General features: G+C 41.3%; 3 protein-coding genes across 5 annotated transcripts; 1 reads left to right on the top strand and 2 right to left on the bottom strand.

Moving 5' to 3' along the window:
* Nucleotides 1–10,758: 10,758 nt before the first annotated feature.
* Nucleotides 10,759–21,603, bottom strand: TOPORS (TOP1 binding arginine/serine rich protein, E3 ubiquitin ligase). 2 transcript variants are annotated; one of them, XM_055577806.1, is made up of 3 exons: nucleotides 21,444–21,603; nucleotides 19,601–19,795; nucleotides 10,759–14,301 (listed from the first exon to the last, which is right to left on the bottom strand). In XM_055577806.1, the coding sequence occupies exons 1-3, from the start codon at nucleotides 21,444–21,446 to the stop codon at nucleotides 11,386–11,388; spliced, it is 3,114 nt and encodes a 1,037-aa protein (XP_055433781.1). In that variant the 5' UTR covers nucleotides 21,447–21,603; the 3' UTR covers nucleotides 10,759–11,385. The 2 variants fall into 2 exon arrangements, with proteins under 2 accessions (XP_055433781.1, XP_055433780.1); XM_055577805.1 differs by lacking the exon at nucleotides 21,444–21,603 and adding an exon at nucleotides 21,092–21,217.
* Nucleotides 21,292–22,025, top strand: SMIM27 (small integral membrane protein 27). Its single transcript, XM_055577816.1, has 2 exons — nucleotides 21,292–21,489; nucleotides 21,815–22,025. The coding sequence occupies exons 1-2, from the start codon at nucleotides 21,445–21,447 to the stop codon at nucleotides 21,935–21,937; spliced, it is 168 nt and encodes a 55-aa protein (XP_055433791.1). The 5' UTR covers nucleotides 21,292–21,444; the 3' UTR covers nucleotides 21,938–22,025.
* Nucleotides 22,026–22,685: 660 nt separating this feature from the next.
* NDUFB6 (NADH:ubiquinone oxidoreductase subunit B6) lies at nucleotides 22,686–38,969 on the bottom strand. Of its 2 annotated transcripts, XM_055577814.1 has the most exons (4): nucleotides 38,619–38,950; nucleotides 34,600–34,692; nucleotides 26,191–26,235; nucleotides 22,686–22,856 (listed from the first exon to the last, which is right to left on the bottom strand). In XM_055577814.1, the coding sequence occupies exons 1-4, from the start codon at nucleotides 38,796–38,798 to the stop codon at nucleotides 22,788–22,790; spliced, it is 387 nt and encodes a 128-aa protein (XP_055433789.1). In that variant the 5' UTR covers nucleotides 38,799–38,950; the 3' UTR covers nucleotides 22,686–22,787. The 2 variants fall into 2 exon arrangements, with proteins under 2 accessions (XP_055433789.1, XP_055433790.1); XM_055577815.1 differs by lacking the exon at nucleotides 34,600–34,692 and having other exon boundaries at nucleotides 38,619–38,969.
* Nucleotides 38,970–70,562: the final 31,593 nt, after the last annotated feature.

Below are 70,562 nucleotides of genomic sequence, written 5' to 3'. Positions count from 1 at the left end.
AAGTTTTAAAATCCCATCAGTTTGATAGATTTTATTTTCAACATCATTCCATTTGAAACAGCTTCTAATATGCCTGTGATTTCTTCTTTAACCTATGAGTTAACAAGAAGTATGCTGTTTATTTTTCAAATATTGGGAATTTCCCAAATAGCTTGATGTTATTGACTTCCAATTTTAAACGGTTGTGATCCAAAAGCATATGTTGTACGATTTCAATCTTTTGGAATTTATTGGAATTTGCTTCATGACCCAGCATATAGACTATCTTGATATACCTTTCAGATATACTTAAGAAGAATGTGTATGCTATAGCTCTTGAGTAGAAGATTTGATAAATTTCAATTATGTCAGGCTGGTTTACAAGCGTGGTTCCAGTCTCCTATACCCTTACTATTCATAGCTCTGCTTACTTGTTGCATCAGGCACTGAGGGGGTAAAGTCTGCAGGTATGACTGCTGGTTTGTCCATGTCTCCCTTTTGTTCCATCAATTTTTACTTCATAACTTCTGTAGCTCTGTTATTAGATGCATACACATTTAGGATTGCTGTTTTCCTGATAAATTATGTCTTTATGAAATGTCTTTTTGTCTATATTGATACTTGTTATATCAAAGTCTACTTCATGTGTTATTACAGAACCTGTAACAGCTTTCTTATGCTTACTGTTTGCGTGGTATATCATTTTCCATCCTATTATTTTCACCTTCTCCGTTAATATGTACAGTGTACCTTTAGTATACAGTTTATAGTTAGGTGCTCCTTTTTTATCCAGTCTGACAATCTCTGCCTTTTAATTGGAACATTAAATCTATTTATATTTAGTCACTTTATTGGTTTAAAACTGCAATTTTGCTGTTTGTTGCACCTGATTTTGTTAGCTATGAATTGTTTTCTTTTTAGTTTTGTCCCTGTGTGTTTGTGTGTGTGTGTATATATATGTATGAGCAACCATATATAGTGGTTGCTCTATTGATTACAATGTGCATCTTTAACTGATCAGTCTACTTATAATTAATACTATACCATATCAAGTAAAAATATAAGATCCTTGCAACCATCCATCCCAGCCCATCATTTTATTGTCCTAATTTTTACTTTTTTATGCATTATAAACCACATAATACAATGCTATAAGCTTTATTGTAAAAAGTCAGTTGTCTTTTAAATAAAATGAGAAAATTATTTTCTTATTTTCCCATTTACAATTTCTAGTGTTATTCATTCCCATTTGTAGATAATGGTTTTTTCCCATCTGATGTCATTTCTTCTGGTTCCTCCAATATGTTGTTTAGGCTTCCAATGAATTTATCATTTTTAATATTGTTTTGAAGAGTTCTAAGATTTCCACTGCTTTTTTCTTCTTTCAGTTTCTCAGCTGAGAAACTCTATGTTCATCACTATGGCTGTCTTTTAAGTTCATGTATATATTTCTAATTATATCTTTAGAATCTTTGCTAATTCCACCATGTGGATTATCTCACAGTATGTGGTTGGGTTTTTTCTTTCTCTTTACTTTTTTGGCTATGCTACACAGCATGTGGGATCTTAGTTCCTTGGCCAGGGGTCAAACCTGCACACCTGCATCGGAAGCACCGAGTCTTAACAACTGGACCACAGGGAGGTGCCCCACTATGGTTTTGTAACTTTTTTCTCTTGACTATGGATTCCCTCACACGTTTAATAATCTTTTATTTCACACTGGACATCACAGATATGCCGTAGAATCTCTGGATTCTGTTATTTTACTTTGGGGAGTGTTGCTTTTTGTCTAATATACTAACTTACCAGCTCTTAATTTTGAAATCATAGAGGCCTTGTTTCACAGTTCTGGTGGGTTTCACACATCTGTTAAAGGTTTGCCTTTATGCAAGGTGATTCCCTTATTTGGGGATACAGTCTTTTCTGTTCAGGTGTGGTCCTGAGGGGTTTCAGTGAAAAGCCCTACATGTTTCCACTGCCTTTCCAAGTTGGTGAAACTCAGACTCCAAATTCTGCCTTCCCTTTCCAGCTACCTTGTTGAGCTTTTCCAGCCTTCCAGCCGTTGCTTACCTGGGCCCTTGGATTCTCCCCTCCATGGAAGGATTTGAGTGAACGTTATATACAAATTCTAGGGGTCCCTCTGTTTCCTTTCAGAAATTTCCCCCTCAGTATCATCACTGAAGCCCCAGGGTTCAGCTTCTAATTCAATGACTGCTTGTCATTGAATTCAGTGACTCTCTGCTTGTGTTCAAACTGAAGGACTAGTGAGAACCCTCAGAAGAAAAGCCAAATAAATGCAGTTCTCATGCAGTACAGTTCCTGTCTTTCAGTATTCTACTTCCCTCTAGTTCCTGCTTTTTTTTTTCAATGCCTTCAAGTACTTGTTCTTTATATTTTGTCCATTTTTATCACTGTTTTCGCATACAAGCTATTCTGCCACTAATTGGGTTTAAATTTTTAACTGAGGAAGAAAAATCAGATCTAAAATTCCTTAAAAAAAGAAAGTCATGCCTCCTTTTATGCTACAGAGCTTTGAATAACAATGAATTAATTAAACATCAACAATTACAGTGTAGAATCTGAAAGAACTGAAGTTCCATAGACAGAGTCATTTGAGAGGTCAGAGAGGAAGCGGAAGAAGGAAAGCATCACAGAACGATGAGAAGAAAGGATTTGGATTCGGCAGAACTGCTAGCTCACCTGGGCATTAATTTTAACCAGAACATTTGCAGAGTATTTACTATATCAGGGGTATTGTGAAAAGAACTGGGTATGTGGAGATAAGTGAAAAAAGTTTCCCTCAGGTGGAAAAGCATAAATAAGAAATTGACCAATGTGAAATAATGCAAAGAAAGCAAGTAAAGTCATGAGTCAGAAAATAATGGACATTGGGAAAAAACTTTTAATACAATGGTAAGGGTATCTTTTTCTGAATAGGCCACATTTCATTCAGCTGGATCTTTAAGAATGAGAAGGAATCACTATTCACAAAAAGCGGGGACAGTGGATTTCATGCAAGGGGACAGAAAACAGAAACAGGTCAACAAGAAAAAGTAAAAAACACTGGTAGCTGGAACTTCAAGAACAAGTGGTAAATAGTAGGCAGTGCTGCTAAAAAGGCAAGCAGGGCCTTGTAACGCAAGGAATGAAGGGCAGTGGTAACACACCGCAAGGTTTTAAGCAAAACAACTTAATCTGATAACATTTTTAAAAGAACTGTCTGGTTCCTATGCAGAACTAGTAGTTCAGTTGGGAGATGACTCAAGTAAGATATATGAAGGCTTAGATAAGGACAGTGGCAGTGGAAAGTAGAAGAAGAGATATATTTTAGAGACAGGATTGCGTCAATAGCAGAAAAGAAGAGGGAAAAGAATCCAGCCTACAGTTCAGGTATCTGGTCTGAATGACTGAAAATGGTTGCACCGTGACTAAAATGGAGAAGGTACGTTTAGACTTTACGACATTCTAGTGTGGGAGGCGGACAAGCAACTAGATGTCAGGTAAGAGCAGTGAGGAGAATAAAGCAGAATAAGGGAATAAAGAGTAAATGGGGGCTGCTTATGCTATATGAATTGATCATATTCATATGATCAAGATTCATATCAAGTGAGAACATGCCAACTGGGTGAAGAGCATTCTACTCAAAAGGAAGAGAAACTGCAAAGTCTGGAAGGCGGTAGTAAACTGAGTCTGCAGGAAAAAAAAAAAAAGGTAAGCAGGGCTGTGGGAGTGGGATGGACTGGGGAAAGAGAGGGGAGAGAGAGGTGGCCAAGGCAGTTCATATAAAGCCTGACAGACGACAAGGACGATTTTGATCCTAAGTACACTAGGTAAGTAATGCAGGATTTTGAGTGGGAGAACAGAAAACAAACTGCAAGGGGGAGGTGGGAGCAGCGGCCTAAGAAGCGACAGCACTGGTCCCAGTGAGAGAGAATGGAATCTTGAACTAGGGTCAAAGCAGTAGCAGTGCTGAAGTTGCTGGATGTGTAACCTTAAAACCCCCATGACAATTTGCTGACGGACTGGATGAAGGATACGTGGAGTCAAGGAGAACGCCTGTTGGTTTCCCCTGAGCAGCTGCAAGAGTAGGGGTGCCATCTGCTAACATGGACGCTGGAAGAGAGGCGAGCTTGGAGGAGGAGATCAAGAACAGGCTCACTCACTTGCTGACGAGGACAACCCACAGGTGGTGCTTCTCAAACATCAATGTGTGCACGAATCATCCTGACGAAAGTACAGATTCTAATCCAGTGTACCTGAGACTCTGCATTTCTAACAAGCTCCCAGGTGATGTTGACGTGGTGGGCCACAGACCTCAGTCTAGATAGCAAAGTCAGAGATAAGGGAAACGGAGGAGAACTGAAAAATCAAAGTTGTTATTAAAGTGAACAGAAGTGAAACCCAGAGCACACAGGGAGGGATGAGCCTCAACTAGTGGTTCTCAAACTGGTGTGCAGGCCGGTAGCAGCGGAACCACCCAGAGACTCGTGAGAAAAACACATTTCTTGGCATCCCAGACCTTCTGAATCATAAACTGTGCAGGTGGAGCCCAGCAATCTATGTTTTAACAAACTCTCCCAGTGATTCTGATGCATGTGAAAGTCTGAGAACAGAGGCCGAGAGAAAGAGGACTTACTTCACTGAGTGCAAAGATGAGTGCTATCGCAGGTTGATAGCAAAGATTCCAAGTCACTTTTCTCAGTATTTACAAAAATCAGAGATACCAAAGGAACATTTCATGCAAAGATGAGCTCGATAAAGGACAGAAATGGTATGGACCTAACAGAAGCATAAGATATTAAGAAGAGATGGCAAGAATACACAGAAGAACTGTACAAAAAAGATCTTCACGACCCAGATAATCACGATGATGTGATCACTGACCTAGAGCCAGACATCCTGGAATGTGAAGTCAAGTGGGCCTTAGAAAGCATCACTACGAACAAAGCTACTGGAGGTGATGGAATTCCAGTGGAGCTATTCCAAATCCTGAAAGACGATGCTGTGAAAGTGCTGCACTCAATATGCCAGCAAATTTGGAAAACTCAGCAGTGGCCACAGGACTGGAATAGGTCAGTTTTCATTCCAATCCCAAAGAAAGGCAATGCCAAAGAATGCTCAAACTACCGCACAATTGCACTCATCTCACACGCTAGTAAAGTAATGCTCAAAATTCTCCAAGCCAGGCTTCAGCAATATTTGAACCGTGAACTTCCTGATGTTCAAGCTGGTTTTAGAAAAGGCAGAGGAACCAGAGATCAAATGGCCAACATCCGCTGGATCATGGAAAAAGCAAGAGAGTTTCAGAAAAACATCTATGTCTGTTTTATTGACTATGCCAAAGACTTTGACTGTGTGGATCACAATAAACTGTGGAAAATTCTGAAAGAGATGGGAATACCAGAACACCTGATCTGCCTCTTGAGAAACCTATATGCAGGTCAGGAAGCAACAGTTAGAACTGGACATGGAACAACAGACTGGTTCCAAATAGGAAAAGGAGTTCGTCAAGGCTGTATATTGTCACCCTGTTTATTTAACTTCTATGCAGAGTACATCATGAGAAACGCTGGACTGGAAGAAACACAAGCTGGAATCAAGATTGCTGGGAGAAATATCAATAACGTCAGCTATGCAGATGACACCACCCTTATGGCAGAAAGTGAAGAGGAACTCAAAAGCCTCTTGATGAAAGTGAAAGTGGAGAGTGAAAAAGTTGGCTTAAAGCTCAACATTCAGAAAACGAAGATCATGGCATCTGGTCCCATCACTTCATGGGAAATAGATGGGGAAACAGTGGAAACAGTGTCAGACTGTATTTTTCTGGGCTCCAAAATCACTACAGATGGTGACTGCAGCCATGAAATTAAAAGACGTTTACTCCTTGGAAGGAAAGTAATGACCAACGTAGATAGCATATTCAAAAGCAGAGACATTACTTTGCCAACAAAGGTCTGTCTAGTCAAGGCTATGGTTTTTCCTGTGGTCATGTATGGATGTGAGAGTTGGACTGTGAAGAAGGCTGAGCGCCGAAGAATTGATGCTTTTGAACTGTGGTGTTGGAGAAGACTCTTGAGAGTCCCTTGGACTGCAAGGAGATCCAACCAGTCCATTCTGAAGATCAGCCCTGGCATTTCTTTGGAAGGAATGATGCTAAAGCTGAAACTCCAGTACTTTGGCCACCTCATTCAAAGAGTTGACTCATTGGAAAAGACCCTGATGCTGGGAGGGATTGGGGGCGAGAGGGGGACGACAGAGGATGAGATGGCTGGATGGCTTCACCAACTCGATGGACATGAGTCTGAGTGAACTCCGGGAGTTGGTGATGGACAGGGAGGCCTGGCATGCTGTGATTCATGGGGTTGCAAAGAGTCGGACAAGACTGAGCGACTGATCTGATCTGATACCACTCACTTACTGTTTCCCAACACCTAAAAGATTCAGTTATTGACTGAAAACTCAAAATGAGGAAATTAATCATCTCCCAAGGTTTGGTTACCTCCGGTGCAAGAGTCAGCTGCTGCAGCAGCAATGAGTGTAGTTTAAAGGACAAGATGTAATTAATACCCATGACACAACTATCATTTTCTTCTCCATCCGGTTATATCCCAGCATCACCCAGAGTGTTCTTCCATGTAGACAATAGCCTCACAGATCACTGTCCTCAAATCCAATCACCTTCACCTCCAGTCACGTTGGTTACTTTCAATCATGGCTAGAATTAGGCGTTCTCTAAAACATTTTTCAGTCTTCTGAAAAAGGCATACCCCCACATACACATACTTGAACCTCACTGGAAAATGCATCCCTTGACAATCACTGTTCTCTAACGGTCATCTCATAGCTTCACTTCCTTCCCTACCCAGCCCAGATGCCAGAATACACCAATTTAACTACACTATCTCACTCAACTCCCTAGCCCACCCTTTCTTTTGCTACTTACATTCAACGATACTTTAACCATAGATAAATCCATTTGTTCATTTGCTGTATAAACACTGAATGCATACTCCATGTCCAACTTTAATTTCTGCTTCTACTTCCATTCTGTTGAATGCTACCAGAGCAAAACCACAAGTTTCAGGGCCCCACAGACATTCCATTATCACCATGAGGCCTCAACATTCGCCAGCAATTCGTGGCTAATCCCTTCACACGCCTTAAAAAGCGTTTTTCCACTCCTCTCCTGAAGCCCAATTCTATTGACCATCCATCTTTCTCAGAGGATGGCACTGCTTCCTACTTCATGGAGAAGAGAGGCTTTAGATAATGAACTACTTCATCATAACCATCTACCCACCAACGACTCTGCATTTTTACTTCCTTCTGCTGCTGCTAGTTCATGTACCTGTGCTCTGCAACCACCCCTCTCCATTTTGCTTCACCAGCTGTCCCTCCCCTTTACTCTCAACTTTTCCTATTCCAGGAGCATGTGTGCACATGCCCAGTTGTGTCTTGACTCTGCGACCCCATGGACTGTAAACTGCCAGGCTCCTGTGTCCATGGAATTTTCCACGCAAGAATACTGAGTGGGTTGCCATTTCCTTCTAGGAGCTCCTTCCCCAAAATCTTGTCTCCCTCCCATTCAAAATTTTAAAAATTAAGCAAACTTTCCCTTGGTTTTATACCCTGACAAGCTTGCTTCTGAGCACAGAACCAAGAGTAGTTAACTGTGTATCTCAGGCAAGACCCTCATCTTCAACAGGTGTAGCCTTATAAACAGTCTAATGACTTCTATTTTCCTGAAGAGAAAATGGCTTTAATAAACACGTTTCCTTTATCATTTTTGCCCCCTTTTGGAAAATATTCAAGGCTGGTAACTAATATATTCTCATATGCAGGCAACCCTGAAGGCCTGGAGGCACTTTTGTTTTGAAATTACTTCATCCTTACATAAAAATTACCAAAAAAAAGTACAGAGAATTCCTGTATTTTACCCTCGTTCACCAATTTTTAAATTTTGCCACAATTTATCATTATTCCTCTCCAACTATGTTTTTTTTTCTGAACCATTTGAGGGTAGGTTACATAATGATTATGATTCAGATGCCCAAGTGGGTTTTCCTAAAGGCACCAATCACCAGACAGACCTATACAAATTCTGGTCTCTATATTATCATAGTAATTAATCAGTCACCATTTCAGTAGTACAAAGGTCTATTGAGCTTAATGTTAGAAATGGATCCACGCTCTGAATACTGATGAAATGTTTTCCGTGAAGAACCCCTCCCATTTCTCAACCCCTGACATCACTGGTAGGGACAATGGGTGGTGGTGGTTTCCAGCACCCAAAAGCACCTTCTGAAAAAACTTTCCAAGTTCACAGACACATTACCAGCTAGCTCAAGTGTCCACAGCCTATGCTAGAGGGGACTGAAATTATTCTCCATGATGGAAGAATAATTCCCAATAAGAAGAGGCAATCAAATGGCCTTGTATAAACCCTTGCCCCTTTGTACACACCACCCTTTGTTATTACAGACTAGAAAGATTAGGAAAGCCCTTGGATTACCTTCCCCAAGAGCTAAGGCTGAATTTAAGTATTTAGAGTAAACAGCAGTAAGTTTTCCTGTTTATCAGAGGATAAGTACAAGCACAAATGCCTGCATGTCCTTTACACAAATAAGTCACAAAAACTAAAATCCTGAGGTAAAAGAAAATGACTCGTTGACAATAGATTTGGATGAATAAGCTAAGTGAATGTAATGTTTGGTTGAAAGTTTATTATGTAGCTTCATGAAAGCAGGCCTCAGGCAATTTTTAAAATCTCTAGCACCTATACCTCCACCCAGTAAGGGTTTTAAGCGTATCTTATGTGAAAGAGAAGGAATACAGCAGAACACACACAGTTGCCAAACAACTTTCAGATTGGTGAGAGAGAAAAAAAGTCCAAGTCACTCAGTCGCGTCTGACTCTCGACAACCCCATGGACTATACGGTCCGTGGAATTCTCCAAGCCACAATACTGGAATGGGTAGTCTTTCCCCTCTCCAAGGATTTTCCCAACCCAGGTATCAAACCCAGGTCTCCTGCACTGCAGGTGGCTTCTTTACGAGCTGAGCCACAAGGGAAGCGGTGAGAAAGAGGACATTAGTAACCAGTTGCAAGCAGTGATGCATGCTCTAAAGGAATCCAGGGTTGTTAAAAGAGCAAATGATTGACAGGAATGGAGTGGAAGGGCACACTAACACTAACCTAGTTTAGCTACAGTTAGTTTCCAGTAGAAGAAAGATGCTATGCATGAAGGCTGTGAGTTAGTGGGGAGCACCATGCACACAGACCCAAAGCATGTCAGTGAGGCCCAGGCACAAATGAAGAGAGAGAAAAGCTGAAGATGGACTAGAGTCTCTAATTAAGCAGATGTTTGTAATTCATATTATTTTGGACTTTCGTTTCCTTTTAATAAATATCCTAAGAATAACAGGAAGCTACTGAAGGATTTTAAGTAGAATGAAAGGATAAAAAATGTGTGTAAAGGTCTTTTGAAAGCTATATCAAGAATGGATGGAGGCAAATAGTGGATGCAGGCAGACCCATTATGGTAGCACAAGTGAAGAGATCATGGCTGTCTAGACTGGATGATGGTACAGACACATTAGAAATATTAGAAAAATATCTAATAACCAGGATTTACTGATTGGATGAGAAGGCTGAAGGAGAAAAAAGAATCAAAAACTTGGAAATTTGGGGCCGGAACACCTAGAATGATGTAATGGAGCCATGTATGAAGATGGCTTTTCACTAGTGCTTTGAGCTTTTTCATTAAAATACTATGCAAAAGCAGAATGTGCAATAAAACAGCACTCTTACCTTTTTAAGCACACTTACATACTTCAGAAAAACTAGTCACTTCATAATTTCAAAGTATATTTCTTGATTAACTATAATCATCCCAAAACTTCTCAATGTCTGAGCTTACCAAAATTGTCAGTATCAACTTTAGATTTTCGTCACTTTAAACCAGTTTCCTACTGCCCGTAGGCTAAACACAGCCTACAAAGCTTGGTCCCACACTCTTGTCCCGTAACGAAACCTGCCTTTAGTTCCTGGAATATACCAGACTCCTTTTCACCCCTGGATTTCTGTACATCTCCTTTACTAACAACTCTGCTCCTGCTTAATAGCTACTTGTCTCAACCATCACTTCCACCTAAGATTAGGCCCCCACTGTATGCTCTTATAGAAAATTATACTTTCTCTCGAGAGAACTTATAGTCTGTAATGTTTATAAATATATATACATAAATGTCCCATGAGGACAGGGAACATACCTGCTTTGTTCTGTCACCGAATCTCTAAAAACCTAAAACAGAACCTGCCACACAGCAGGCATTCTAATTTCTGTTGAACAATGAACGAACATCGCAGCCAGGCAAAGTGACACCTAAATTTAGAACCTAATCCAAGTTCCACTGTTCATTGGCAATCAATCCTACATCAATCAGGCTACCAATATCGAGCAGTTTTTATCACCTCTGAAACAGAAGAACACAAACACAGCCCTCTTTTGTATAAAAGAACTATTTAAGTAAAAGAAGTCAGGCAAGGGTTTTGTTTTTAATAAGCTGTAACTGCACTTTGCTGAAGACAGAAAACAAGAAAGATACTCTTCATAATCAGATTAAAAAACTAATCATTAAAACTGTTTGAGGTTAAATGCAGTTCACATTAAAACTGTGAAATTCAGTATTTATAACACAAGGATAGCCTTAACTATTTACAAGATTTTAGCTCCACTAAAATGATTTAAAAAAATACTGCATAAAAAAAATTTATGGATTGTTTTAAAGTGTTACTGTTTTATTTTTTTATTTTGTTGAATACACATTTGCTTTACTGGCAGTCCAGATAAACAAGTATATAAAGGAAATATCTAAATTTTTCTTTTGGCAGATGTCAAGATAAGCTGTGCAGATTAAAATGCCTCAATTTAACCTGAAGAAATGGTTTTGAATCATACAAATTTTTAAGAAGAAAAATAAAGACTGTCCAAAGGGATTCTTCTAGCTTATAACACATTTCCAGAATAACTCTCAAAAAGAAATTCAAAAATACTCATTGGCTACTTTAAAAATATGTCAATACCATATGGCTTTACGAAATAACTTCTAAAATTTTTATTTTTTATTTAAAAAGGATCCCAAGTTTTAAATAAACTGCTAGCAATATCATTTTCTTCACTTAAAAGTGCATATCTCTGAGGGTGGAACATACATACTTTTTGAACAAATAATGATGTTTACAAATTTTTTTTTAACACCAAAAAAAAAAAAAAATCACAAAATATTTTTAAGGGGGAAAAGAGTTTTCACCAAGTGTCATCTCTAAACAGATTGCAATAGATGACACTAATCTTTTTTCTTCTTTTTATACCATCAGAATTCTCAAAGAGATGCTTTGGCAGTTTTAAGACACATTATGGTCTCTACCAAGAGACACTGACATTAATGATGATGTCCTTGATGGCTCAGTCTGAAAAGAGACAGTACTGGGTTGGTTCTCCAAATCAGAGGCCAAGGTGCTCTCTTCTCTTACATCAAGAGTTTGTTCAATTGAAGCTGCCTGGGGTGATATATTATCCACAGTTTTATTGGCATTATTCAAGTTGTTATTAAGTATGGTAATATCACACTCCTTGCTCAGGACACCAAATTCATCTTCTATTGTAACTACATCTTTAGATTCAAACGGAGCCAAAACTTCACTTTGGAGAGGGCCTTGAGGACCACTAGGGTCACATTCTATATCCTCCTTTACTTCACAGTCTTTATCACTGTCACTGTCAATGGTAATCACAACTGGGGAATGTGAAGCATTATCACCATGGTGTCTCTTATGCTTCCTCTTATGTTTCTTCTTTTTCTTTTTATGGTGTCTGGTTGTTTCGGTAGCTTTCCCTTCATAAACTATCTCTACACTCAGGCTGCGGGCCCTCCTTTTTCTCCTCTTGTGCTTTGTCTCTCTGTCTGATGACCGGCTATCTGAAAAGCTATCACTCTCATTTTTGTAGCCTCCATCCAATTTTGATGAAGATTTTGAATAATGACCTTCCTTTACTTTAGAAGCAAATTCATGAGATGGTTGAGCAACATCATTAGTACCCTCCAAATGCCGTGTTTTGTATTTTCGTTTCCCACCAGGCTTTTCATTTCTCACCCGGTCAGGCCCTGTAGATGCAGTCTTTGATCTACTACTAGATAGGCTCCTTGATCTATGCCTTTCATAGTAGTAGTACTTCCTTTCACTGTGATTATTTTTCTTCCGAGCATTTGTTCTTTCAGAAAAGGACTGAATTCTAAGTTCTGGACTTGACGATTGTCTGGAATAGTGAGCTCTGGACAGAGTCCTCCTCCTGTAAGATGACTCGTAGCCATCCCTGTCCTTATTTCTACTATAGTAAGTATACTCCCACTTATATCTGCTGCCATAATTATTTCTCAAGTAGTAACGATCTCGATTTCTGCTCCGTGATCTTCTTTTACCACGATCACTGCTACGAGATCTTGATCTGCTAGAGCTTTCACTACTTAGAGACAGAGTTTGGCTTCTTCTTGACCAACTGCTATCGCTGGTTCTTGATCTCTTTTTATCTCTTCTACCTCTAGGTCTACTACTCTCCCTGCTTCTGGATCGCTTGCCTTTCATTCTTTTCTTCCCATGATGCTTTCTACGATTCTTCTGATCATGCCCACTCCTACTCTGGGAATGTGAATCCGAACTTCTTGATCTTCCCCTCTTTCTGTGTCTGCGGGTATATGGCGAATATACTCTGTCTCCTCTGAGGGATGAGCTCAGGTCTCTGAGAGAGGACAATGATATAGATCGTTTCTCTTCCTTCTTTGAGTTGATTTTTGTACCAGAATCACAACGACCTTTATTTATTTGTTCATCTTTTCCAATGACAGAGCGGGGAGACGAACATCTACTAACATCACTGTCACCAGAACTGTAAGACTGCTCTTGTTCTTGTGTCTTCATGGTCTCCATTTTCTCATAAGAACCTAACTCTACCTCAGAATCAGAGGACAGTTCAACAAGTTCTGGGGTCCTCTCAGCTAGTGGTTTAACAAATCCAACAATGACACAGTTATCTGAAGAAGAATCACTGTCATTATTTAGGTCCTCATTGGTCTGTACTCCTTGTATCTGAGATGTAGCTCTTGCTGTTACAAGTTCTTCATCTGAACTGTCAGAAGTATTTAAAAGGGAAGACATGGCAGCATGCACCTGCTCTGAGCTTGAGTAAGAAGGTCCTGGAGTCTCATCATCCCATGGTGCTTGACTAACAGTGGCTACATTAACATCCAGCTCTTGGGTCTCAGCTTCATCGGGAGATATTGTTATGACTGAAGAATCAGAATGGCTACCTTCTTCATATGAAGGTGCAGGGCAATCATAATTAGCATGCTGATCAAAGGCTGCCATGTTAAATGGAGAGCGAGCAAAACTGATAAATTCATGTATAAAATGCTCAGTCCGATTAAGCAAAAATGGCCTCAAATCAGACACAAATGCCTGACTCTCCAAGTCATAGCGAGTAACATTACTCATGATGATGTGCTGGACGATATTTACTAAAGATCCGTGAGCTCCAAAGAGAACTGTCAGTTCACGTTTTAACCAGGGGACTAATCTGTGAAGGCAAGCTGGATTTCTACGGAAAAATTCAGCTGAAATGTCCCGGTAGCGACCACCATCTTCAATATTTCTAACTCGAGCACCAGCACGATAGAGAGTTCGCCTAAAATTAATGATATCCTGTTCTTGAATTTTCCGCAAAGATCTCTCATCTGTAGTAGTTGGCCTTCTTATTGAAATCTGTCTCATAAATGGAGGAATTTCACCATCTCTAGGTCTTGCTGAAATGCTTAACCCTTCAAATAATACTCCACTGTCTGGTGGAGTTGTTGTTCTTCTATTCACGGTACTACTAGGTGAATGAACAGAAGCACTTCGTTCCCTTGTCATAGTTGTGCGATAGCGGAATCGTCGGACCTCAGGAGTAGCAAAAGAGCCATTGTACGAAGGTCTTAGGACATATTCCTTGAAGTCATCTTCTGCCCTCACAGAATGAAAAATAGAATCAAAGGGCTGCTTACACAGTGGGCATTCAGCTTTGTTTTTTGACCACTCCTGTACACAGCGAAAACAGAACTTATGTAAACAGCGATCTAAGTAAGACACATTATCAAATCTATCCAAGCATATAGGACACTTAGAATCGGGAGATGCATCAGCTGGTACTGTCTGTTGCAATTTGCTAGTGCCAGCTTTAGGTGAAAAGTTGTCCATTTTAAATTCCTTAGCGGCTGATGCCATTATCTGTAAAAGGGAAAAAAATACATCAGTAACCTGATAAAAGTGAAATGACTAAATCTGAAAAAAATGCAAATGACTGAAACATACTTCAGTGAAAAGTAGTACATGTCTGTAACATAAAGGGACAGCGTAGCATAGTAATACAGTACTTAAAGCACAAGCTCTAAAGTCAGACTTCCTGGTTCATATCCTGGTTCCACACTACCAGTGTGATTATAGACTAGTTACTATCCTTATGCTTCAATTTCATCTGATGAGCACTAATACTAGAACCTACCTCACAGGATTTGTGAAGCTGTTTAAGAAAAGGAAAAGGTCTTAGAAAAAGTGCCTGGTACATAGTAAGCTCTCTAATATTTTATACTATGCTATTATTCCTTTTTAAAAGATAATTTGAGGAAAATTTGATATATACAAAAAAGTGCAAAAGAAAATATACCAAGCAGCCAAATATCCACCACTCAGATTTAGCAACTAACATTTTCTCATTGTTATTCGAGATTTTTTAAACCGTCCCTTTATGTGCCCCTTCCCCAAGCCCATCCTTCTCCAGAAAACAAAAACCCAAAATATCTCAATTCTCAGTTATTTCTATGTATGGTTTTATATCTTTCATACATACACCCCAAACAATATGGACTACTTGTTTTGTTTGTGGTACTATGTATGTACCTTTAAAAATAGCTTTAGTGAGAAAATTTGTATAACATAAAGTTCCCCTATTTCAAACAGTTCTGTGGATGATTCTTTCAAACACAAAAAAAGATCTGTTAGTGAAGATTATTAAATGTAATAACTGTAAAAGCATTCAAGGCCAGTCCCTGGCTTACAGCAACTGCTAAGTAAATGTTAACTAATTACTCTTACTATTGTTACTATTCAGTTCATCACTGACTCCTTTCAATATCCCTAAGAAGCTTTTCTTCGCCTTCCTGTTTAATCTAGTCACTCACAGAGTATCTTGAAATCATGCTTTCAGCCTCCTCCCCTTATCTATTCTCACTAGGATCACTAGAATCTTAAAAATTCATTTTGTTTTCTAGAAATTATCAGTTTACATTGGCCCATAACTTACTAAATGAATTTTCAAGAGCTGAAATCTAGTTGCATTACATCTGGGCCTTGTTCCCTGTTTAGTTGTTTTCTATCCTAATCATTTTATAAATATTAAATGTTAAGTTTCTTCTTCTATGTTTTCCTGGGCCTATTATCCATCTTTCTCCACCTCCTCTATCACAGGAAGTCTCATGACCAGTCAACTGCTATCTAGTCAAATAATAAAACTAATTTTCTAAACAAGAGACTCACTGGTCATATCTAGCTCCAACAAAAAAACAAACAAAACCCACAACAAAAATCTGTGATTGCAGAATGTAAGTATTTCACCACAGACTTCAAATTAACTTGCTCATCTAGTGCATCTTAGCTTTCTCAGAGCTGTATCTTAATAGGAAATCAATTAATGCTGAACAAGTTTCTTCAAGGGGGTCCAAATACCTCCAGTCCTCTGTCTTCTACAGTGGGATGCAAAAATTACCACTGTTCTTAACTACAAGAGAATTATAAACATATTAATACCAGCTGCATTTTTGCAAACGTATTTAAACTCTGAAAACAATATGACATAAATTTCTCAGCATTTCCCCCTACTTCTCATATTTTTAAATTCTCCGACTCGGGGAAAATCTTTTAAAAATAAAAACTGTTAAGAGACTCTGTGGGCATTAGGGAAAACAGTGGAGAGGGCATCAGATCTGGACTAATGACCAGGTTTCACCAAAAACTGTCAACTGGAGAAATCCACATTAACTCTGGACTTTAGTTTGCCTCTCTATTTAAGAAATCACTAGACTTTTAAAACAACTGGAGAATTTCTAGGTAATACAGAGTTTACCTTAATTTGTTTTTCTGGAATACAGAATTCTGGTGTTTACTAAACATTTCCAGGTCACACAAAGATTTATAACCCAGAATGAATTTATTAAAGAGAATTATTTGATAATTTCAAGTTAAAATAAAATAAAATTTCACTAATTATAAATTTTTTAAGATGGAATTTTAGTCCTCCTTTCAGCACAAGTGTATAAAGAATGATGAGCAACATTAATGTATAGTAGGTAAAAAGAAAAAATTCTTAGTTCTGTTTCATATTTCCACACAGGAGTTTCTTTAGCTATAAAGAATGGTATTCATGAGAAACATCATACAATGGCAATGAATGTAAATCATAAGGGATTTACTCTTTTAAAATCACCACTAAATACTAAAAATATGTGCTAATTCAAATAAAGTAGAATTACCACATGACCCAGCAATCCACATCTATTTATCCAAAAGAAACAAAACCACATGCCCACACAAAAACTTTTAAAAGAATAGCCGTTGTTGCTAAGTTGCTTAAGTTCTGTCCGACTCTCTGCGACCCAAGGTACTGTAGTCTGCCAGGTTCCTCTATCCATGGGATTCTCCAAGCAAGAATACTAGAGTGGGTTGCCGTGCCCTCCTCCAGGGGATCTTCCTGACCCAGGGAAAGAACCCATGTCCCTTAAATCTCCAACATTTACCACTAATGCCACCTGGGAAGCTAAAAAATGTTTTAATAGCTAAAAAGTATCAAATGCTCATCAACAGATGAATTCTAAAATTTATCATATTTAGAACTGGGGGTGGAAGGGAGGGTGGTAGTGCTGGCAGGTGGAGGCTGCCTCTACCTGTGGTATACCCATACAATGTGGTATATCCATATAATGGAATATTTGACAATAAAAAGGAACAAAGTTCTGATGTATGCTGCAACATGGATGAATCTTTTCATTATCAATCACAAAATATCACATTATATGCTATTTTATATGAAATGTACAGAACAGGAGAATTGATAGAAATTAGACTAGTGATTTGGAGAAGGCAATGGCACCCCACTCCAGTACTCTTGCCTGGAAAATCCCATGGACGGAGGAGCCTGGTGGGCTGCAGTCCATAGGGTCGCTAAGATTCAGACACGACTGGGCACTTTCACTTTCACGCACTGGAGAAGGAAATGGCAACGCACTCCAGTGTTCTTACCTGGAGAATCCCAGGGACGGCGGAGCCTTGGTGGGCTGCCGTCTATGGGGTCGCACAGAGTCGGACACGACTGAAGCGACTTAGCAGCAGACTAGTGATTATTGCTGGGTGTGTGTAGGGGAAGCCTGGGTAGGGATTATCAAGGTTTCTTTCTAGGATGATGAAAATGTTCAATTATAACTGCAGAAATATACTCCATAAACATATTAAAAACCACTGTATTATAAATTTTAAAGAAGTGAACTTTATAGATGAAATACAAATTATATCTCAACAAAGCTGTTTCAAAAATACAAATTAAGGCATAAAACAGAGACAGCAAGGTGACAGATTTGAAGGTCTGGGGGACTTCTCTCGTAGTCCAGGGGCTAAGACTCTGTGCTCCCAATGAGTAAGGGGCCTGGGTTAAATACCAAACCACCCAACTATATCCCAAATGCAACGAAGATCCAGCACAGCCAAACAAATATATATTAAAAAAAAAAAAAAAAAAAAAAAAAGATTTGTTTTGCTGGAAGAATTCTGGGTTAGGCAGCAAAGGCAGACCTGATGACAGATTTAGTGCTTCAGATTCTAGAAGCACCCTATGATAAAAGTTTCTCTATCCTAGTACTCTAGGAATTAGGACTTCAAATTAATTTCCCCACGAAGAGAAGATTAATCAGTTCTTCTGAACCCTTCCCCTTAACTGCCTCCCAAATTCTAAATAAAATGTATCATCTTTAGAATTGAGGGGAGGGGTGGCAGGTGGAGGCTGATAAAAAGAGTCGGGAGTCTAGAAATTTAAATTAGACCATAGACTGGACATTTAAAAACACCTCACATTTAAAAAATTTGACAGAGTGATGTTTTCATGGAGTGATGTTAATTCTAACGCAAAGTCAGGGCTGAGAATCAAAACACTTATTAGGGGTGTGATCTGCAGGAAAGTCAATTTCTCAAAACCTTACATTTTTCTCAATTCTAAAATGTGTTAAGTAACACTATCCACCTGAAAACTGGTTGTGTGAAGAGATATATTCCACATAAACCCTTGGCATAGTGCTTGGTGGGGAGTAAGAATTTAATACTGTTATCTCATGTTATGTGAAGATAAAATTAATTTCTGTAATTTCCATCACCCATAACTGATTATAAATGCCCAGCAGGATGACAAGCGAATGATCCTATTAGTATCATTATCATATTTATTATATCTAAGAAAAATGGCTAAAAAGGGTTCACAGGTGGATCAACTAAACAGTCCCAACTATTATAAACAATCTGGGCCCTTATCTCGTGACCTTAAAGAAACCGTGTCCCTCTCTGCACTGCAATCTAATCAATACCAAGAAATCAAACAGAATTTAAACGATCAACTAATCAGACCCAATGAAATTTAATTCCAGTTCCAGTAATAAAAGGAACTGCTTGGGAACCATTACCCTCTAAAGCCGCTCTTTCCAGGTAAGCATGACTGCTTTGGCTGACTATATAGCTTTCAAAGCCAGAGACTAAAAGCAAACAAAACCCCCAACTCGCACCGTTATTAACTTATATCCTCGGTAACTCTTTCTGAATTTATCTTCAATTAACTTCAAAATTACCTACCAAAAATTCTATTCACTTTTCCTCGCAAAGCACTATTTGCCTCCTCTCAGTACTGCCCCCTTCCAGTCTAACTAAGTAGCCCGTGAAGAGAGATGCACTGAGTCGACGGATGAAGTCACAGGCTCACGGGGTGTAACAGACAACTACAAGAGTTACAGAGACAGTCGCTTCCTTTGGTTGAGAACTGCCACCTGCCAGGATCTAAGGTAGGTACCCCGTGCATTACATAATCACAACGAACTCCAATACTGTTACTCCCATTTTACAGACATGCTCAGAGATTAGGGGGCCATCCAAGGTCACAACTCTGGCAGCAGCGATGCCACGACTCAAGACTCGAACGTTTCGCGCTTTGTGTCGGCTTCCCCCCACCAACCACCCACCCAGAGACCAAGCGCCTTCCAGTACGCGGCTGGGCTCGCGCTTTCGGGAGCGCCTCTCGGAAAGCAGCCCTCCCCCGCCCACCGGCACGGATCCACAGGTGCTCCGCAGAAGCCGCTCGCCCGGAGCCTGGCCCGCCGGCTGACCGCGGCGCCTCAGGCCCGGACCGCAGCTCTCTCGCCCTTGGGCCTCGCTGCAGGCTGGAGCTCCTGCTCTCCCGGCCCCCTGCCGACCCCCGCGCCCCATTGTTTCCGACCTCACTCACCTCAGAGGATGCCGGCGCAGGCCGGACTGGGGCGCTCGTGGCCAGTTCGCGGCGGCCCAGAAGGCTGGGTCGGTGACGGCAGGATCCACGAAGGCGAACTCTACGACTTCTCCGCCGGCCCTCCGGAGCGGGAGTAGGCGGGGGCGCTTCACCCTCCTCGCGAGACAGCGGAGCCCCCGGCGGTTGCTGCGACCCCTGTGACGTAAAGCGCTCATCACCAATGGCAGACAGGGGGCGGGGGCAGAAACCAAAACCCACTTCCCGGCCCCCAGCGCGTCAAAACACAGCACCCGCCCGCGTGACGCATGCGCGGTAGAGGACGCCCGCGCTGAGGGCGGGCCTTACCGCTCTCGGCCTGAGCCCGGCCCTTCCCCCACTTGCCTCCGCTCCCGGAAGCAGAACGACGTGACCCCCTGAGGACGAAATTGCTAACGTACCGTCAACTCGAATAAATACCAGGGGATTACAAACTCACTATCTTAAAGTTCGCTTCTAACTTACCCGGAAGACACAATAACTAGCTTGGTCTCATTTGAAAGTTAAAGTCACTCAGTCGTGTCCGACTCTGCGAGACCCCATGGACTATACAGTCCAAGGATTTCCTCAGGCCAGAATACTGGAGTGGGCAGCCTTCCCCTTCTCCAGCGGATCTTCCCAAGGATCGAACCCAGGTCTCCCGCATTACAGGCGGATTCTTTACCAGCTGAGCCACAGGGCTGTGGTCTCATTTAAACCTTGCCAAATTCTGCGAGAAGTTCCTCAATCTATCTCTGGTGTTAGATAAAGGAACCAAGTTATCCGGAAGGAAATGGACTTGGGCTGAAAAGTTAAGAACCACCACCAGGATTCCAATGGAATCCCAAATCAATCTTGAGCGATCAACTCCAGTCAGGATGAACTATCATCTGACGTAAAATCAGTGGGAATTGAAATCTTCCCGAAACAGATAACGTCTTTTCCTTACCCGCTCTCCGAAATATGTATTAAAAGCCTGTTTAGGTGATAGCTGAGATTACAGAAACAAAACGTCTGGAGCCTAACGCGGCCCCGTTGTCCCATTCTTCACTTCAAATATAAGCATCCCGAACATTCCAGAGCTTTACTTGGTACAACGGCCCGCGTGCCAAACCCCATCCTTGGGCTTGGTATTTGATCGTGCTACAGTTCTAAGCATACAAATGTTCGATGAGCACTTGCTAATTGGCAGCTACATTATGCCGGGTAATTCGTGCCACGTTATTTCTTCTTAAAAGTAGCTGATATCAAGCCACTGCGTTCTCAAAAACTTTTAAAAGCTCCAGTAACAGGGAGTCCCACTACTCATCAGTTATACAAAAGCAGGTTGTACTCTAAAAGGTGAATACACGAACTACCTATACCGTGGTAACAGATCCGGTTAGAAACATTAATTCTTTCAGTGCTAGACGTCGGCGTAATACTTAAACCGTGGATTATTTTTCCAAATAAACTTTTAAATGCACATGACGGTACCTTATCTCGCATTAATACTGCTCTACAACTGAAAGACCGGTTGACGAGTCAAGCCTCTCCCTCACAGCGGCAAAATAAACCCATTTCCAACGTTCTTTTCCCCTTTCTCTCACTTCCTCCCCTAAAGGCGGGATAGGCCCCCGGACACGTGACACCGCCCCCCCCCCCCCCCCCCCCCCAGCTCCGGGCGGAAGAGGCTGGCCAGGCTGATGGGAAACGCGCGGGAGGCGAGTGGGCGGGCGCTCGCGCCCGGCTGAAAGATGGCTGCCGCCGCCCGGCAGCCACCGCCCCGAAGGTTACTGTAGGGCCTGCGGCTTCCGCCCGTGCTCGCGGACCACCGCCACCGCCTTACCATGAAGCCAGTGAGTCGCCGCACCCTAGACCGGATTTATTCCGCGGTAGGTCCTGGGCTCGGCGGGCCTCCACGGGCTCTACGTTCGAGGCCCGCGGGTGGAAGGTACCCTATATCTTCAGCGCCCAGAAACTCTAAAATCCATTCTTGAATTAAGCCTTTCACTCCCTAACCTCGACTCCGCCTCTTCCTGGAGGACACGGTCTTCCGCTTCTTACGTAAGGGCTACTGGGTGAACTCGCTTCCGGAACCACATTTATTCGAGTTTGTCACTAAAATCCCCACCTTAGCAACGTGCACGGCAACCTGATGGGGGCCGGGAGGACGTGCCACTCACAGGTTGTTTTTACTCCTACTCTTGCATTTCCTAGTTGCTCCTCGCGGTCGTATTGCTCTCCTGGGGATACGTCATCTATGCATCAACTGTAGCTGCACGACGACAACTAAGCAAGGAATACCCAGACAAGATCTTCGGGATGAACGAAAATTTGTAATTCTTCTGGATTTGACTTCATGCATATACAGTTCTTTACCTCTGTCTGGTACATGTCTCGATTTAAAGTAAAATCTTTAATACAATGATTCCAAATTCACTTTTGTATACCATCCGTTATAGTAACCATTAATTCTCGATTTTTCATATACCAAGAGGTTTGTCTTTTTTAGGTTTTCATATAACAAAGCACAAGGATCTTAGGTGATGCAGTTGTAAAGAATCTGTCTGCTAATGCATGAGACACCAGTTCCATCCTTAGGTGGGGAGGATCCCCTGGAGCAGGAAACGGCAACTCGGTCCAATATACTTGCCTGGAGAATTCCAGGGACAGAGGAGCCTGGCGAGCTACAGTTCAAAAAGAGTTGAAGGAAAAGAACACGAGGAAGGATAACAAAGCAAAGTAAATCTGACAGTCTTTTGATCTAGAGTTTTTAAAATACTTCTGAAATGTCTCCAGAAAGCCTTTAAAACAAAGTGTGCTGTAATTTCTGTACTTATTTTTATTGCAGCATTTCATTCCGTTGTATACCTTCACATCAACTAGATTAAGTACAGTGTAATAAAAAACTATCATGTGACTATAAACAATTTTCTACATTCTGTTTTCCAGATTAAAAATGGCCAGAAAAAGTAGGTGACTGACCATATTATTTTTATTTAGCCTGTCCAGTTTTTACTTAGTTAGATAATTCAGTCTCAAATTGTACAGAGAGAATGGCACAGGTTGGGAAGAAACAGACAACACATATGTGAGTAAACTTTATTACTTTTCCAGAAAATACTTTAAATAAGTTGGTAATGTAGCAACAAACTTAGGCCCATACACCTTTGAAATTTTAAAGTAATCTTCAGTGATGTTGATCAGGAAATTCTTTCATGGGTGGGATTACTTCTCCAGTCTCCAGAATTGTATCACCCTAGAAAAACAAAAGTGCATTAGTGATAAATCTTGTCAGCAGAGGTAACAGTTCGCCTTTGAGCTCATCTGGAAAACCTAGCTCAGTTATAGCATTCAAACTTTAAAAATGACATAGGTAAAATAGAAGCTGTCTAAAGAGAAGAAACCAGTATCCAAAATCTTAAGAAATAAGGAACAAATAGGGGAAGTTTTACTCGAACCAAACAACCACAAAGAACATGAAAGTTGTCTTTACAAAGTGACAGAAGGATGATCTTTATTTGCTTGGCCCCCCAAAATAGGAGAAGCCCTAGAAAGAAGTTGTAGGGAAACAGCTTCACTTCAATACAAGGTGGTATATATTCCCAGCAACTAAATATGGTAGGCAGCCGCCAGTTTACTGTTTGGCTCAGAACAGATATTAGAGACAGACCTGCAAACTTTGCCCAGGCAGCTGGTCCAGCTGTCTTTCCAGCTTTCCAAACCTAGATACAGCGTGTGTCACAGAACAGGAGGGGACTTTAAAGCTAGGACCAAGTAGTATGAATCCTGGAACCCTCCACTGACAAGCTGTATAATTTTAGGCAAAGTACTTAGCTTTCACTTCAGCTCTCTGTTTAACATAGCAGATTCCATAAGCCTCACAGTCCATGAATTGACTGAGTAGGGCAGAATTATCCCATCACCACCTGCCATTCCCTGTCCTGGTTGCTCAGGACTATAAACTTGTATTAGTGTAAGCCAGTATACATTTTGGGGAAAACCTGTTTCCACAGCTAGCTTTACCCTGACACAGAAATTAACCTGAACTGGTATGAATGCTGCTGTAATAAAAATTGAGCTATATGGCACTGGCTTAGCAATCTGGCCTCAAGCCACTGGCACTGGAGGCTAAGAGATGGAAACAAAAGGCACTAATCACTTAGAAGCACCAATAACTTAAGAGGTTCTAGGAGAAGTACCTGGAAAAAAGTTAGAGTATGGGTTTAACTACTACACTAATGGCCGCCTTAGGAATATACTTTAAGAAACGTAAGCCCAGGTGAGAAGTGGCTGATTTGAGAAGAGAAATAAAAATAAGAATCTAAAAATTCAGGACCATGCAATATTAGAAAATCAGATGGATTGTTTCTGAATCTCTAAAGAGTAGGAGCTAACACTGAGAAGATTCTGAGAAGCCCATAAAGCTGAGTAAACAGGGACCCAGCACCATGCAAAGATCAGACTGAAGCCAAAGTAGCCCTTGAGCCAGAGTATGTCTCAGTGGCTTCCACACAGCTGCCACTGAGTAGACAGCAGCAGGGTGAGGACAATGGAATGAAAGAACTTGGTAACTATGTACAAACCACAGATACTGGCAGGTGGGGCTGACTAGAAGCACAAAGATTAGACTCCTACCAAGTTTGTCTTTCCATGCCTGCTAAATGTGAGAACTAGATGGTCCAAGAAACCAAACACAGAAACAAAAGCTTGTGATTGTTTTCTCTGGCCCTCAACCTTCTGTGAACCTGAGGTGGACTTTAAAGGCTGTACAACCCTAAGAAGGGTATGTTTCCCAATCCTCATTTTAGATGTGGTCTAGATTGATAAAGAAAAACAAAGGATGCGCCCCTGTGACGCTCCCCGCCAGGAATCAGGAAGAACAATGAACAAAGGTGTTTCCTCCAGAAGCAAAATCAGTCCCATTCAAATAACTTCCCACACACAGGGGTTAGGAGTCTTCACAGTGTTTGATCAGTGGGGTTTCAGAACCAAGTGACTGCTCTGCTGTCCACAGCATAGCATAATAATGGGTGTGGTTGGGGGGACAAGGGATACAGTTCACTTGTCATTGATCCTCAAATCTCTAAGAGAAGAATCTCCAAGATTAACCCTGACAGATATTACTGTGCATCATCTGGCAGTCTAAGGTTGCATTGATGGAATGGGATCTTGGGGTTTCTCCCAAGGAAAAGGTCTTGTGTTACATGTGTGGGAAGAAGGAAGCAGAGAGCCATTTGTTGACTAGAAAGATAGACTGTGGCAGAGACTCCAGGTATGGGAGGCTGGGAAATATAAAAAAGCACAAAGATATCTGGGACCATAAGAATAAATCCTGGCCAACAGGACTTGAAGTGATGTAAGCTACATCCAAGCTTAGACCTTAAAATTATCCTCTGAGATATTCAACCCTGTGATCTTGGAGCTGCATATTCTCAATGGCCTAACTATAACTGTCTGATCTATACTAGTCTGTGATATCAACAGGAAATAAACTTTTGGTAAGCCATTGAGATTTGGGGGTTTATTTCTTACTGTCTATCCTATTCCAAGGTATGTACAGATGAGCACTCTTCAGGTCCTCAAAGGAGCAACTTCTCAAATGGGTCAATGGTACAGAAACAGGAAAGAATCACAGTAGCAAAAAATACTGGTCTTCTAAAGAGATCCTCCTCCTTTTCCTTCAAACAGTAATGGCAAAATAAATAACAAACATATAAATGGAAGAATAAATAAATTACCTAACTGGTTGAAACCAGCAAGATAAATGAGGCTAACTGGGCCCTGACAAACACCAATTATACACAAATACAGAAGAAATCTCCTTTTTCCTAAAGCAGAATTCCAACTGGAAGAGTTAGCCAATTTTGGTGGTTCTCCCTAAAATTCCCTTCCGCTGCACTTGTCAATGGATTGTTGTGACTATGTCATTTGATGGAAGCAAGAATCTACAGTTTTGTTTTCTAGAAGTACATAACTTAGAGATTGATGGTAATACATTATCTGTGACTAGAAATGGGAAAAGAACATAACATGTATTTGACTCTGCTAAACAATAACCTCATGAACAGCCGGCAAAATACCAACTAATAAGTAACCTTTTAATGGTAAAAAAAATCATTTTAAATTAGGTTAATAGCCTACATATCCATAGCGTACAATTTAAAGCACACAATAACATTTTAAATTCACATATGGAGAGGTTATGGTCAAACTGTCACAGGAAATGATAATAAGTTTCAAAATAATAAAAGAAGAATTCAGTTGCTCTTGCAATGCCCAGGTGTCTGCTCAGGACAGTGCCCTAAATCCTTAACCCACATGAAACAGGGCACCAGTGAAAAACTATTGGGACTTTCAATTCACTTTAGGACTACAAAAGTCACACAAGTTTTACAGCCAGGGTGAAAAGAATGTGCCCATGTCCCAGGTTTAACTCCAGTTGCTACATCACACTATTTCCTCCTTTTTTTTTTTAAAGAGTATGCAATAGGTACTTAAAACTTTCAGCAAGAAGAATTTTAGTCTAATGATCATTTGGGAAGGGAGAGAGAAATATAAGCAAAAGAAAAAGTAGATGTTTTAAGACTTACTGGAAATATTCTGGGCTTCTTTTCAACGATGGTATATGGTTTTGTCTGCAATAAAAGTAATTCTCTGTTAATTATGGTTTTAGAGTTTTTTCTAAAATACATTGATCATATCCCAAATTTTTACTAAGCTTCAGGCTCATACATTCAATTATTTACTCAAGATCTACTTGATCAAACAGGCATTGCAAACTTAGCCAGGCTCAACACTTAACATCCCTCAGCCCCAAACTATTCCCAATCTCTGCAACAGCACTTTCATTCTCCTAGTTACAAAGGCCAAAACCCCTGGCTTGGCAGATCCTGCTGACTCCACCTTGAGGATTTATCCTGAATCTAAGTGCTTCTCACCACTTCTAATATACTACTACCCTTGTCCAAGCTGCTCCCATTTTTTCACCTACTAGTCTCTTGACTTCTGCATGTGCCCTCCTACAGTCTATTCTCCACACTGCAGAAAGAGTAATTTTTTTTATATTTATTTACTTGGCTGCACTGGGTCTTAGTTGCAGCATGCAGGATCTTTAGTTGTGGCCTGCGGGCTCTGAGCTGCAGCATATGGGATCTAGCTCCCTGACCAAGGATGGAACCTAGGCCCTCTGCATCGGGAGCCCAGAGCCTTAACCACTGGACCACCACGGAAGTTCCTACAGTGATTAAGATGCATCACTCCTCTGCTCAAAGTTTCATAATTCTTAAGAAAAAATACAAAAGCCAACGTCCTCGGCCAACGCTGTGATCTCACACTACCTCCCCCACCCCAGCGCTGCGCTGTAGTCGCAGCGGCGCCTCTGCGTTAGTACACCCTGTAAGGCCTGCCTGCGCCTCAGAACCCTCCCACCTCATGACTCCTCTGCCTGAACCGCTTTTCTCCATATCCTCAGTTCATTAACATTTTTCAAAGAGCATATCCTCAAAGAAGCTTAATTAGAATAGCAGTGCCTATCATTCTCTAGTCTTTTACTCTTAAGTTTTTCTTCTACAGACTTAACCACCTCCTGTAACATTATCTTGCAACATTTGCTTATCTATTTACTGCCAGTCTCCAAGACTAGAACAAACATTTCACGAAGACGGACTCAATCTGCCTTGTTCAGTGCTGTATCCCTACAGTGTTTAGAACAGTGCCTTGTACACAGGAAGTGCTAAATAAATGTACTTATTAAGCACACACATCTGTACAAGATACCACACCAGAAATTTAAAAGATTATTGGCATGATGTAAGACTTAGCCAAATTGGAACCAAAAGCAGGAGAGAAGCTCATAAAACAATGTGAGCAGATTCGTATGTCTCTAAAAACTGCAGCCAGAGGCAAGAAGATACTGAAATATCTTCACAGAGGATGTTCAATTTAATGCTGCATAAAGGTATTAGCTGAAGTGAACTCGTTGTAACAGTACTGAGCATGCAGGCCTACCCAAACCAAGAGAAAGAGGAAGGTAAAGGAGAGGCCTGTGGACATCTACTGACCCAAAATCTGTAATTATGTCCATCTGTCCAGGAAAAATCATCTAGAAGTATGAATTCCTCAGATAAGCCACCATATCAATGGCTCAAATTGTCAACCCAGCAACTGCAGGTAGTTAAAATCTTTTTCTCTGAGGAGATAAGTATATTTTCCATCCTAGAAATATTCAGTTAAATATAGCTATGACAAGGTAAATTAAGCCAGGGTATAAACAGGTGAATGTCAAATTTAATACAGATTCTAGTTAAAATGCATTTAGATGTGTGAATTTTAAATTTAAAAAGATTTTCCTTTTCAGGGTCATTAATGTGTCCTGTAAAATTCAGCAGTCCCCAACATTTTTGGCACCAGGGGTCAGTTTCCTGGAAGATAATTCTTCCATGGGGGTGAGGCAGGGAGTGGTTTCAGGATGATTCAAGCACATTACATTTACTGTCACTTTATTTCTATTATTATATCAGCTCCATCTCAGATCATTATTTCTATTATTAGTACATCAGCTCCATCTCAGATCATTAGGCATTAGAACCTGGAGGTTGGTCCTGAGGTTGGGACCCCTGTCATAAATACTTAAAACTGAATACATAAAATATATAAATGCAGCTTAAAACATTTAAGAGAATTTGATGATGTTTGTAAGTGGAATTGTTTTATGGAAATTCAATTTGAATTATCCAAAGATAATAAGAACAAAGAAAAGAGACTTCATATTTTACTCGATGTATTGTCTAGTTAACAGAATTTTAAAATTGAATTAAAAAAATCAAAAGTTTTTAAATTGAAACTAAGAAATTGAATATTAATTTATATTTCGGGTAACTGGAACAGTTATTCCTGCACATAAAAACCACTCTTAGATGTTTAAAAAAAATTTCACAGACAGTAACATTTTTTCTTCTCTAGGGTCCTGCATGTTAAGACACTGAAAAAAATAAGAGGTATAATGATACAAGGCTACCCTCACAGCTCAGTCAGTAAAGAATCTGCCTGCAGTGCAGAAGACCCAGGTTTGATTCTTGGGTTGGGAAGATCCCCTGGAGAAGGAAATGGCATCCCACCCCAGTAATCTTGCCTGGAGAATCCCATGGACAGAGGAGCCTGGCGGGCTGCAGTCCATAGTGTCGCAAGAGTTGGACACAACTTAGTGACTAAACCACCACCATCAGGACACAAAGCCGGCTGTGGACATGTAGGTGAACATGGATATAAAACTTTGTTTAAGCTCATCAACGACAGAAATGTAAACTACACTCTGACCCTTAGCCATACATTGTTCGCCCCCTTTTAATGGCTGAAGAAAGATTTTCTGTTGGTTTATAAAATGAAACACTAACCCCCAATTCTTCATCCCCCTGGCCTCCACTAATCTCATGTTTCTACCATGTCAGACAGCCCACGTCCACTCAGACTTCCACAGCAACTGACCGGGCAGCACATGCGCCTAAGCACATTTACCTCCTCCCCATCTCCAGAAAGCCTTCCTTCACAAAGTACTTATAACTTCAGTTGTGGAGCAAGAAATTTTCCTCTACCTTTCTAGGCTCTTCTGGTTGGTCTAAGAATTAAGTTGACATGAGACAGATTAATAGGAGAAAAGCAAACAAAAGTCAGTAACATGTACACATGGGAGAGACCCAGGAGAACCAAGTAACTCCCCAAATGAGTTAAATACCATCTTAGGCTAAAGACAAAAAAGGACGCTGGGAGTAAGTGTTTGGGACTTCATTGGAGAGGAAGGCAATTCACATGGAGATGGAAAATCAAAAGTTTGGGAAACAAACATCTGCTAGACCATGAGAGACGATGGGACACAGTAGGGAATTTCAATAGCCTTTGCTAGGTTTCTTCCTGTCTACCACATCTAGAGTTCATATTATAGTTATCTATGGTGATAGTTCCCTTCTTGGAACAGGTCTTCTAATCTACATTATTTTAAGAAGTTAGTGAAAGTGTTAGCGGCTCAGTCTTGACCAATTCTTGTGACCTAATAGACTGTAGCCCGCCAGGCTTCTCTGTCCATGGAATTTCTCCAGACAAGAATACTGGAGTGGGTAGCCATTCCCTTCTCCAGGGGATGGTCCTGACCCAGGGACTAAGCCCAGGTCTCTTGCATTGCAGGCAGATTCTTCACCATCTGAGCCACCAGGGAAGCTCTATCTCTTGTCTAACACTGACCAATAGAAACATAATGGGAGTGGCTTATGTCATTTTAATCTGCATGCCAAAGAGACATTGTGGAGTGGCAAATTTTGCTACCCTGAACTTTCAAGGCTAAAAATTTTAGAGTCAAAATGACTGTGAAATTTTATTTCATCCCCACCTTGGGTTATTTCTTTAAAAAGTTATCTTCTGGCTCACTACTACCTAATCAGATTCTTATCAACTAACAGCCAGTAAACTGAAACAGCCTCTGCTGATTTGCTTGACATCACTACTTTCCTCCCTCCAACTCGCCCTACAGTTCTATGTTTTTATGTTTTCCTAAATAGATAGGTTCAGTTCAGTAGCTCAGTTGTGTCTGACTCTTTGCGACCCCATGGACTGCGGCATGCCAGGCTTCCCTGTCCATTAACAACTCCCAAGCTTGCTCAAACTCTTGTCCATTGAGTCGGTGATTCAATCCAACCATCTCATCCTCTGTTATCCCCTTCTCCTCCTGTCTTCAATCTTTCCCAGCATCAGGGTCTTTTCAAATGAGTCAGTTCTTTGCATCAGGTGGCCAAAGTACTGGAGGTCAAGATCCAACCAGTCCAGGGGACTCTCAAGAGTCTTCTCCAACACCACAGTTCAAAAGCATCAATTCTTCAGTGCTCAGCTTTCTTTATGGTCCAACTCTCACATCCATACATGACTACTGAAAAAACCATAGCCTTGACGAGACAGACCTTTGTTGGCAAAGTAATGTCTCTGCTTTTTAATATGCTGTCTAGGTTGGTCACAGCTTTTCTTCCAAGGAGTGTCTTTGACTGCAGCATGGCTGCAGTCAAAATCTGCAGTGATTTTTGAGCCCAAGAAAATAAAGTCACTGTTTCCAAAATAGATCAAGCCCCCTACACACAAACCTTCAAGTTACAAACTTTCAAAGATGTAAATGTGTCTGCATGCCCAATCATGTAAGGCCTGAGTGAAATTTCAGCTTGCCCTCCATCTCCTATTGCTGACAATCCTTCAGCTCTATCATCTCCCACCCCCTCTCCCTCCTCTAGTTAGTAACTCTTCTGACTCATTCACCTGATGCCAGCCCCTGTATGTCAGCTGTTGTACTGTACTCCTGTACTTTTCAAGGTACTGTTGTTGTTCACTGTCACTTTTATGTATTATTTGTGTGAAAAATACTATACTGTACTGTTGTACTGTATATTACAGTAGCTCTTTCAAATCCTGAAAGATGATGCTGTGAAAGTGCTGCACTCAATATGCCAGCAAATTTGGAAAACTCAGCAGTGGCCACAGGACTGGAAAAGGTCAGTTTTCATTCCAATCCCTAAGAAAGGCAATGCCAAAGAATGCTCAAACTACCGCACAATTGCACTCATCTCACACGCTAGTAAAGTAATGCTCAAAATTCTCCAAGCCAGGCTTCAGCAATATGTGAACCGTGAACTTCCTGATGTTCAAGCTGGTTTTAGAAAAGGCAGAGGAACCAGAGATCAAATTGCCAACATCTGCTGGATCATCGAAAAAGCAAGAGAGTTCCAGAAAAACATCTACTTCTGCTTTATTGACTATGCCAAAGCCTTTGACTGTGTGGATCACAATAAACTGTGGAAAATTCTGAAAGAGATGGGAATACCAGACCACCTGACCTGCCTCTTGAGAAATCTGTATGCAGGTCAGGAAGCAACAGTTAGAACTGGACATGGAACAACAGACTGGTTCCAAATAGGAAAAGGAGTACGTCAAGGCTGTATATTGTCACCCTTCTTATTTAACTTATATGCAGAGTACATCATGAGAAATGCTGGGCTGGAAGAAGCACAAGCTGGAATCAAGATTGCTGGGAGAAATATCAATAACGTCCGATATGCAGATGACACCACCCTTATGGCAGAAAGTGAAGAGGAACTCAAAAGCCTCTTGATGAAAGTGAAAGTGGAGAGTGAAAAAGTTGGCTTAAAGCTCAACATTCAGAAAATGAAGATCATGGCATCTGGTTCCATCACTTCATGGGAAATAGATGGGGAAACAGTGGAAACAGTGTCAGACTTTATTTTTCTGGGCTCCAAAATCACTGCAGATGGTGACTGCATTCATGAAATTAAAAGACGCTTACTCCTTGGAAGGAAAGTTATGACCAACCTAGACAGCATATTCAAAAGCAGAGACATTACTTTGCCAACAAAGGTCTGTCTAGTCAAGGCTATGGTTTTTGCAGTGGTCATGTATGGATGTGAGAGTTGGACTGTGAAGAAGGCTGAGCACCGAAGAATTGATGCTTTTGAACTGTGGTGTTGGAGAAGACTCTTGAGAGTCCCTTGGACTGCAAGGAGATCCAACCAGTCCATTCTGAAGGAGATCATCCCTGGGATTTCTTTGGAAGGAATGATGCTAAAGCTGAAAGTCCAGTACTTTGGCCGCCTCATGTGAAGAGTTAACTCATTGGAAAAGACTCTGATGCTGGGAGGGATTGGGGGCAGGAGGAGAAGGGGATGACAGAAGATGAGATGGCTGGATGGCATCACTGACTCGATGGACGTGAGTCTGAGTGAACTCCGGCAGTTGGTGATGGACAGGGAGGCCTGGCATGCTGCGATTCATGGGGTCGAAAAGAGTCGGACATGACTGAGCGACTGAACTGAACTGAACTGTATATACAGTATTATACAGTATACATAAAACAGTATATAAAACTGCATATACAGTATTATACTATATAATACTGTACTGTTATACAGTATATACACTGCATTGTGCTATTATACAGTGTATATATACTGAATAATACTGTGCTATTATACAGTGTATATATACTGTATAATACTGTACTATTACAGTACAGTACTTCATAGACCACTGTGTTAGTTGGGTACCTAGGCAAACTTGGTTGGACTTAAAAAAAAAAAAACTGGATTTAATGAACATGCTCTCAGAATGGAATTCATTCATATGTAGGAGACTTACTGTATATCACTTTAATCAACTCACTCTCCTATTTAAAAATGGAAAGCTTCTCACTGCCTGCCACATAGAATTCAACATGCGTAAAACCAACCTCCTATCATCATCACCACCACACTCTAGTATAAATAACCTCCTCACCTCATTCAGGTTCTGACACTTTACTCTGGCTTGCCAACTCCATCACTGCCCCAAACCACACTTCTCCCTGATGTCCTCCTCCCCAGGCTTAGGTTCCAATCTCCTACCCCAGGTTGCTGCCACTGCAGCTCTCCAAACAGGTACACTCATCAACGCGCCAACCCCCAACCCATTCGGGACCTAACACTCATCACTGGGTACAAGAATATCCTCCTCAGTCTTTGGGTTATAAAACTCCACGCTGGGCAGGCAACTATCACCACTCTTCTTCCATTCTACTCCCTGAAATGTACTCTTTCCTCACCGTGCCGGGATCTAACACCCTACACCAAGGTATGCTAGGCTAAGTCACTTCAGTTGTGTCTGACTCTTTGTAACCCTATGGACTGTAGCCCACACCAGACTCCTCTGTCCATGGGATTCTCCAGGCAAGAATACTGGAGTGGGCTGCCGTGCCCTCCTCCAGGGGATCCTCCCGACCCAGGGATCAAACCTGTGTCTCATGTCTCCAGCGTTGGCAGGCAGGTTCTTTACCACTAGTGCCACCTGGAGAGCCCCCACCAAGGTATCCTGAGCCTTTAAAATAAGGCAACAGGCTGAGTTCAATCATCACATGCAGATGTTCTGGACACACTGAATTCTAAAGAAAGTAAGTTGTGAAAAACCAGATAGAACAAAGGAAAAGGAAATGATGACAAAGACCTTTGTCCATTTTGAATTCTATCTTATATCAGATCTGTGCTCAATAAAAAAGGAGCAGAAATTCTGTTCTCTTTTCCAGACTCAGGACCCCAATTTTGCACCAGTATTATTAGATCAACTACATTCCTGATCATTAAAACATCATTTCTATGAGGAAATACGATTCAAGTTGTAACCAACTAATATAAAGATTAAATTTTCTGGGACATTCCTGGTAGCTTTGTGTTAAATGCATCAGGCTGCCAGTGCAGGAGACATGGATTCGATCCCTGATCCGGGAAGATCCTACATGCTGCGGGGATGCCTGTGCATCACAAATACTGAAGCATGCGCACCCTCAAGGCTGTGCTCTGCAACGAGAAGCCACTGCAGTGAGAAGCCTGCATGCTGCAACTAGAAAAAGCCCCCACGAGAAAAGTCCGTGTAGCAATGAAGACCCAGCACAGCCAAAAATAATAAATAAATAAGCTTATTTTTAAAAATTAACTTTCTGAAAAACCATGCATTAGTTAAGTTTCATTAAACCATCTACTGAAAAGGATTCAAAGTAATTCAAGATCAGTTATAAGGTCTTGAACTTATAAGATCAGAGGAGGGTAAGGCAAACCCATAGAGGAAATAATTTTGTGCAATATTAACAATATATTCTGGGATTTCCCTGGTGGTCCAGTAGTTAAGAATTTGCCTGTCAGTGGCGGGGACACAAGTTCCAACCCTGGTCGGGGAAGATCCCACATGCCATGGGGCAACTTAGCCTATGTGCCACAACTACTGAGCCCACTGCCCTAGAGCCTGTCCTTCACAACAAGAGAGGCCACCACAACGAGAAGCCAGTGCGCTGCAACGTAGAGCCGCTCCCACTCGCCGCACCTAGAGAAAGCCGGCCCACAGCAACAAAGACCCGGCGCAGTCAAGTATAAATAAATAAATATTTTTAAAATAAATAAATTCTGAAAAACACATACTTAAAGCATACTTACAGTCACGTGATACTTGAGATAATAATGAATAATCCAGACAGGAATAAGTACATGAGTAAAAGCAAAGATACTGTGTCGGTATGTCTTATAGATCTGGGGGAGAAAAAAAATACATGAGATAAATAGATTTCTCACTTTTTTTTTTTTTTTTTGCCAAACTACAGTAATATATGCATAGATGCATGCCTTTAAAAAGATTTCTAAAAATATCCTTAATATAAATTTATGATAAAATATGGCATTAAAAAATGAGAGTAAGTTTCACTGATTTAACCAGAGTAACCAAAACTATAGAATTTTCAGGTAAAGTCATTTCCCTGATTTATCAACTTCAGATATGCACGATCAACACCAATACGCATGATCAACATAACATATTCCACGTGTAGAGTGGACAACCTTGAGTACACTAATGCCGGAAAAAGAATGTTTTACCTACGGGGATAAGGGTGGCCCAAGCTCACTTTGAGGTGCCTTTACACATGCTGTTTTTAAAAAGAAAGGCAAAAGACAGCTAAAAATGGAGTTTTTCCATGGCAGCCAATTTCAGTGAAAGAGACCTATCCTTTCAGGGAATGGATAACCTAGATTATAAGTGTTATAATAGATATGATTACGGAAGAGAACGTTAACTCTTAAGTAAGGCAAGACAGATTTCAACAAATGATTATTTCCTTAAATCACTGGCTGTCAACTTTCAATCAGTGGCTGCCAGTGAGTAATATCAGAGATACAAAGTGGGAGAGGGGAGGAGAGTTGAATTTTACCACCAAAAGTTAGCATTGAATACATTCTTTGACAGACTTTGTAGCACAGTAAGAAAGTAGATATACATGGATTTCAAAGTGAACTCCTAGTACTAGCCCTGTGACCCTAGGTAAATCACTGAATTTTTGTAGGTCTCCATTCCCACACATTTACAATAAGGATGAGGAAAGTTTCTACATTACAGCAGTAAAACCTTAAGTTTTTTTTTTTTTTAATTTAATTTTATTTTTTAACTTTACAATATTGTATTGGTTTTGGCATATATCAAAATGAATCCGCCACAGGTATACATGTGTTCCCCATCCTGAACACACATAAAAGTGCCAGGCACAAAGTAAGCACCCAAGTGTTACTTATTACCACTATTATTAGCCAAAGTCCCAAGGAATTCCGAGATACAGTATTCATCACCCATAACTGATGTGACTTAACAACAGCTTTAAGAAAATGTGAAGAGACCCCGAAAATAAAGACAACACTTGAATGATCTTCTGCAGAGTAAAGTCCAGGAATGACATTCTTAAACAAAAGAATGTGTTAAATGTACATAGTGGTGGTTAAGGAAGTTCAGTTCAGTTCAGCTCAGTCGTGTCTGACTCTCTGCAGCCCTATGGACTGCAGCACACCAGGCCTCCCTGTCCATCACCCACTCCCAGAGTTTACTCAAACTCATGTCCATCGAGTCGGTGATGCCATCCAACCATCTCATCCTCTGTCGTCCCCTTCTCCTTCCGCCTTCAGTCTTTCCCAGCATCAGGGTCTTTTCAAATGAGTCAGCTCTTCGAATCAGGTGGCCAAAGTATTGGAGTTTCAGCTTTAACATCAGTCCTTCCAATGAACACTCAGGACTGATCTCTTTTAGAATGGACTGGTTGGATCTCCTTGCAGTCCAAGGGACTCTCAAGAGTCTTCTCCAACACCACAGTTCAAAAACATCAATTCTTTGGCACTCAGCTTTCTTTATAGTCCAACTCTCACAACCATACATCACTACCGGAAAAACCGTAGCCTTGACTAGATGGACCTTTGTTGGCAAAGTAATGTCTCTGCTTTTGAATATGTCTGCTGCTGCTGCTGCTGCTGAGCCACCTCAGTCGTATCCGACTCTGTGCGACCCCAGAGACGGCAGCCCACCAGGCTCCCCCGTCCTTGGGATTCTTCAGGCAAGAACACTGGAGTGGGTTGCCATTTCCTTCTCCAATGCATGAAAATGAAAAGTGAAAGTGAAGTCGCTCAGTCGTGTTCGACTCCTAGCGACTCCATGGACTGCAGCCTACCAGGCTCCTCCGTCCATGGGATTCTCCAGGCAAGAGTACTGGAGTGGGGTGCCATTGCCCTCTCTGTTGAATATGTCTAGGTTGGTCCTAACTTTCCTTCCAAGGAGTAAGCGTCTTTTAATTTCATGGCTGCAGTCACCATCTGCAGTGATTTTGGAGCCCAAAAAAATAAAGTCTGACACTGTTTCCACTGTTTCCCCATCTATTTCCCATGAAGTGACGAGACCGGATGCCATGATCTTCATTTTCTGAATGTTGAGCTTTAAGCCAACTTTTTCACTTTCCTCTTTCGCTTTCATCAAAAGGCTCTTTAGTTCTTCTTCACTTTCTGCCATAAAGGTGATGTCATCTGCATATCTGAGGTTACTGATATTTCTCCCAACAATCTCGAATACAGCTCATGCTTCATCCAGCCCAGCATTTCTCATGATGTACTCTGCATATAAGTTAAATAAGAAGGGTGACAAGATACAGCCTTGATGTACTACTTTCCCGATTTGGAACCAGTCTGTTGTTCCACGCCCAGTTCTAACTGTTGCTTCCTGATCTGCATACAGATTTCTCAAGAAGCAGGTCGGGTGGTCTGGTATTCCCATCTCTTTCAGAATTTCCCACAGTTTATTGTGATCCACACAGTCAAAGTCTTTGGCATAGTCAATAAAGCAGAAGTAGATGATTCTCTGGAACTCTCTTGCTTTTTCGATGATCCAGCGGATGTTGGCAATTTGATCTCTGGTTCTTCTGCCTTTTCTAAAATCAGCTTGAACATCTGGAAGTTCACAGTTCCCGTCTTGTTGAAGCCTGGCTTGGAGAATTTTGAGCATTACTTTACTAGCAAGTGAGATGAGTGCAACTGTGCGGTAGTTTGAGTATTCTTTGACATTGCCTTTCTTAGGGATTGGAATGAAAACTGACCTTTTCCAGTCTTGTGGCCATTGCTGAGTTTTCCAAATTTGCTGGCACAGCATCATCTTTTAGGATTCGAAATAGTTCAAATGGAATTCCATCACCTCCACTAGCTTTGTTTGTAGTGATGCTTCCTAAGGCCCACTTGACGTCACATTCCAGGATGTCTGGCTCTAGGTGAATGATCACACCATCGTGATCATCTGGGTCGTGAAGATCCCTTTTGTACAGTTCCTCTGGGTATTCTTGACACCTTTTCTTAATATTTTCTGCTTTTGTTAGGTCTATACTATTTCCGTCGTTTATTGAGCCCATCTTTGCATGAAATGTTCCCTTGGTATCTCTAATTTTCTTGAAGAGATCTCTAGTCTTTCCCATTCTATTGTTTTCCTCTATTTCTTTCTATTTCTTTGCACAGACCACTGAGGAAGGCTTTCTTATCTCTCCTTGCTATTCTTTGGAACTCTGCATTCAAATGAGTATATCTTTCCTTTTCTACTTTGCTTTTCGCTTCTCTTCTTTTCACAGCTATCAACAGCATATCAACAGGACCTCTTCTTTTACAGTAATTAACATGGAGCTGCATTACCAGCTAGAGGATTATCCTGCTTTCGGGTAGTCGAGTGTAGTGTTGGTCTGTGTAATCTCAACCTCAAAAATCACACAAGTGTCCTTGGATACTAAAATCATTGAATTTTAACTCTAGTGAATCCTTGGCCATCCTTCTGAGGAAAGGTTTCCTCAGTCAAAAGAAAGCCAAACCTGTACGTCCTGTATAATCTAGGCAAGGATTCGCCTCCTTCTCATTACACTTGAGAGCCAAAGGGCAAGACAATCCCAAAGCCATACAAGCTCCGAACTCCTGACTTCCAGTGCATGACTCTTGGGACCAGACGGAGTCCCAAACAAGCCTCAGTCTCGACTGAACCTGACCCTCCCTTGGGGAACTTCCGGGGACAAAGCGAGTCAGTCCTTAATGCGGCTATAGCGAACAGGTTGTCTCAGCAGCCAGGTCGTGGACTGCGATGGGACGAGAGTGGGTGGGGGTTGGGAAGGGCGGTCACTCACCACGTTCTTCCAGAGAGCTCCGTCTTGCAAAAATTTATTCCAGAATCGCTCCACAGGCGACACCCTCCGCGGAGGCAGCACGGGTTCCCGGGGGCTCAGCTCCTGATCTTTCAGCCATCGCCTTCTTAGCTCTCGCAGCTGCTGCAGCCGCAGTTTCTCCTCGGGCGTATACCCCGACATGTCACTGCTGATACCACGGCAGCAGGAGACGGCGCGCACCGGAACCAGGGTCTTGTCACTTACGCGCGCTCCCGCACTGCAAAGCGACCTTGCGAGGACGCCTGGGAGCGGCGCGCCGTTATGACGTCACTCTGCTCCTGCCTCCGAGCGACTCCAACCTGCGCGTAGTGGCTGGGCATGCGCAAAGCCCCGCACACCTCGCCGGCTGTACTGGTCCAAATTACCAGAAGGGGCGGGGGCGGGGATTCTCATTCTTCCAATAACCAGCACACCAGTTCTTCCTTAACAGAACCTCTAGTCCTTCGACCTCTCATACTCTTCAGGTAACTAAGCGGCCCCCGCCCCCGCCCTACGGACCTACAGAGTCTGTGGAGACGTTAAGTCTTTTGTCAATGACTGGAAAAGTGACCCTGAGCAGCTGTCTCCGTCTGTTCCTCCATCTGTTGCTGTTATTGTTTAGTTGCTAAGTCGTGTCTGACTCTTTTGCGACCCCTTGGACTGTAGCCGGCCAGGCTCCTCTGTCCATGGGATTTCCCAGGCAAGAATACTGGAGTGAGTTGCCATACCCTTCTCCAGGGGAATCTTCCTGACCCAGGGGTCTGCATTGCAGGCGGGATTCTTTACAGCTGAGCTACTGGGGGAAGCCCTTCCTTCATCTGTACTGTAGAAGTAAAAAGAATCTCAATATATCGCAGAGTTGTACACATTCACCCTTTGATCCGGTATTCTAATTTCTAGAATTCTATCCTAAAGATATAGTAGTAAAAGTACATGCAAGATTGTTCACTGCAGCACCATATATAATAAAATATGGAAATTCCTCAACAAATGGCTAGTTGAATAAATTGTAAACGAACGTAATGAAGTGAGTGCCTGAAAACATAATATTGTTCAGTGAAAAAAAAGCTACGTGGAGAGAAGTGTACATACTACCTTTTATCCAAAAAAGGGAGGACAGTAGTAATGTTATATATAAATTTGCCTATGAAACGCCCTAGGGACTATGGCCAACCCAGTAAACATGAATATCTCTAGCTCCTAGATTGTGATCTCTAACTACCATCTTCAATTAAAAGGAGCCAAGACTCCTTAGAGTAGTTGTTCTCGAAACATTTTGTTCCCTAAATCTCTTTAAATTCTTAAAATTGTGAGAGGGTCCCAAAGAGTTTGTTGATGTGGGTTATATCTATTGATGTTTAGTGCATTAGAAATTAAAACATGTAAAAATTTAAAAAATCTGTTAACAAAAACTACTTAGAAGAGTGCCATTGTAAATTTTTCTAATGTCTGGCTTAAAAAATGACAGCAGAATTCTAAAAACTGCTTCTACATTCAATCATAATATAATACATCATGTAACCTTGGGAAACTCTGTATATATTTGTGAGACAAAAAGAGTTTAAAAGAGCAAATAGCATCTTAGTATTTTTATGAAAATAATTGTGACCACACAAACCCCATGATAGGATTACAGGGATGCCCAGGGGCACCCCAGTCACACTTTGAAAACCATCACTTTGGAGAAATAACTAATTGCACATTCGGGTTGGAAATGTAAAATAAGCCTGGAACATCTTATCTTAGCTGAAGGCAGGGAGGTTTTTAAAGATTAGTAGGGTGGTGTCAAAATGATTGAGGAGACAACTTGAATAGACTTACACTGGTCAAAGATGGAATGATTTGAGCATCAATAAGTATTGTGACTTCAGCGGGTGAATGAAAAATATCAGATACATTTACATACATGATTTATGATTTTTAAAAATCATGATTTTTTTTCACTATGATTAAAAAAAAACCTTATTGGTCACTTTTTGATGGTGTTAGGGAAAGGGAAAGTGAAAGTGAAGTCGCTTAGTCGTGTAGGACTCTTTGTGACCCCAGTCCATGGGGTGTTAGGGAACCAACTCATTATTTTGAAAACTAATAAGCAGAGGAAAAATCAAGCATTTTTCTGGCCTCTTTATATAAATCATAAAGTAACAAAATAGTTGATAAGGAGAAATTTATTCAAAAAATCATAAAAACCTAATAAGAATAGATGGCATAGTTAGAATATTACTATTTCGCAAACATTAGTTTGTTAATGAATCAATGCCCAGATCGAGGTTGACATCCTTGACATAGAGCAACTGCGCCCCCTGGTGGAAGACTACCTCACTGTCTGTGAACAAGCCTTGCTGAACAAAAAACTGAACCTGAATCTGATCAAGTTTCTAGACCTAACCACTCATTTACAGGAAACATAGGAATAACATCAGAATGATATTAATACATTATTAAAAATCTAACTTGTAGAAACTTCAGACAAGCATCTCAGATTCTTTAAAAGAATATATGGAGGCGAGAGAGAGAACCTATAGATTAAGAGAAACAACAATAGGAAAACAAACAACCCAATTTAAAAACTGGCCAAAGATCTTAGCAGACACCTCACCAAAGAAGATATACAGATGGAAAGTAAGCATACGAAAAGATGCTCCACATCATATGTCATCAGGGAAATGCACGTTTAAACAATGCCACTACACACCCATTAGAAGTGCCAAAATTTGGAACACTGACAACACGAAATGCTGTGGGAGAGGGTTGTGGAGTAACAGGAACTCTCATCCAATGCTGGCAGAAATGCAAAAGGGTATCACCACTCTGGAAGGCTGGAGGTTTCTTACAAAATGAAAGTTTCTCTTACCTTAAAATCCTACAATTTTGTTCTTTGGTATTTACCAAAGGAGTCAGAAACTTACATCCACACAAAAACCTGCCCACAAATGTTTACAGTACCTTTATTTATACTTGCCCAAACTTGGAAGCAACCAAGATGTCCTTCAGTAGGTGAATGTTTAAATAAACTGTGGTACATCCAGACAGGGCTTCCCTAGTGGCTCAGATGGTAAAGAATCTGCCTGCAATGTGGGAGACCTGGGATTCAGTTCCTGAGTTGGGAATATCTCCAGGGAGATACTCCTGGAGAAGGAAATGACAACTAACTTCAGTATTATTGCCTGGAGAATTCCATGAACTGAGGGATCTGGTAGGCTACAACCCATGGGGTCACAAAGAAAGAGTCAAACACAACTGAGAGAATTAAGTGTGCAATAGCATTATATCTTAAAAAAAAAAAAAAGGAAATACATTAGCTTTAAAATACTTTATTGGGCTTTCCTGGTAGCTCAGCTGCTAAAGAATCCACCTATAATGCAGGAGACCCCGGTCCGATTCCTAGGTTAGGAAGATCCCCTGGAGAAGGGACAGGCTACCCACTCCAGTATTCTCGGGCTTCCCTGGTGACTCAGACGGTAAAGAATCCACCTGTAATGCAGGAGATCTGGATTGGGAAGATCCTCTGGAGGAGGGCATGGCAACCCGCTCTAGTATTCTTGCCTGGAGAATCCCCATGGACAGAGGAGCCTGCCGGGCTACAGTCCATGGGATCGCCAAGAGTCGGACATGACAGAGCAACTAAGCACAGTACAGCACATCCAGAAAATGGCATATTATTCAGTGCCAAAAAGAACTGAGCTATCAAGCCGATGAAAATACATGGAGGAATCTTACTGGCATAGCTAAGTGAAAGAAGCCAAACTGAGAAAGTTACATGCTGTATGATTCCAACTACATGATGGTCTCTAAAAGACAAAACTATGGAGACAATAAAAGATGAGTGGTTGCTGGAGGGGGTTGGGGGAGATGAATAGGAAGAGCACAGAGGATTTTAGGGGAGTAAAAATATTCTGTATGATACTATTATAATGATGGATGTGTTATCATACATTTGTCCAAACCCACTGAACTCACACCACCAAGAGTAAACACCGTGGACTTTGTGTGATGTGATGTATCCATGTAGGTTCCATGTAGGTTCCATGTAGGTTCGTCGTTGGTTTAAAATAAAAGCACTATTCTGGTGAGAGATGTTGATAATGGGGGAGGCTACACATGTGTGAGAACAGGCCATATACCTCCGTACTTTTCTCTCAATTTTATTGTAAACCTAAACCTTGTCTAAATATTTTTTTAAAAGATAATGAGGGAAATTTGGACACTTTCTCAATCTTTTATGATAATAAGAAATTACTTTTCATTCTATATGTTATGATTTTGTGGTTGTATTTTTAAAGCAGCATTCTTATCTTTTAAATTTAACTTCTGAAATACTTATGAATGAAAGGACAGTAGCCTGCCAGGCCCCTCTGTCCATGGGATTCTCCAAGCAAGAATACTGGAGCAGATTGCCATGCTCTCCTCCAGGGGACCTTCCAGACCCAGGGACCAAACCCATGTCTCTTATGTCCTGCATTGGCAGGCAGATTCTTTACCACTAGCGCCCCTGGAAAACCTGCAATTTACTTCTAAATAATGAAAAATTAGTAATGAGTTGGTAATGCTTGAAGCTGACTAATAGGTAAATGGGGGTTAATTATACTCCTCTCATATACTATTTTGTATATGAAATATTTTAAAAGATTTATGCCTTGAAGTAGTAAGCAAATTGTGTCTTTAAGCTCTTCTTAACCCTCATTCTGTCTTATAACAGCTTAGGTGAGAGCTCTCATCTCTCTTATGATGAGATACAATCATTTGGTAGTCATATTTGTGTAAGTCCCTGAGTGTTTAATTACCCCCAGAGGGGTTGTGTAAGGTATTGATAGCCTAAATAAGTGTTTTCTTTGTGAGTAAAGACAGGGCTTCCCTGGTGATTCAGTGGTAAGGAATCCACCTGCCAAGCAGGAGCTGCAGGAGATTCGGGTTCGATCCCTGGTTCGGGACGATCCCCTGGAAAATAAAATGGCAACCCACTCCAGTATTCTTACCTGGGAAATCCCTTGGACAGAGGACCCTGGCAGGTTACAGTCCATGGGGTCACAAAAGATTTGGACACAACTTAGCAACTAAACAACCAACCAAGAATTAAAGACATCTAGGAGAAGGCGATGGCACCCCACTCCAGTACTCTTGCCTGGAAAATCCCATGGGTGGAGGAGCCTGGTAGGCTGCAGTCCATGGGGTCGTGAAGAGTCGCACACGACTGTGTGACTTCACTTTCACTTTTCACTTTCATGCATTGGAGAAGGAAATGGCAACCCACGCCAGTGTTCTTGCCTGGAGAATCCCAGGGACGGGGGAGCCTGGTGGGCTGCCGTCTATGGGGTCGCACAGAGTCGGACACGACTGAAGCGACTTAGCAGCAGCAGCAGCAGTCGTTTCTTGAATAGAGCGTCCTTATTTTGACTTGCTCTGGAAATTTACCACACTTTTCCTCACTTCCCACCACCACCACATTGAAAAAGGGTGGGGGGGAGAAATCAATATTGTTTTGGAAAATATGATCTTATTCCACTGGTTAATGCCTGACACATTCCCACCCCTTTCCATTTAACTATAGCTGTGAAATCCATCGAGATTAGTTAAATAAAAACAAAGCACAATTGGGGAGCCTGTCCCTCTCAACACACCTGGGAAAGGTAACACAAATTTAGATGGTTGGCAGCACTTGGATAACTACCTGATATTCCCACAAGAGGGCACGCTAAGCTTCTGAAAAATCATAAAATCTAACAAATGGAGTTTTATATAAGGTCTCATTAACAAGCCCATAAGGCTGTGAAAGAGCTAAGGAACAGTGCGCAGGGAAAAATAAGGGGTCAGGAGATAAAGTGAGAAGTTGTCTTCTGTTAATAAACTTACCTCTTCAACTTTGAATCCATCTAATAAGGGTCTGCGGGCATCCCAGGTGGTGCTAGTGGTAAAGGACCCGTCTGCCAATGAAGGAGACATAAGAGATGTGGGTTCGATCCCTGGGTTGGGAATATCCCTTGGAGGAGGGCATGGCAACCTGCTCCAGTATTCTTGCCTGGAGAATCCCGTGGCGGGCTACAGTTCATGGGGTTGCCAAGAGCCAGACACAACTGAAGCAACTTAGCACCCAATTATAAGGGTCTGTATTTCCAGCTATGGTTTTAAAACCCAGTTCAGTTTGGCTGCTGCAAGTGCACTAGCTGGGACAGACATGAAATGGAGGCTGTGGATTTTAGAGGGTGTGGGACAGAGGCTGAAATGCGTGCAGCAAACCACCTCCCCACCGACACCCCTGCGCCTCTCTGAGTCTGCCAGCAGGAACTGAGATGAGAGTTCCCCATCAACGTTCCCTTTCCTTCCTTCATTTTGATATTTGGCAAAACTAATACAATTATGTAAAATTTAAAAATAAAATTTAAAAATAAAAAAAATAAAATAAAATCTCTGACCCAGTCCTATAAAAAAAAATTTTTTTAAACCTTTGTGTTATCTTCATTTTAAGTACTGCTTAAGACTACTGTTGAAAAAAATATTTATTTTCCCTGTAAATTCCTTTATATCCTAGTAAGATTCATTCATCTTGTGCTTCCACTTTAAAGAACATTGTATCATCCTACTATACCAGACATCATTATTTCTAAAAGGGGAAAGGGGAAAACGATGCTTGCTTATGTTGATCAGAAAAATCTGTGAAGGTGCTTAAGAGGGCGCTGTTCAGTTCAGTTGCTTAGTCGTGTCCAACTCTTCGTAACACCATGGACTTCAGCACACCAGGCTTCCCTGTCCATCACCAACTCCTGGAGCCTACTCAAACTCATGTCCATCGAGGTGGTGATGCCATCCAACCATCTCATCCTCTGTCATCCCCTTCTCCCGCCTTCAATCTTTCCCAGAATCAGTGTCTTTTCCAATGAGTCACTTCTTTGCGTCAGGTGGCCAAAGTATTGGAGTTTCAGCTTCAGCGTCAGTCCTCCCAATGAATATTCAGGACTGATTTCCTTTAGGATGAACTGGTTGGATCTCCTTGCACTTCAAGGGACTCTCAAGAGTCTTCTCCAACACCACAGTTCAAAAGCATCAATTCTTCAGCACTCAGCTTTCTTTACATTTGCCTACAAATTTCTAACTAGTGTTTCAGAGGTGTACAGAAACTAATACAGTGAGCAACTTCATGGGGAAGTTCATTACTAACAGAGGGAGAAGGGTGTGCCAGAAACAGAGCATTGAGCTGAACCATCTATGGAGCCTAGTTGGCATGACTACAGGTGTCTTAATTTCCTTCTGAGATGAGTAGAGCAGGCTAAGTTGTATGACGTATTAGGCATTTAGTAGTCCTGGACAACAATGTCCAGTAGTAGTAGACAATAGTGTCCATTGATCAAGTTTTTACATCTGTTTGGATGCCTGCACTTTCAGTGGCAAGTGATGCCAATCAGAAATCAGCCTAGAAAGAGTGACTGATAAAAACCATTATCTCTGTAACACAGAAGGTATCCTCCAATTCTCTGCAAGAGTTTCTAAATTTTATGTTTTCATTTCAATGATAATTTTAAAAATATAATGTGAGCATACTCTCCATCGCCTCAGTGACTACCTTATAACCGTATACCCAAATGTGCACGTGTGTTTACAATTGTATGGGAGCCACGTGAAGGCCATGTGATGCTACAGACACTCTTTGTAAACAAGGCTTCACAGTCAGGAGGGGTAGCAAAGTGGCAAATGGAGCCACCTAACAGCATATGGCACCTCGCAGTAAAGATCCTATCTTTGTATATTTTGACTAACAACAGTTTACTCAGTAGATGAGGTAATAGACAGAAGAAAAGGTTTTCATTATGCCTTCTTGTTGTTAGAATATTATGTTATTATTGCAATTTGGTGGATGCTATTGAGCAGATCAGCCCAACAAAACAACAAATTGGTTAAAATTAGTATCATTGTTTAAAAGGAAAAATAAAAAGCAATGCTCGATGCAATATTCCAGCATGTTCAAAATCAAGGCAATATGCAATGAAGGAGAAAACTCCAAATACATATCTCCATTATTAAACCCAGTATCACTGTTTTTTTTAAATTACAACATATTCATTATTTGAATTTTATTAATTTTTTGTTATTGTTTAATTTGTAAGTTAATTTATGTTTTATAGTTGAAGCATGATATAGACAGGTTTTATGTAATTCTTGTCTGTGAATATTTAAGGAAAGTTGTCATGAAAATTATTTTATTCTAGGAATATGAAATAATTTGCTCTCCCTTCTTTAAAAGGGATTATTACATTACTCACATTTAAAAAACACTATTGTAATATCATATAGCTTTATTTCTTAAAAATAATAACTATGTATTATAGGCATGTTGCTGCTAAGTCGCTTCAGTCGTGTCTGACTCTGTGTGACCCCCAGAGACAGCAGCCCACCAGGCTCCCCGGTCCCTGGGATTCTCCAGGCAAGAACACTGGAGTGGGTTGCCATTTCCTTCTCCAATGCATGAAAGTGAAAAGTGAAAGGGAAGTCGCTCAGTCGTGTCCGACTCTTAGCGACCCCATGGACTACAGCCTTCCAGACTCCTCCGTCCATGGGATTTTCCAGGCAAGAGTACTGGAGTGGGGTGCCATTGCCTTCTCCAATTATAGGCATATATGAATTATAAATAAAAATAACTATATGCTATTAATATATATAAACTATAAAGTTAATAATGACCAACAGGGAATAAAGTAAGGAGAAAAACACAGTAAGCTTGTAGTCATAAGAGCAGTTGTGTGCTTTTGGGGGACTAGAGTGAAAACTAATTTCTTTTTCCTTTGGCTGTACCTCGTACCTGTATCTTAGTTCCCCAACCCGGGATGGAAGCCAGGCCCCCTGCAATGAAAACACGGAGTCTTACCCACTGGATAGCCAGGGAAGGGGAGTCTTACCCACTGGACAGCCAGGGAAGCCCCTGTCTTTACTTTTTACTTAACTAGATCTGATATGGGTCTTTAGGTCCCATTAGTAATAAAAAAGGAAAATACTGTTTAAAATTTTAATTAACATAAAAATTCTTCATCATTATGGAAATATTGCTCTATTCTGTTTGAGTTTTTGAAATAACATTTTATTTTTTGGTTGTGCATGAGTTTATCTTTGATCTCTCACACCTGCTCTGGTGTATTCATGGGTTTCTGTAATGAGATGAGTGGTGGGAATACTCAGATGGCTTCTTTGTTCTCTTTTCTGTGCTTGTGCATTTCATGAGCATGAAGATGCAGTGGTCATAATCCCAAAGAGTTATTGCTATTCTCCACACTTTCTCATTCACGCAGCATGGCCCATCAAGCATTTGTTTACTAAACTTTTGCTTTTCCATCTCCGTGTGGATAGCTCTCCTTCCCTTTGAAGTCTCAAACCTTTTCTGTCTTCAGGTAAACATGGTATTTGGAGAAGGCAATGGCACCCCACTCCAGTACTCTTGCCTGGAAAATCCCATGGATAGAGGAGCCTGGTAGGCTGCAGTCCATGGGGTCGCTAAGAGTCGGATACGACTGAGCGACTTCACTTTCACTTTTCACTTTCATGCATTGGAGAAGGAAATGGCAACCCACTCCAGTGTTCTTGCCTGAAGAATCCCAGGGATGGGGGAGCCTGGTGGGCTTCCGTCTATGGGGTCGCACAGAGTCAGACACGACTGAAGCGACTTAGCAGCAGCAGCAAACATGGTATTTAAGGTGGGCTTCCCTAGTGGTTCAGATGGTAAAGAATCTGCCACTAAAGAATCTGCCTGCAATGCAAGAGGCCCGGGTTCAATCCCTGGGTCAGTATTTAAGGTGAGGTCTTCACTTACATTGGGAGTTATTCAATTTTCCTGGGTCTCTGGCATGCACGCATGTGTGCTAAGTCGCTTCAGTCACGTCCAGCTCTGTGTGACACTATGGACTGTAGCCTGCAAGCCCCCTCTCTGTCCATGGGATTCTCCAGGCAAGAATACTAGAGTGGGTTGCCATGCCCTCCTCCAGGGGATCATCTCGACCCAAGGATCGAACCTGCATCTCTTATGTCTCCTCCATTGGCAGGAGGGTTCTTTACCACTAACACCACCTGGGAAACCCCTCTCCATGTACACATGTTATTAAATTTTGTTTGATTTTCTCCTGTTAATCTACCTCATGTCAATTTAATTCTTAGACCAGCCAGAAGAACCTAGAAGAACAGAGAACAATTTCTTCCTTCCCAAAATATGCCAGATACTGAAATGTGCTGAGAATAAATTTGTGAAGACAGTTGTGTAGACAAATAAGTGTATGTAATGGCTGCATGTGTGAGTGAAGTCTCCAACCTTGGGGAAACAAACCTTCGTACTTTTCATTCATCCATCCATCTGTGCATTTATCATATATTCATCTTGAGCACCCAAGAAATGGCAGGGCTTGCTCTCAGAGTCAGGAATAGAGAGTGAAATGAGACACAGATCCTGCCTTCAAGGAATCCACAGTTAGTACAGGAGCCAGGTAAGTAATAAAAACGTGCAATAAGCAAGAGATAGAATTGATATGGGTTTCCCAGGTGGCTCAGTGGTAAAGAACCTGCCTACAACGCAAGAAATATAAGGGACGCAGATTGGATCCCTGGGTTAGGAATATCCCCTGGAGGAAGAAATGGCAACCCACTCCAGTATGGACAGAGGAGCCTCGTGGGCTACAGCCTATGGGGTCACAGAGTCAGACATAACTGGGCATGCATGCAGCTAAATAAATAAAAATAAATATTTTAAAAAATGAAGTACTTTACATGCATTTAATCCTCCTCAGAGGTGATTTATATCTGGTACTGTGGCTGCACAAGGGAAGGAGTGGTCAGCTTCCTGGACAAGGCTTCAGGCAGGCTTTGCAAGGCAGAAGGTGATAGAACAGGATCTAGAAAGCTGACATGGCATCATCAGGCAGCTGGGGAGAGAGGGTACTCAAGGAAGAAACACAGTCTAGGACTTCTCATTATCTCTGAGTGTTTAGATTTAGGAGCAGACCCTCTCTCGGTCTGAAATGCTCATGAGTATGCCTTGGGGAAAACATGAATGATGGCAGACACTAGAACAAATGACTGGGCAAGGACAGTATTTGATTGGCCTGGGACCTCGCTCGGGCTTATCCAATCTGGCTTCAAATACAAAACTCAGTGATGGTTTTCAAGGCTCTTAGTCACCTGCCTTCATCTTCTCTTTGCTGCTTAATTTCACCCTCTTCCTCTACCTCAGTCCCATAAGACCCATTGCCTTTGTATTTATTCCTCCGTGTTTATTCCTCTCTCTTTTCTGCCACCAGGCATGCTTCCCTCCTTCTCTGCCAGCCCACAGTTCAGTTCAGTCCCAGCTCCTCTGCAAAACTTTGACCTCTGGGACTCAGTGCTTTCTATTTCTTTTGCTCACTTAAAAGACTTTTTATGTGTTAAAACCTGTGCCAAGTATTGCTTCCATCAGTGGCTCAGGTGAAGGATTTTGGGGATAACCCACTCTACCTAGCCTGAATATACCTGGAACGCCGATTACTATATGGAGGCAGGCATGGAACCACATCTTGCAGGACATCTTGAAAAGAGTTAATTGAAAAGTTTAATTAGCCTGATATGATGCATAATCCCATAAGAGTCTGGGGGCTAAAGCTGACAAATCTTGCTCCCACATTTCCCATATTGTAAACACTTCACACTGCAGTCACCATGTCTCAAGCTGTGGGAAGCATCTTGAGCCCACCTTCATCATTTCCACCCGCAGCCTGCCTTCCTGACCTCGTCAGCTCTAACCCTACCTGGAATCACTCTGTGGTTCTACGTCCAGCTGATCTGCTAAGTGTTTTCAGAACTCATTGACCACATGCTTACTCTGAAACCTGGAGAAAAGAGAACGCTCCTCAATGTATCTGAAGGAAATTTGGACCTTATTGTCCTTCCCTCAGTTCATATTCTTTTTTTCCCCTCCATTGTTTTTTTCTCCTCCATTGTTTTTTTCTCTCCAGTATTTATCAGGGTAAATAATCATCAAGTCTCATTGGCTTAAAATGATGAAAGCATATCCCATGCCCTTGTCTCTGTCGTTATAGGTTGTGGGGATCAGGGGGCAGGGGCACGCTCCATTGAAAAGGCAGAGGTTGAAAGACTCAACATGATAAAAGCACTCACGTTCTGTGTGGGCAATGACACCCGCCAGATGATGGTGGTGAGGGTAGGGCAGGGGAGACTAAAGGAAAATGGAGGGTGGTGCAAAGTATTTTAAGAGTCAGGCCAGGAAGGGAGGGGTAGGGGTATATGTCTCATGTATCCACATTTAATTTGCCAGAACTATATCAAAGGACTCCTCCTGAAGGAAAGCTGCAAAATGTAATTTAGCTAAGTTTCCAGGAAAAGGATAAAATACATTTGGTGAACAAGCCCTCCAATCTCATTTGGAGGGGAGGTCTGTTCTCTTCAAACAGTCCAAGGAAACACTCTTTGACACCTTCTGCAATTTCAACACTGTGTTTGATGGTTCATCTCCAGTTCCACTTGTAGCAAATATTTCTTAATTCTATATCATACCCTGTCTTGTTTAATTCTCAGATTGCCCAACATATACATTTCTTCATTCTTCAGTGAGATTTCATGGTGGAAGGTGTGGTGGTATGAGAGAAGGCAGGCTAGAAGGGACTATTTTTCACAGGAAGGGAAAAAAGTAAACAAATTAGAACTGTCAGAAACTTAATTGAATGTGTTTCCACAGATTATAAGAAATTAATTAGAACAGGGATTTGAGTGGACAGATATTTATTTCTGTCAGATTATTTATATAAAGAACAGTTAATTGGGGTTTAAAGGGACTAAAAGGATTTTTAAAATTTTAAGATAGAAATTTTTATTTTTATTTTAAAAACGTGAATGTAAGGTTTTAGAGGATGCATTCATGGTTTCATAGCTCCACTAGATGGCCCTGTTTCAAAATATTACAAAACTGGAGATGAACAGCTTTCTAATGCATTACAACTCTCATGTCTTTTCAAGCATTTAGGGCACTTCATTATCGATTGAGGCTGACTTTCCTAAAATACTATTGGTGTAGCAAATCGCATCTTGTAGTATGACATAGAAACTGTTCTGGTAAAAGAGTTTAGCCCAGAGTTTTCTTAACAGGGCATATTTTGTTCTGAACAGACCATTTAAAACAAACAACCTGAGGACACTGAAATGACAACCTGTTCCCAAAGTGCAAAATCGGCAACGATGCTGGAGAGTCCAGAAAGCGGCCTGCTTTGCAAGTTTCCCCTGCTCCAAGTGGATTTTAAAACCAACACAGATTCTACTCCTCCTTTTTTCCCAGCTCTATTTTGAGACACAGATTTCAAAATCCCTAAGGTTATTCTGCAAGGTTATGTGGATTCTGACAACCCCAAATAAGTCAAAGCCAACCAATGAAACTAAAAATGGGATGGTTATAGTAAAAAGCTGCAAGGCCAGTGTTTAGCAACCAGAAGCTGGTAGTTGCCGTTATTAGGCATCTCTGGAACTGCTGACAAGACACAACTAGTGTCTCCCTTTTCTATCTGAGCATCTATTAAATCCAGCATCATTTGTATTAGGAACCACCTCTCAATGTAAGAAGTGAGTGCATCTGATTAAAAATAAAAAAAGTCAGGGAAATGGAGAGTGGCTTTTGACTTTCTCCTTCCTTCCCCTCCCCAACCTTCGGTCTTGCTCAAAGGACACCATTGATGGGGTCTCCTACCACTTCAGCTCTCATAATCCCTCTAGCGAATCTGGTAATAGCAACATTAATGTGTTCCCAGAAACAAAGGAAGTGAAGATCAGAGCCTTCTTACTCCACTCCCACCGTTCTTCAGGGTGCTTCTTATACTTTAATGGAGCCATCACTCTATGTTCAACATTTCTAAACCATTCTAATATATATTCACAGTTGTAGACAAGAAATCAGAGCAGTAAACTCAGGCTAGAATAATTTCCCACCGGCAATGCGGTCATCCAAGTTATCTTAAACATTATCATTTGAAATCATTTCTGATCCTGGTTCTTCCAAATTTATGGTGCCCATATATATCCTTAACCATTAAATTCTAGACCACAAAATTGCACATTTGTGTATACAGAGAGTTGAAGGATTAAGTTTGGCCAAACTAATGTGTATGTAACCCTACCTGTGGCCATGATGAAGTAACAGGGACTGGATTTACTTTTCTGCCTTAAAAAATTAGAAAATCAGATAACATGTATCAAGTAACAGTTTCAGACATTGGATGCTACGCAACATATGAGTGTAAGCCCCAAGAGAAAGGTAATAAATGAGGCGAGCCCTATAATTGTCCCATTTCCCATTTTTCTGTCTGGAAGTTTCTAGGTTGTAGTATATGCGTGTGTGCTAAGTTGCTTCAGTCGTGTCCAACTCTGTGTGACCCTTAGGACCTGACCCTTGCCTGCAAGACTCCTCTGTCCATGCAATTCTCCAAGCAAGAATACTGGAGCAGGTTGCTGTGCCCTCCTCCAGGGGATCTTCCCGACTCAAGGATGGAACCTGTGTCTCTTATGTCTTCTGCATTGGCAGGTGGGTTCTTTACCACTAGCACCACCTGGGAAGCCCCAGGTTGTAGTATAGGAAGTGATAACACAGAAAGCAGCAGTCTCACTGAGCTGAGGACACTGAGGTTAAAGTCCAAGGAGGCCGAGGTAGCTAGTCTCCTCTCCAAGAGGAGGTGACTAACCGAGAGAGAGCTCTGGAGTAATGGAATAATGATCTATGCATGTGTGAGGGAAAACCATCTGAGTCCAGATAAAGAAGTCCAAGGAAGTCATATGCCGAGCACTGCCTGCAGCTTACACAGGGTTGGGAATGGTTCATGTTCCTACCAGCAATGGTGAAAACATCTCAAAACACAAAAGACATCAGATAGTGACCTGAGGAGGGTATTGCCTTCTTGGTAGTGGGCTACTCTGGATCCCGGCTAACAAGGCTCTTTTTTAAAAAATGTATCTATTTTAATTGAAGGGTGATTGTTTTACGGTATGGTCAGCCTGACAAAGCTTTAAAGCAAGCCTTGAAACAATCAGGAAGAAAGCCAACATTATGTAAGGCATACAACAAAATGTCTCATCTAAGAAATTAAACAACATGATATCCAGGATTCAGTTAAAAAAAAAAATTACTGAGTATATGAAGGAGAAGAAAAAATAAGATCCATAACCAAGGTGGAAAATTACCTGAGCCTCAAATGACAGAGATAGTGGAATTAGCAGACAAGGATGTTTTTAAAAGCTGTTATAAAAATGCTTCGTATATTAAAGAAGGTAGAAGAAATGTAAGAATGAACAGGGGAAAACTGAATGATATATAAAAAAAGAGAACCATGGAACTTCTAGAAAATAAGACTACAATCACTGAAATGAAAAATTCAGCAGATGACACTGGCAATGGGTAAACCTAAAACATAGCAGTAGAAACTACCATAAATGAGTAACACAGAAAAATACTGAGAGAAATAAACAGAGCACCAGCGTCCTGGGAGACAGTACCAGTGTGTGAAAGTGGAGCCCCACATACACTGTAATGGTAGGAACACAAATGCACAGTTTAAAAGTAAAAGGGTGGAAAACGCACACCACACAAACACCAATATTTTCAGACAAAGCACATTTCAGAACAAGGAGTGTTATCTGGGACAAAGAGAGACATTTGATACTGACAAATGTGTATGTATCTAATATCAGAGCTTCTAGCACATGAAGAAAATATCCATAGAAACAGAAGAAAGACTGCAGCATGCCAGGCCTCCCTGTCCATCACCAGCTCCCGGAGTCTGCTCAAACTGATGTCCATCGAGTCGGTGATGCCGTCCAACCATCTCATCCCTTCTCCTCTTGCCTTCAATCTTTCCCAGCATCAGGCTCTTTTCCAATAAGTCAGTTCTTTGTATCAGGTGTCTAGCTTGGTCATAGCTTTTCTTCCAAGGAGCAAGCATCTTTTAATTTCATGACTGCAATCTCCATCTGCATCTCCATCTGATTTTGGAGCCCCTCAAAATAAAGTCTGTCACTGTTTCCACTGTTTCCCCTTCTATTTGCCATTAAGTGATAGGACCAAATGCCATGATCTTAGTTTTGTGAATGTTGAGCTTTAAGCCAACTTTTTCACTCTCTTCTTTCACTTTCATCAAGAAGCTCTTTAATTCTTCTTCACTTTCTGCCATTAAGTGTGGTGTCATCTGAATATTTGAGGTTATTGATATTTCTCCTAGAAATCTTGATTCCAGCTTGTGCTTCATTCAGCCCAGCATTTCTCATGATGTACTCTGCATGTACTCTGAGAAAAATTACAGAGAGGTCCCAATTCACCAACGTGAAATAGAGGACATCACTACAGATCCTGCCCACATTAAAATGAAAATAACAGAGTGTTAAAGAGGAACTAACGAGCCTTTTGATAAAGGTGAAAGAGGAGAGTGAAAAAGCAAATAGATGGGGAAACAATGGAAACAGTGACAGACTTTTTTTTCTTGGGCTCCAAAATCACTGCAGATGGTGACTGCAACCATGAAATTAAAAGATGCTTGCTCCTTGGAAGTAAAGCTTTGACAAATCTAGAGAGCGTATTAAGAAGCAGAGATATTACTTTGCCAATAAAAGTCCATTTAATCAAAGCTATGGGCTTTCCAGTAGTCATGTATGGATGTGGGATTTGGACCATAAGGAAGGCTAAGAGCCAAAGAATTGATGCTTTCAAACTGTGGTGTTGGAGAAGACTCTTGAGAGTTCCTTGGATTGCAAGGAGATCAAAGCAGTCAATCCTAAAAGAAATCAACCCTGAATATTCAATGGAAGGACTGATGCTAAAGCTGAAGCTCCAATACTTTGGCTCCCTGATGTGAAGAGCTGACTCATTGGAAAGGACCCTGATTCTGGGAAAGACTGAAGGAAGGAGAAGGGGACGACAGAGAATGAAATGGTTGGATGGCATCACTGACTCAATGGACATGAGTTTGAGTAAGCTCTGGGAAATGGTGAAGGACAGGGAAGCCTGGTGTGCTGCAATCTATGGGGTTGCAAAGAGTCGGACATGACTGAGCAACAGAGCAACAACAATAAATGCAAAGTCATAGATAGCATGTTTACAGATAAGAAAACTAAATATTTTTTTGATGACAATTCTCTGCTAATTGATCTATGGAGCCAACACAATTCCAGTCCAAATACCAGCAGGTTTTTTTTTAAACACACATGGCAACATTTATAACTCAATAATAACAAAAAATCAGATATACCAAAGGAACATTTCATGCAAAGATGGGCTCAATAAAGGACAGAAATGGTATGGACCTAACAGAAGCAGAAGATATTAAGAAGAGATGGCAAGAATACACAGAAGAACTGTACAAAAAAGATCTTTATGACCCAGATAATCATGATGGTGTGATCACTGACCTAGAGCCAGACATCCTGGAATGTGAAGTCAAGTGGACCTTAGAAAGCATCACTACGAACAAAGCTACTGGAGGTGATGGAATTCCAGTGGAGCTATTCCAATCCTGAAAGATGATGCTGTGAAAGTGCTGCACTCAATATGCCAGCAAATTTGGAAAACTCAGCAGTGGCCACAGGACTGGAAAAGGTCAGTTTTCATTCCAATCCCAAAGAAAGGCAATGCCAAAGAATACTCACACTACCGCACAGTTGCACTCATCTCACACGCTAGTAAAGTAATGCTCAAAATTCTCCAAGCCAGGCTTCAGCAATATGTGAACCGTGAACTTCCTGATGTTCAAGCCGGTTTTAGAAAAGGCAGAGGAACCAGAAATCAAATTGCCAACATCCGCTGGATCATGGAAAAAGCAAGAGAGTTCCAGAAAAACATCTATTTCTGCTTTATTGACTATGCCAAAGCCTTTGACTGTGTGGATCACAATAAACTGTGGAAAATTCTGAAAGAGATGGGAATACCAGAACACCTGATCTGCCTCTTGAGAGATTTGTATGCAGGTCAGGAAGCAACAGTTAGAACTGGACATGGAACAACAGACTGGTTCCAAATAGGAAAAGGAGTTCACAGCTGTATATTGTCACCCTGTTTATTTAACTTCTATGCAGAGTACATCATGAGAAACGCTGGACTGGAAGAAACACAAGCTGGAATCAAGATTGCCGGGAGAAATATCAAGAATCTCAGATTTGCAGATGACACCACCCTTATGGCAGAAAGTGAAGAGGAACTCAAAAGCCTCTTGATGAAAGTAAAAGAGGAGAGTGAAAAAGTTGGCTTAAAGCTCAACATTCAGAAAACGAAGATCATGGCATCCGGTCCCATCACTTCATGGGAAATAGATGGGGAAACAGTGGAAACAGTGTCAGACTTTATTTTTCTGGGCTCCAAAATCACTACAGATGGTGACTGCAGCCATGAAATTAAAAGACGCTTACTCCTTGGAAGGAAAGTTATAACCAACGTAGATAGCATATTCAAAAGCAGAGACATTACTTTGCCAACAAAGGTCCGTCTAGTCAAGGCTATGGTTTTTCCAGTGGTCATGTATGGATGTGAGAGTTGGACTGTGAAGAAGGCTGAGTGCCGAAGAATTGATGCTTTTGAACTGTGGTGTTGGAGAAGACTCTTGAGAGTCCCTTGGACTGCAAGGAGATCCAGCCAGTCCATTCTGAAGGAGATCAGCCCTGGGATTTCTTTGGAAGGAATGATGCTGAAGCTGAAGCTCCAGTACTTTGGCCACCTCATGCGAAGAGTTGATTCTTTGGAAAAGACCCTGATGCTGGGAGGAATTGGGGGCAAGAGGAGAAGGGGACGACAGAGGATGAGATGGCTGGATGGCATCACTGACTCGATGGACATGAGTCTGAGTGAACTCTGGGAGTTGGTGATGGACAGGGAGGCCTGGCCTGCTGCGATTCATGGGGTCGCTGAGAGTCTGATCTGATCTGAATAACAAAAAAAATCTGATTTTAAAACTGAGTAAAATATTTCAAACAGACACTTCACCAAAGAAGACAAATGACAAAATGCTCAACATCATTAGGCATGAGGGAAATGCAAACAAACAAACAACCCAATGACAACTAAACACAGCAGAATGCAATTGAAATGAATGATAACGTGGAAAGTGGCAAGGATGCCAGTCAATCACAACTGTCATATGCTGGGGGTGGAAGTGCCTACTGGGACAGCCACTTTGGAAAACAGTTTGGCAGTTTTTTAGAAAGTTAAACTGGCAATCCCACTCCTAGATTTACCCAAAAGAAATCAACATGTGTCCACACAAATATGTATAGCAGCTACATTCATAATAGTCCAGCCTTGAAAACAACCCCAATGAATCAGTTGGTAAACGGGTAAGCAAATGGTCCTATGTCCAGTGATGGAATACGACTCAGCATTAAAAGGAGCAACCTACTGATACAAGCACCAACCAGGATGGCTCTCAGAAGCATTATGCTACGTGAAAGAAGCCAGCCACAAAAAGACTACACGCTGCAGAAGTCCCTTGTCTGAATTTTGACAAAGGTGGAATTATAGGGATAGATAGGAAATCAGTGATTGTCAGGGGCTAAGAGGGGGAGGTGAGGACTGACTGCAGAGATGCATGATGAGATGTTCTGTATCACGATTGTGGTAGCAATTGCAGAGAAGCATGCCTCTGTTAGTACTCAGTAAAGTATACACTTTAAATTGCTGGATTTTACTGTGTATAAGTTATACCTCAATGAAGTTCTTTTTTTTTTAATATAGAGGTGAGAAATCCACAAGGTCCGTTGAGTAAGGACAGTGACAAAAATATACATACATTCTTTGGAATTCCAATGCTGAGCTCCCTAGACAATTGGAATCTTTAATCTGACCTATGCCGGTAGCTACCTTTTAATCAAGAAACATAGAGAGTCACCTAAGTAAGTACAAAGGGTACCCTGGTATATGACCTACTTCCAATGCTTGGGATGGGGTGGGGTGGGGAGGGGAAGAAAGGGATGTGAATTTGGCATGTGACGCTAAGATAATCATCTCCCAGCCGTCTGTTGAAAACAGTTAACCTGTGGTTCCCATTTAATCAACACACACACCTGGAACACCTACTATGTGTCAGGCAGAATCAGTCCCTGGGCAAAACACGAAGATGAGTAAGACAAAGCCTGTGTCCTTGAAGGCAAAACCAGGATTACAATATAGTCAGTCAGTGCGAAGTGTTCCTGAAATATCGAGAGGAATCTGTTCATGTGAAAATCAATGGCTGAGTCCTAATTATATTCCAGGCATGTGCTGTCGGTCTTTGAATACAATGATGGGCAAAAGAACCAGAGAACACCCTCTCCTGCAGATAAGTCAGTCAGGCATTAATAAAGGAATCACACTGTTACTACTCATCAGGATTCTTTGCCGGGAGCCGGCGAGAGACATTCCACTCGTGACAAAGGTCATGAGGAAGGGGGCTCGGCATACGCAAAGGCGGGATCGAGCCTCGGGAGTGCCCCCGGATATTCTCGAGCATCTACCCCCCAAAAAACCAGAGTCTGCCTACTTTATTGCTTTGTGCTCTCACCTCTGACTTTACTGGGGGCTGTCCCCCACCACCATCTCACTCTCTCTGTCAAAGAGTTAACTTATAGCTCCAATTAATAAAGTTCCTGGGCAATTAGGAGTGTTTAAATCCAAACCCCTCAGATGGCTCTCTAACTCGCCTGACAAGTTTACCCGGACACCTACAGCTATGCATACGATTGTTTACAGTCTCCCAGCCTCCAGAGGCACGGGAAGCTTAAGATATTCAAATAGCTTAGAGCCTCTCAGAGAATTAGAAGCTGTCAGAATAAAGCTAGTAAAAGATTTCATTGATGAGCCAATGTTTGTTGCCAAGTTTTCACATCCCTTGAATTGTATCCTTGAATGTGCATTAATTAATATAGTTGGTATGTAGAAAAAATAAGTAGTGGCCTGGTGTTAGTAACTTTAGACCCTTAAGGTAGTAAATTCTTTCCTTTGTAAACCCATTACACATCCACCCTATAGGAACGTAATCTTATCTTCGGAAGATGGCGCCAAACCTTAAAATAATTACTCTTAGAGAAAATAAGTCTTTGTTGATAAGTCCTTGTCAAGAGTCATAAAATGTTAATAGGCCTCTGGCCAGAAGATGATGTAAATCACCTAAACCATTTGTATACGATAAATCTGCAGGAAAGAAACCCTGGTTTTTGATAAGCATCAAAGACTGCTGATTTTGCATCCCCTATTGTCCTCTATGTGTAACTTAGGGTATAAAAGCCCCTGTTGAAAATAAAGCTATGGGCCTTGCTCACCAACGCTTGGTCTCCCCATGTCATTCTTCCCTTTAACTTCTAGCTGAGTGTCCATCTGGAGCGTGGATGTCCTCTGCGACCATTTATTTGCCTGGGCTTCTAAGACCCACTCGAGAAGGTGTCTAAGGTGGGGCACCTTCCGCTATTCGAGAGGGCGCCTGCGGCCTCCGTGGTCAGAGCTAACCTGGTGTCACGGGTTATATTGATTTTCCGCGTAAACCAAGCCACTCAGCTTCTTTTCTCCACTGAATTTTCCTACTGAGCTATCCTCATTCTATTCCTCTTTATTATATCTAATTAACATTTGAATAGGTCGCCTAGCCGTCTCTCCTTCGAAGACCCTGGATCAGCCGGGGCTGGACCCCGGCAATTCTTGATTATAAAAATGATGCTGACTCGAGTTAAGTAGAAAAAAATAACCTACAAGGGGATCAGATGGCTCATAGAATTGACAGAAATGAGGAAGTTCCCTGGCAGTCCAGGGAGCAAGCCCAGGCGTCCAGCAGTGGCCCAAGCCAGCCACACAGTGGCCAAAAACAAAGCAAAGCAAAATAAAACAAACAAAAAAACAATGAAATAGAATTGATAGAAATGTTAAAGAACCAGACTAAGGCAGGAACCACAGGAGTCAAGACTCTGCTACAGAAGCTGGTACCTGCCCCCTAATGACTGTCACCCCTGTCATCATGACACTGAACTCTCCCTCTGCACAGCCAAGAATAATCTCTAATCAGCCCCGTGCTTTTTGCAACTTTCCCTTAAGACTGATGTGCTTGTCCAGGCTTAGATCATGTGCCTGCCAGGAAGCGAGAAAAACAACTTTTTCTCCTTTTGAGTTTTTGTATTAGGAGGCAGAGTCTTAGTTAATTGAGTGAAAAGGACAGGAAAGAGTGTGTTAACCAAAAAAAAAAAAAAAGTAAAACCTAAAAGTTGAAAATTATGTTTTATTTCGTGGACTCTCTGAGGACTTCAAGCCCAGAAGGCAGCCTCTTAGGAGCCTCTTTGAAGAGGTAAGGGAGGAGTCAGAATATATAAGAGTTTTTCAACAAAGACCAGGAATTAATTAGTTGGAACATCAAAAGATGGTTGTTTAGTCGATAGGTTGTGTCCAACACTTTTGTGACCCCATGTACTGCAACCTGCCAGGCTCCTCTGTCCATGGGATTTCCCAGGCAAGAGTACTGGAGTGGGTTGCCATTTCCTTCTCCAGGGGATCTTTCTGATCCAGGGATTGAACCCACATCTCCTGTGTCTTCTGCAGTGGCAGGCAGATTCTTTACCACTGAGCCACCAGGGAAGCCCATCAAAAGATTACTGTTAATTGAAGAAAACCAGACATCTAAAGTTAATAAATTTAGCGCTTCTCTATGTATGGGAACATGCAAGATTCTGGATTCACTGAAATAGTTCCTTTGATGGGCACCTTAGCTATCTAGGACCAGCATCCTTTTCTTTCCCATCCTCAGCCTGCACAGGGTGCACCCCTGGGGGCAGCGGTAGTGGCTGACAGCTGAAATATACTTTGTTTATTGACATGGCAGGGAACATTTCTCATTTGCCAGTGTCAGGAGCGTGTACTGAGGAAACTGCGTGTACTGAGGTCCCACCGTAGGAGGGAGAACGATGGGTATCAAGCACTGAAAGGGTGAGGGACCATGCAGCACTTTGGGGCAGTATTCAAAGGATTTGACCTTTCCACGAGCAATGAGAAGCCACTGTGGGATGTTAAGCAAGGAAGGAGATCACTGAATTCCTGTGTCTAAAAGATTACTTTGCACTCTGGGGATCAAATGGAAGGAACAAAAACGAAAGTAGAGCCACCAGCCACTTGGCTACTCCAACAGTGCAGTCCAGAGGCTGACCCACGCGGTGCCAGTAGAAGTGGAGAGACAAGGATAGGCAAGAGCTCTGTGGAAGGTAGAATACAGGGCTGGCTGCGATGGTAGCAAGGTGTGGGAACAGAAAGAGGGGTGAAGCCAGGATGACTCCTGAGTTTCTGACTGGCATAACCGGACTAATGGGGGTACAAATCACTGGGAAAGGGAACACCAGGAGAGGGCCTGCTTGGCAGAGAAAATGATGAATTTTAGTATTCAACCTGTTTACTATGCAATGGCTTGAGACACCTAAAATGCAGTATCAACTAAGTGAGAGAACCTCAATCCAAATGAATTTAAAAAAAAGGTGGGGTGGGGGGGAGAAACCAACAGAGGGTTCATAATGCACAAATTACAAGTTTAAAAAAAAATCATGGATGCAGGTCATCAGAGAGAACTGGAATCAGAAGTTGAAATCATATTAAGGTGGTTTACTTTCTCTCCTCATTGCTCAGAAAAAGCAATATTAGTCCCTTTAAATGAAAAACATTTCTTAAAAAAATATACTATGACCTCAAAAATGTCCCAGAATCAAGTAAGAAAGAAAGATGGATGGACCAAATAACCTTCAAAATCCCATCCAACCCTAAGATTCTACTGTATTGTCTAGTTTTGAATTGTCTAGAGTGTTGCTGTGCTGTGTGGAGTCTCTCAGCTGTGTCTGACTCTTTGTGACCCTATGAACTGTAGCCCACCAAGCTCCTCTGCCCATGGGATTCTCCAGGCAAGAATACTGGAGTGGGTCACCATGCCCTCCTCCAGGGGATCTTTCCAACCCAGGGACTGAACCCAGGTCTCCCACATTGCAGGTGGATTCTCTACTGTCTGAGCCACAAGGGAAGCCCAAGAATACTGGACTGGGTAGCCTATTCCTTCTCCAGGGGAACTTCCCGACCCAGGAATTGAACCAAGGTCTCCTGCATTGCAGGCAGATTCTTTACCTGCTGAGCTACCAGGGAAGCCTGTAGAATGTTGATTTATTCCTATTCAAATACGCTGGTTCCATTTCTTAACAGTAATAACTATCATCATCATTATTATTATTTTAAGCAAGCTACCTCCATTCCTCTAATGTAAATTTAAAGAGGCAATAATATGATATATTGAGTAAAAGCATGAAATTTGAGGACAGAGAGTTCTGGGTTTCAATTCCATCAAACATTAATCAGTTATGCAAATTTATAGAATGTATTTCACTTTTCTGAGCCTCAGTTTTCTAGTTTTCAAAATGAGAGTAATGATAGTGCTTATGTCATGGTTTTTATGATGATTAAAAGGGTTCTTGAATATTAAAAAAGGCAATGTCAGGTAGGTAGTTGGACATATGAGTCTGGAATACAGAGGAAAATTCCATGTGAGAGATATACTATTAATCTATATTTATATTTAAAGTAGGTTTCTTTTCATGACAAGCCCACAGCTAACATCATACTCAATGGTGAAAAGCTGAAAGCATTCCCTCTAAGATTACGAACAAGACAAGGATGCCTCACCACTTTTATTCAACATAGTATTAGAAGTCCTAACCACAGAAATCAGACAAGACAAAGAAATAAAAGGAATTCAAATTGGAAAGAAAGAAGTGAAACTGTTTGCAGATGAAATGATACTATACATGGAAAATACTAAAGATGTCACCAGAAAACTACTAGAGTTCATCGATGAATTTGGTAAACTTTCAGGATATAAAATTAATACACAGAAATCTGTTGCATTTCTATACACTTAAGCTATCAGAAAGAGAGATTAAGGAAACAATCCTATTTACTATCATATCAAGAAGGATAAAATACCTAGGAATAAACTTACCTAAAAAGGTAAAAGACCTATACTAGGAAATCTATAAGGCTCTGTTGAAATCAATTGAAGATGGCATGAAGAGATGGAAAAGATATACTGTATTCTTGGATTGAAAGAATTAATATTGTTAAAATGACCATACTACTCAAGGTAATCTATAGATATAATGTGATCCCTATTTAAAAAACCTATTTTTCACATAACTAGAACAAATAATTTAAAAATTGGTACAGAAACACAAAAGATCCCAAATAGTCAACACAATCTTAAGAAAGAAGAACAGAGCTGGTGGAATCATTCTCCCTCTTCAGACTATACTGCAAAGCAACAATCATCAAAACAGTATGGTAATGGCACAAAAAACAGCCACACACAGATCAGTGCAACTGAATAGAGAGTCCAGAAATAGAACCATGCACCTAAACAGGCAACTAATGCATGACAAAGAAAGTAGGAATATACAGTGGAGAAAAGACAGTCTCTTTGATAAGTGGTATGGGGAACACCGAACAGCTACATGTAAAAGAATGAAATTAGAACATTTCCTAACGCAAATAAATAAATTCAAAATGGATTAAAGGCCTAAATGTAAGGATGGAAACCACAACACTCCTAGAGGAAAACGTGGGCAGAACAGTGTTTGACCTAAATCATAACAATATTTTTTTGGCTCTGTCTCCTAAAGCAAAGGAAATAAAAGCAAAAATAAACAAATGGGGCCTAATTAAACTTAAAATCTTTTGGACAGCAAAGAAACCATCAACAAAATAAAAACAAACAAAATAAAAAATAAAAAACAACTTAAAACAACAAAATAAAAAACAACTTATTGAAGGGGATAAAATACTTGCAAATATTAAAACTGATAAGGGATTAATATCCAAAATATATAAACAGTTCATACAACTCAACATCAAAAAAAAAAAAAAGACACACAAACAAATAAAAACAAACAACAGTTAAAAAGTGAGCAGAAGACCTGAATAGACATTTTTCCAAAGAGGACATGCAGATGTCCAACAGGCACATGAAAAGACACCCAATATGGCCAATCATCAAGGAAATGCAAATCAAAACCAAAATGAGATATCACTTCATACTTGTCAGAATGGCTATCATCAAAAAGAACAAAAATAAATGCCAGTGACAATGTTCAGAAAAGTGAACCCTTGTACACTGTTGGTGAGAATGTAATTCGGTGCAGCCACTGTGGAAGCAGTATGGAGCTTTCTCAGAAAACTAAAAATAGAACTACCACACAAGCCAGCAACTCTACTCCTGGGTATATATCTGGGAAAAAAAAAACAAAAAAAATAATTCAAAACAACATATGAACCCCAGTGTTCAAAGCAACATTATTTACAATTGCCAAGATTGTAACAACAATTGCCAAGATGGAAATAACCTAAGTGTCCATCAACAGATGAATGGATAAAGAAGATGTGGTATATATACTTATATGCATGTATAAGTATATAAGTATGTATCAGATCAGATCAGTTGCTCAGTCATGTCCGACTCTCTGCAATCCCATGAATCGCAGCACGCCAGGCCTCCCTGTCCATCACCAACTCCCGGAGTTCACTGAGCCTCACGTCCATCGAATCAGTGATGCCATCCAGCCATCTCATCCTCTGTCGTCCCCTTCTCCTCTTGCCCCCAATCCCTCCCAGCATCAGAGTCTTTTCCAATGAGTCAACTCTTCGCACGAGGTGGCCAAAGTACTGGAGCTTCAGCTTTAGCATCATTCCTTCCAAAGAAATCCCAGGGCTGATCTCCTTCAGAATGGACTGGTTGGATCTCCTTGCAGTCCAAGGGACTCTCAAGAGTCTTCTCCAACACCACAGTTCAAAAGCATCAATTCTTTGCGCTCAGCCTTCTTCACAGTCCAACTCTCACATCCATACATGACCACAGGAAAAACCATAGCCTTGACTAGACGGACCTTTGTTGGCAAAGTAATGTCTCTGCTTTTGAATATGCTCTCTAGGTTGGTCACAACTTTCCTTCCAAGGAGTAAGCGTCTTTTAATTTCATGGCTGCAGTCACCATCTGTAGTGATTTTGGAGCCCAGAAAAATAAAGTCTGACACTGTTTCCACTGTTTCCCCATCTATTTCCCATGAAGTGATGGGACTAGATGCCATGATCTTCGTTTTCTGAAAGTTGAGCTTTAAGCCAACTTTTTCACTCTCCACTTTCACTTTCATCAAGAGGCTTTTGAGTTCCTCTTCACTTTCTGCCATAAGGGTGATGTCATCTGCATGTCTGAGGTTCTTGATATTTCTCCCGGCAATCTTGATTCCAGCTTGTGTTTCTTCCAGTCCAGGGTTTCTCATGATGTACTCTGCATAGAAGTTAAATAAACAGGGTGACAATATACGGCTGTGAACTCCTTTTCCTATTTGGAACCAGTCTGTTGTTCCATGTCCAGTTCTAACTGTGGCTTCCTGACCTGCATACAAATCTCTCAAGAGGCAGATCAGGTGCTCTGGTATTCCCATCTCTTTCAGAATTTTCCACAGTTTATTGTGATTCACACAGTCAAAGGCTTTGGCATAGTCAATAAAGCAGAAATAGATGTTTTTCTGGAACTCTCTTGCTTTTTCCATGATCCAGCAGATGTTGGCAATTCTTTCTCTGGTTCCTCTGCCTTTTCTAAAACCAGCTTGAACATCAGGAAGTTCACGGTTCAAATATTGCTGAAGCCTGGCTTGGAGAATTTTGAGCATTACTTTACTAGCGTGTGAGATGAGTGCAATTGTGCGGTAGTGTGAGCATTCTTTGGCATTGCCTTTCTTTGGGACTGGAATGAAAACTGCCCTTTTCCAGTCCTGTGGCCACTGCTGAGTTTTCCAAATTTGCTGGCATATTGAGTGCAGCACTTTCACAGCATCATCTTTCAGGATTGGAATAGCTCCACTGGAATTCCATCTCCTCCAGTAGCTTTGTTCATAGTGATGCTTTCTAAGGCCCACTTGACTTCACATTCCAGGATGTCTGGCTCTAGGTCAGTGATCACACCATCGTGATTATCTGGGTCATGAAGATCTTTTTTGTACAGTTCTTCTGTGTATTCTTGCCATCTCTTCTTAATATCTTCTGCTTCTGTTAGGTCCATACCATTTCTGTCCTTTATCGAGCCCATCTTTGCATGAAATGTTCCTTTGGTATCTCTGATTTTCTTGAAGAGATCCCTAGTCTTTCCCATTCTGTTGTTTTCCTCTATTTCTTTGCATTGATCACCGAAGAAGGCTTTCTTATCTCTTCTTGCTATTCTTTGGAACTCTGCATTCAGATGTTTATATCTTTTGTTTTATCCTTTGCTTTTCGCTTCTCTTCTTTTCTCAGCTATTTGTAAGGCCTCCCCAGACAGCCATTTTGCGTTTTTGCATTTCTTTTCCATGGGAATGATCTTGATCCCTGTCTCCTGTACAATGTCACGAACCTCATTCCATAGTTCATCAGGTACTCTATCTATCAGATCTAGGCCCTTAAATCTATTTCTCACTTCCACTGTATAATCATAAGGGATTTGATTTAGGTCATACCTGAATGGTCTAGTGGTTTTCTCTACTTTCTTCAATTTAAGTCTGAATCTGGCAATAAGGAGCTCATGGTATGAGCCACAGTCAGCTCCTGGTCTTGTTTTTTCTGACTGTATAGAGCTTCTCCATCTTTGGCTGCAAAGAATATAATCAATCTGATTTCGGTGTTGACCATCTGGTGATGTCCATGTATAGAGTCTTCTCTTGTGTTGTTGGAAGAGGGTGTTTGTTATGACCAGTGCATTTTCTTGGCAAAACTCTATTAGTCTTTGCCCTGCTTCATTCCTTATTCCAAGGCCAAATTTGCCTGTTACTCCAGGTGTTTCTTGACTTCCTACTTTTGCATTCCATTCCCCTATAATGAAAAGGACATCTTTTTTGAGTGTTAGTTCTAAAAGGTCTTGTAGGTCTTCACAGAACCGTTCAACTTCCACTTCTTCAACGTTACTGGTTGGGGCATAGACTTGGATTACTGTGATACTGAATGGTTTGCCTTGGGAACAAACAGAGATCATTCTGTCGTTTTTGAGATTGCATCCAAGTACTGCATTTTGGACTCTTTTGTTGACCATGATGGCAACTCCATTTCTTCTGAGGGATTCCTGCCCACAGTAGTAGATATAATGGTCATCTGAGTTAAATTCACCCATTCCAGTCCATTTCAGTTTGCTGATTCCTAGAATATCGACTTCCACTCTTGCCATCTCTTGTTTGACCACTTCCAGTTTGCCTTGATTCATGGACCTGACATTCCAGGTTCCTATGCAATATTGATCTTTATAGCATCGGACCTTGCTTCTGTCACCAGTCACATCCACAGCTGGGTATTCTTTTTGCTTTGGCTCCATCCCTTCATTCTTTCTGGAGTTATTTCTCCACTGATCTCTAGTAGCATATTGGGCACCTACTGACCTGGGGAGTTTCTCTTTCAGTATCCTATCATTTTGCCTTTTCATACTGTTCATGGGGTTCTCAAGGCAAGAATACTGAAGTGGTTTGCCATTCCCTTCTCCAGTGGACCACATTCTGTCAGATCTCTCCACCGTGACCTGCTCGTCTTGGGTTGCCCCACGGGCATGGCTTAGTTTCATTGAGTTAGACAAGGCTGTGGTCCTAGTATGATTAGATTGACTAGTTTTCTGTGAGTATGGTTTCAGTGTGTTTGCCCTCTGATGCCCTCTTGCAACACCTACCGTCTTACTTGGGTTTCTCTTACCTTGGGTGTGGGGTATCTCTTCACGGCTGCTCCAGCAAAGCGCAGCCATTGCTCCTTACCTTGGACGAGGGGTATCTCCTCACCGCCACCCTTCCTGACCTTCAATGTGGGATAGCTCCTCTAATACTTGCGCTCATGCTCAGTATTCAACTCGTGTCCAACTCTTTGTGACCCTGTGGACTGTATCCCACCAGGCTTTTCTGTCTATATGGGATTTTCCAGGCAAGAGCACTGGAGTGGATTGCCATTTCCTCCTCCAGGGTATCTTTCTGACCCAGGTATTGAACCCACGTCTCCCTTGGCTCTTGCATTGTCAGGCAGATTCTTTACCACTTGAGCCCTAGAATTTGCAATATACATTGACAACTAATCCAAGTCTACTTTCAAGTAACACCATATCTCTTCATGGGTAGTACAAATACCTTACAGTAACACAATATTCTCAATTCTTCCCTCCCACCCCTTATATCATTGCTGTTATTCATTTCACTTATACATAAACTGTAATCACTGAATACATTGCTATTATTTTCCCAAACTGTTATCTACTAGATAAATTAAGAATAAAAAAATAGAAGCTTTTATTTTACCTTCACTTATTCCTTCTCTAATGCTCTTTCCTTCTTTTTGTAGACACCAGTTTCTGACCTGTTTCATTTTGCTTCTCTCTGAAGAACTTCTTGTAACATTTCTTGCAAGGCAGGTCTACTGGCAGCAAATTCTCTCAATTTTTGTTCATCTAAGAAAGTACTTCTCCATTTTTCAAGGGTAATTTCACAGGATACAGATTTCTAGGTTAGTGTTTGTTTCTTGTTTTTTCTCTTTCTCTCAAAACACTAAATATTTCACTCTATTCTTGATTGCCTGGTTTCTGAGAAGTCAGATGTTCCTCTACAGCAAAGTTGGTTTTTTTTTTTTCCCTCTAGATTGATTTGCTGAAGTTCGAAAAAGATATGTTTAGATGTTGCTTGTGGAGTTGGTGGGGGTGGGCATTCATCCTGTTTAATACATTCTGAGTTTCCTGGATCTGTGGTTTTCTGTCGGACGTTAATTTGGGGGAAATTCTCAGTCATTATGATTTCAAGTATTGTTTCTGTTCTTTTCTCTCTATCCTCCAGATTTTCTCATTATATATATGAGAGAGGCAAACCAGGACTGAAATCTAGCTCTAATGCCAAAGCCCATGATTTTCTCCAGGCTGATTTGTGAAGAGTTTGCTAGCAAATATTTACATTAAGCCATAAATTACTGAACCTGAAAAATTACAATGGCATAATGGAAAGTGAGCCTGAGTGAACAAACAAAACAAACACCAGCTTTTAGTGCTCTAGAAATGGATCAGGGTGGGAGAGAGACTACAATTACTGAGCGCTTAGAACACAGAGGTCCTGTTGGTCTTCATATACCTTTTCTCTCTTATTCCTCTCAATAACCTTGCAAAGCAGAGCTAATTATTTTCATGTTACCCTATGAGGCTTTGAAGCACAGGCAGGGTTAGACTGATGCAAGACCTTAATAAAGACTGACTTTTTATGCTTTCGTTCCTTTTCACCCACTTCCCACTCCCTTATCCCCAACATTTCAATCCTCCTCCTCCTTGATGCCCTGAAATAGGTGAGGTTCCCTTTGAAAACTTAATCCTTGACAACTTCAGAAAAAAAGTTGAAAGAAAAATTAGGTGATTTCACCTTATCTCTTGACTGGCTTGATTTTATTGTCAAAGAAATGTGTGTGTGTGTGTGTGTGTGTGAATGTGTGTATTTAAAATGGGCTCTATTTTCCTCATTCTTTCCTTTTTCTTCCCCCGCCCCTTCCTTTAGTTATTTTGTTTTGTATTTAGAAATGGCTGCCTTTTGGCTTAGTATAACATCACTGGCTCTTACACTGTTTTCTGCAGAAATTGTAGATACTGCTTACCCATCTTCTGTGGAAAAGTAGGGAGCCAGTTTGATCTTTCCCCATTGTGGGCAACTAGCCTTTTCTGCTTGGATGCCTCAGGAAACCTCTCTTTATCCCTGAAGTTAAATATCTTAATCAATGTCTATTGTTATACATCAAACAGTCTCTGGGTATATGGTGTACCATTATGATAGCAGATTTCATTCTTTCATTTCAGGGAAATTTTCCATCATTGTATTTCTGAATAATTTTTATCTCCTATTGTTGAGTATGCTATTTTAGGGACAATAATCTTTATTTTGTATCATCTAGAACTGAAC

The sequence above is a fragment of the Bubalus kerabau genome, chromosome 4 (assembly GCF_029407905.1).
Source record: "Bubalus kerabau isolate K-KA32 ecotype Philippines breed swamp buffalo chromosome 4, PCC_UOA_SB_1v2, whole genome shotgun sequence".
NCBI lineage: Eukaryota > Metazoa > Chordata > Mammalia > Artiodactyla > Bovidae > Bubalus > Bubalus kerabau.
This window is presented reverse-complemented; position numbering and strand designations above follow the sequence as displayed.

Bases quoted from the DNA above. Each gene is read 5' to 3' on its own strand.
- TOPORS (XM_055577805.1), bottom strand. The intron at 14,302-19,600 runs GTGAGTGAGGTC...TCCCTTTTACAG, and splicing joins CTGCGCCGGCATCCTCTGAG to ATAATGGCATCAGCCGCTAA.
- SMIM27 (XM_055577816.1), top strand. From the start codon at position 21,445: ATGAAGCCAGTGAGTCGCCGCACCCTAGACCGGATTTATTCCGCG. The intron at 21,490-21,814 runs GTAGGTCCTGGG...TGCATTTCCTAG, and splicing joins TAGACCGGATTTATTCCGCG to TTGCTCCTCGCGGTCGTATT.
- NDUFB6 (XM_055577814.1), bottom strand. From the start codon at position 38,798: ATGTCGGGGTATACGCCCGAGGAGAAACTGCGGCTGCAGCAGCTGCGA. The intron at 26,236-34,599 runs GTAAGTATGCTT...CTTTTATTGCAG, and splicing joins ATCTCAAGTATCACGTGACT to ACAAAACCATATACCATCGT. The intron at 22,857-26,190 runs GTAAGTCTTAAA...TTGTTTTTCTAG, and splicing joins AGAAGCCCAGAATATTTCCA to GGTGATACAATTCTGGAGAC.